Raw genomic sequence first — 72,089 nt, forward strand, 5'->3', positions numbered from 1 at the left:
TTACATTTCCCCCTTCCCCCCCCCCCACCTCTATACAGCCCTCCCCTCCTAAAAAAAGAATTTAGTTATTAGGGGCTGTTCAAATAATACGTGATACTTTTATTGTCGTTTTTCTAACACCCCCCTCCCCCATGTGATATTTTGTGGCATTTTGAAGAAATTTTTATAAGTGAATATTTTAATTGATTCGATGTATACAAAAACGTCCTAAGTCATAAAAACTATTTTTTCGGGGAACGAGAAAAACTTATTAAATCCAAAATTATTACTTTAATGAATTCAAAAAAAAATCTGGGTGCTTTTTGACATCTTTAAATATTGGATTTGTTGAAATATATATCAAAATTTGTGAAATATATATGTGTTATACATAGTTAAAGTTGTCTGACTTAAAAATTGTTTTAATGACTTAGAAAGTTTTTGTATACATCGATTTAATTGTAATAGTTTATTTTTATAAAAAAATACAATTGATTTATATCTTTCTAAAAGCTAAATTTGTTCCCAAATCGGACTTTGTTCTTTTCCTTCAAGTATTGGAGTTCCATGTTTTTAAATAATTTTTGAAGGCCAGTTGAGGTCAGAGGTATCAACATCGTCTTGATCATACCACTCAATTGTTTATTTGTTCGAACTTAAAAAGACACACATGAGTTCAGATAGACGTTGAGCAACTAGGTGTTGAGGTCTAATTTTTTGAATCTTATTCGAATATCCAATACTTGAGCAAACTGTTTTGTGTTGTTTCATTGACTTGACTGTTGCAAAATATAAACTGCAATTGGTATAAATTCTTTTTCGTAAGGAATTTTGAATGCATGGACATGAGTAGTCGTATGGCAATCCATTGGGATTATCTCTTTGCAAAATTGTTTTGTAAAGTGATAAGTTTAAAAAGAGAGATACAAAGTTGTTCTTTGTATTATTGCATTCAAGACCATCTTCTCCTTGGAACAAAGAAATTGGTGGTGGAAGAAAACCAGTTGGAAAAAGATGAAGCAGTGAGCTGCGACAATGACCACAGCATTTTTGATCACTACATTTTACAACTTGAAGGAAGTATTGACTTTCTCTGACATGTTTAGCATCCCACTCTGCTCCGAAATGTTTTAACTGTACACATTTTTCATTGTTTGGTTTTATGTACTCGGCTTTAGTTTCAAATCCATCAATGACTGTGCTAGACCAAATTTGTGCAAGAACTTCACCTGCTTTGGCAAAGTTTGCCTTCTCCATAACTTTGTCTGTTGTTTCTCCTATTAAATTAAGATGGCTTCCAAAATGATCATATGGAATCATAATTCCTGCTCGGTCATGGCTTAGCGTAGTCATTCTTCTCTCTACCCTGTTAAAGGCACTTCTGCCAGGGGCATTAGTTGCCACAAACATTCCGTCAAGGTCATGCTCTTTGAAATAAGCCTTAGCACAATGAATTGTTTTTTCATATCTTTGATTTTCATCTGGCCCACCATCAGCAGTTATAATCATGACTGGTTTGCTAACTCCATTTTCAGTAAATAAGCTGCTTTTAAATGCAGGAAGATGGTCTATTCTGTTCATGTCTTCTAAGTGACTAAGTGCTGTTGATGAATCATGTTTTGTACATCTGATTGCTATGTATGTTGCGCCAGAGTATGCGACTGCTTGTTTTTCCATGCATTCTTTTTTAATTTTTATGGCTGCAATTACTGAAGGAATAAGTTTGTGTTGAGGAGCAATTACAAAATTATGATCAGCTTAAGTTACCTTCTACTCCATATGCATCATCATTGGTGCTTGTTTGCTTGCAGCTGTCAATCCAATTGGCACCCTGGTTTTATCATTATGGGAGTGAAACATCACTTCTTTAGGACCCAAAACTGCCGCAAGTTCTTCAAGGGATGATTTGGCAAATTTTGTGTCTGCATGATATTTTTGCTCAGAATTTTGTGCTCTTATTAACCGGATAGGTGCAGTTTTAACATATCTTTTTCCTTCTGTTCTCAATGATCTGCTTGGAAGTAATCTTAAGTAAACTCCTGATCTCGAGAGATTGTAACCATGATTTTTCAATTATTCAACCAAGTCATTTAATGTTTTTACATTTCGAACCATTTCAGTTCTTCTCCTACCATCAGAAGCAGACCCTTTCATGGCAATATCTACTAGTGCTTTTATTAAACTGACCTGATCACAGGCTAGCGGTCGACCTTTTGATACTGAATTTTTAATTCCACACACCCTTTTTCTAATATCTGGAACTAATGCTTCTATAGCTTTTTTTAGTCTGGTTGCTGTCTGGCGTTCAGTGGCTTTTTGACGAAGTACAAGATCTCGGTTTTTTTCTACCCAAAGTTTTTGCTTTTGCCCTAGTATTTGGTAGTCTTCTTTTGACAACAAGTTGCAATATTTTATTTTAGTGAGATATGCAATATCTTTTTGTAAAATAAAAATTTCATCTTTTAACTGATCTTGTTTCGGGGCTTGTTTTGTTAAAACTTTTGAGAAATTGGAGGGGGTTTTTTTTCACACTCTTCCCTTGTTGAAATTGATGGGGTCGCATCAGTTACGCCATCAAAACTGATTTTAGATTCAACCACACGCTTTTTTGGTGCATTTGATACTTGGTTCGGTAATTTTGTCCAGTGAGATAAAATACCAACTTTATATCGGAGTTCGATTTGTTTTAGCTCTTTTAATTTTTTTCAACTTCTACATTTAATTCGGATAATGTTTTGCTCTTTGTTTTAATCTTAGACCAGATTTTATTTGTTTCTTCTTTAGACTTTTGCTTCTGTTTGTTTGCAAATGCTTTTAAATATCATTCATAAATAGATTTGTAAAGTTTTTCTTTTTCACTAGACATTTTTAATGTATAACAACATTAACAACAAAAAATTAATTTTCCTTACAATCATTACGATAAATTAGTATATAGTAAAGATAATTTTAATAATAGCATTAATGATAGTACTACTATTACTAAAATGTTATATCATAGTAACTAAATAGCTTAATATATAATAAAAATGATAAGGTAACTAAAGTAGTTCGACAAATTCATTATAATAGAGTGACACAAACATTAAAAGTAATTATAACAATAACATTAAAAATTAAAGTGCTGTAAAACAAAAATATTTATAGATCAGATGACAATCAAGAATTATATTTATGTTTAAAGATCAAAATTTAAACAACTATTAATACTAAAATTTTTAGTATATTTATACAAATATTCGTTAAAAAATAAAATTGGGTTTTTAACAGTAACATAAATTGCTTTTAAATAATCGCCCACTATCTGGTTTTTTTATGTTTGTAGAATCAAAATTTCTTTTTATGTCTGCGATTACTTTCAAGTAACTTATAAAGAAACTAATTTGAATTTTTTATTTTCATTTGTTACGCTCCGTTAAACAATAAACGCTAGCTACTTGTGAAGTCGTTGCATAGCATTTTTCTTAAAAATTTTCGTATTGTGTATAATTATCTCGGAGTTTGCAATTTTAAAAAATTACGCAGTGATAAAAAATTTAATTTAAAAAGTTATTTATCACGTCACACTGTAGCAAGCCACCCCCTCCCCCATTTGATATTTGGTGACACTTTCCAATACCCCCTTTATGGACGTAATTTATGGACGACTCTTTAGCAAAGGTATATTAAAATTGTAACCAAAGGTAATATTCTGAAATAAAATCCAACATTAAAAACAGAAATTAAAACATTTATTTAATAAAAATAATAAAAATAATAAAAATAGTAAGAAAACTACGTCATTAAGCGTCTTGTAAACTTTGTAAATATAAAGAATAAAAAGCTTTGTACGTTATATAAAGTAGTACCTTTGTTTTAGGAAAGGTTAAAAATTTAGAGTTTAGAATGTGAAGTTAAAATAAACATTAAAATATCTTTAATATATAATGAAGAATTCATATATTTATTTATTAAAGAAAATTTCAATTAACAATAGAGAAACAAAATAAAAAGAAAAAACAACGATAAAAACAAAAACAAAAAAATTAAAAACATTTTAAACTTAAATTAATCTTTTCCTTATTAGAAAGAATATTAACTAGTGTATATCAGTGTATATTCTGTTATTATACACTGATGTATATCAGTGTATTTTCATTTATAATTGAATAATCAAAATTATTTCGCATAATATCAGAATTAGTTTTACAGTATATCATTCATCAATTATACCTGCATCAATATTGCCATAAATTCATTAAACGTTGTTATTGTTTTATGTTTAATTATTTGCAATTTATCCAATTCCAGTAAGCTTAATATGTGTAAAACAGTTTATATTGGATATAACTCTGATTGCGCGTTCTTGCATATTAAAATTTTTTTCAATTTATTTCTATTAGTACTGCACTGAGCAATGTTAGCGTAATTAAGGTAACAACAAATGAAGGAGAAATATAAAAGTTTTAAAAAAGATGGATTTGGAGGTTTTGCTCGAGAGATTTCACCTTCCAGATACTTCACATGATCTGACCACGTTACATTACGCCAGCAAATTTTAGCATGGTTTCTGTTATTATACCGAGTGATTGCAATTCCTCAATACAAAATTTTTATTTTAATATTTGTGGTTGGGCCTTTGCGGTTTTTTAAAAATCGGAAGAACTTTTGTCAATTTTCATATTTTACTTTGTTTCGTAATATAAGAAGCAATAAGTGAAATATTATTAGTTTCAATTTGTTTTGTTATATTTCTTGATATAGCTGGTCACAAGTTTTACTGAGAAAATGAAAAATCAAAAATTATCTGATGTTTAGAGATTATAGTCTAAAAATACAAAAATTATATTAAAAGACGAAATTTGACTGCCCGTACGGACAGTACACGGACCTTACATTTACATTTATCGATAGCTGTGTGTTTAATCTTCCGTTTGAACAATAAATTTGCCCGTGGTCACATTACCATCGCAATAATTCAGCTGTGAAAAATACGTTTTTGAAAATATTGTTCCTGCTCAAAACCATTATAAATACTTAAGCCGAAAGATTTGTGAAAAGTACAACTTGAAACACATTTATTAACGTATATTTACAAAAATAAAATCATGATCTTAACTTTCTCCTCGGAAAAAGCATTTTTTTTAAATTTATAAAATATTATAAAAAACACAAACTTTATGCAATTTCTAAGGATAATGATTAAGGATAATTAAATTATTTTTGATTGAAAGAATAGTATTTACATTGTATTATATAATATATGCTATTAAGGAAATTAGTTATTAAATTAATTTCCTAAATTTAATATTCTAGAGGAATAAAAAAGAAAATACACACATTTCAGTTTATTTCGGGTATTAACACATTTTTCATGATTGGTAAGAAAGAATTAAGAACTTTTTTTTAATATGTTTTATCTTACGACCATTTTAAAAAGTACCTTTTAGAAAGAACTTATATTTCATTTACTTTTAATGAATTATAAAGAATTTAATAAACAAGATGGTTACAATCCATTATGGCGGTGTCAGGATGTAACTGATGGGTTATTTAGCATTGAACAATTCGGTAGATATGTTTCATAGCACTTTGAAGACTCTCAATTTAAATTGCATGTCAAAAATATGAAAGAAATAAAATCAAACTAATTCAAAAAAACGATTAGGAGAAGTTAAATATAGTTTATAAAAAAAAAGTTTATATGTGCCTACCACGGGTTCAAAAATGGTATGAGTTGTGAACAATTAAAAAAAACATTAAGAAAAAACTTCACGTACAGCATATCAATTTTGAAATCAATTTTTACCGTGAACAATGTAAATCTTCTCATCAGCTTCTTCATCGTCATGTTTTGTGCACTCACTTTTGTGCATCGGCACTGTTTTGCGCTATTCCCATTTAAATGAGGTAAAAAACTACAAAAAGTGCACTCCTAATCAACCAGAACCATTAAGAACCAATCAGATCGAGTTCTTAATAAACTTAATCAAGACCTGAAAAGATCTTTGTAAATGAATCCAGGGTGATCTCAATATTTAGATTTAAGCTAAGTACAATTTAAGTACATAAAATACCAGAGTGTATGTTTGTCAAAGGTACTCAGAAATACCTAAAGTAAAAGTATCAACAAAATTTAAATACTGATACAAAAAAAACTTGCCGAAACAGTTGCTCCCAAACAGTCAGACAACTTTATCTCCGGTTTATTTCAAGAGGTTGTTAATGAAAAAGAGAAGCATTCCTTGGTCTTTGTTTTTATGAGTGATTTATTGCAAGATGTTGCATGCGGTGTGACAAAAGTAAAGTTTGATAGTGGAGACAAACAGAAAGTTTGTCCCCACTATCAAAACCACATGCCATTCTTATAGCAAAGTTTAGCGAGAAAATATATTTTTATGATCAAAGCTGCGAAATAAATGATTACTTTTCGCATTAATTTTATTCATCCCATAGCTGAATTTTTTGCTAAGAGCTTTTTATCAATTTCATCTCTTGATTCCACTAATCACATCCTACCTGATATAGCTAACAAACATGTTGATCCATTGCTTGACATTTGCATCACTCCAGCTTCTGTATCTAAAGTGATTTCCTTCTTGTGAGACTCTTGTGAGACAGCTTGTGGGATGGACAACAAACTTGTTATAGTCTTACAAAAGTATTCTCCAAAACTGTCATCCATACTTTCAAAACTATTTAACATGTGCTTAATAGAGTCTTGTTTTTTATCCTGCCGGAAAAGAACATCTATTATCCCTATTTTTAAAAGTTCTGGAGTGTGATCTGACTTGTCTAACTACCGTCCCATTAGTCTTCTTCCTATCTTAAGCAAGGTTTTTGAGTCTTTAATTAACAAATATGTATATTTTTCATCTTGAATCTAATAACTTACATTCTGATCATCAATACTTTTTTCGATCTCTTAGTTCAACTGCTGATTTGTTAAAGATAATAACCCATATGTTTTATCGTGCATTAGATAGATGCGGTGAGCTTAAGGCTATTGTTCTCGACATTTCGACATGCTGGTCTTAACCATAAGCTCTCTTCTTACTGTATATCAGGTAACATCTTTAAGACTATTGAGTCATTCCTTACCAACCATACTATAAAAGTTTTTCTCGAAGGACTGCATTCTTCTTTATTTCCTGTAACTTCAGGGGTTCCTCAAGGTTCCAGCATTTGCCCTATACTTTTTTAAATTTTACATAAACAATCTCCCAGAAATTCTCACATCTTAGGTAGTATCGATCGCTAATGATACTACCATTTATTCTTCTCTTGATTACAAGCCAACACTCTCTGATTGCTTGGAGGGGGCATTTAAGTTTGAAAATAATCTCACTTCTACTTCAGCATGGAGCTCTTAGTGGCTGGTGAACTTTAACTCAGATAAAAATTAACTTTTTTTTAGCTAATCGTTATTGCAAGTATATAGATTTTCCTATATATTATTTGTTAAATGTGTAAATAACGGAGCCAGATAATGAGATTTTGTTTTCTGCCTGCTCCCGTCACATCTTTACTAAAAAATATTATGAGTAACTTTTTATGAAAAAGACGAATAATATTGAAAAACAAAGAAACAAAAAAAAAACATGTATCAAATCCATTGCAAAACTAGCATCTGCTGAGGTTACATCTCTTTTTCGTGTTTGCCACTTTTTTACTCCTGATTCAGTTCTTTATCTCTATAAATCTCAAAGATGTTCTTGTGTAAATTACTGTTGTTGATTATTTGCAGCAGATTTTCGAATGATGCCCTTTCTTTTTTAGACAAAGTACAAGAACTTATTTAGGTAAACATAGTTAACCTGCTCTTAAAGCTGCTCTTGATGTCAAACTTTAACAATTGTCACATTGTCGTAACGTTGCTTCTCTTTCTCTTTTCTATAAATGCTATAAAGGGGTGCTGCTCTAAAAAGCTAGCTTTTCTTGTGCCATCTACTAAAATTCATTTTCGTATTACTTGTTATTCAATCTCCTCTCGATAGTCTCTCCTTTTACTTTGACTGTTCTTAAGTACTTCAAAAATTCTTACTTGTTTAGTTTTTTTCTTTGAACATCATTTTTTTAGAATTCGCTTCCTTGATCTTATTTTCTGATTCATATAATTTGCAATCTTTTAAGTCGTCCGTTAATCGTTATCTTGCTTTATAAACTTCATCTTTTCTCTTTTAGTAACTTCCAAATCTATTAATGGTTGCTTTCAGCCTTGTTGGAAGTGGAAATGTTTTAAAAAAAAAATTCCATGAATAATTTTAGTTATAACTTTATTATATAATATTATTATCAATTATTATATTTAGATATAATATTATTTTATATTAATATTACTAATTATTATATATTATTATTATATATTAAGAGTTATTTCTTTATTAAATTCTAAATTTTAAAATCTAAACAAAATTTCTAAACAAAACATGAAAAAGATATTTGCTGATTTAAACGAGCTGTATATACTCAGTAGGCACGCGGTATAGTGCATATACTTAGTACATAAAGTTTAATGTATATAATGAGTCTATCAGTAGTGAGTATAGTGTATATACTAAGTAGGCACGCGTGGGTCGTCCGGGAGACTTACGTCTCACGTACGTCCAGACGTCCGTAAGAGGTCCCCCGGACAACACATGCCCACTATGTAAGTTGAAAATAAGGATGTACCGGAATTCCGTTCCGGTAGGAATTACAATATTTCAGGCTGGAATTTATTTTTAACTTTTTTTTCAAGACATTTAACACGGACTGTGTAAATTAATTTAAAAAATCATTGTCTTACAGGGCAATGAAGAACTATAGGTAAATCTAGGTAAAAAATACAACGTTCTTAACTAACACATTGTAATTTTGTTCGCAGTAATGAATTATGTCAGGATATCTAGAAGTTTAGGAATATTTTAGTACAAAATAAATTGCTATATAGCTTTGGGGAACAAACTAAGTCTTTTTTCATCAAAAATATTACCTGCCTTTGAGAAAAGTGTCATTTTAAATGTTACTTAAATTTTAAATAATTAAAAATTATATGATGCCTAATACTGTAAATATTTTAATTTTAACCTAAATGGAAAAATAGAAAGAAAAAAAGGAATAATTTAAATATAAATATTATGTAGGTTACAACTTTCAATAAATAAAATTATATCAAACAAATAAAAACAAAATATTAGATTTAAATGAAACAGGAATCAAACTAATGAAATAGGTTATATATATATATATATATATATATATATATATATATATATATATATATATATATATATATATATATATATATATATATATATATATTAAACATCTTTGCTTCCAATAAGGCTGCAACCAGCCACTAATTAAAGTTGGAAGTTACTGAAAGAGAAAAGATGAAGATTGTAGAGATAACGATTGACGGACAATTTAAAGGATTGCAAATTATATGAATCTGGAAAACAAGATTAAGGAAGCGAATTTTAAAGAGCTGATGTTCGAGGAAAAAAACTAGACGAATAAGCGTTTTTGGAGCACTTAGGAACAGTCACAGAAAAAGGATGAGACCTAATTGAATGGCGAGTAACACGAGAATGATTTTTAGTAGAAGGCACAAGAGACGCTAGCTCTTTAGAACAGTGCCCATTATAGTATTTCTAGAAAAGAGAAAGAGAAGCAACATTACGACGATGTGATAATGGTTGGAGATTGGCTGCAAGAGTAGGTCCAACTATGTTTACAATGCGCTTTTACACCCTGTCTAAAAGAAAAATGGCATCATTAGAAGAACGGCCCCAGATATGGCAACAGTATTCCATACAAGGCCGGATTTGAGATTTATAGAGGTAGAGGATAGAATCCAAAGTAAAAAAGTGACGAGCTCGATAAAGAGATGCAACATTAGCAGATGCTAATTTTGCGACTGATTTGATATATGGTTTCCAAGAAAGATTGGAAGTAAGAGTTAATCCTAGAAGATGAAGAGTAGATGACTCATCGATTACTTCACCGTTTGACTCATGACTCATCGAGTACATCATCGTTTATAAATATAGGAAGATCTAAATTATTGCGATAACGATTGGCTGAAACTATATATATATATATATATATATATATATATATATATATATATATATATATATATATATATATATATATATATATATATATATATAATATATAATATATAAATATATATTATATATATGAAACCATATATATTTATAATGAAACCTTATATATATATATATAATATATGCTGAAACCATATATATATATATATATATATATATATATATATATATATATATATATATATATATATATATATATATATAGACACACACACTCTTTTTTATAGCCTTTTTAACCTAAAAAAGTTATAAAAAAGATTAGAAAATTGTGTTTATACGCATATGTGTGTGTATATATATATATATATATATATATATATATATATATATATATATATATATATATATATATATATATATATATATATATATATATATATATATAGATTGATAGATAGATAGATAGATAGATAGATAGATAGGTATAGTGTTAAAAGTTATTTGGTATTAGTCAAAATTAATAAAATAAAGTTAAAACTTAAATAATTATTGAAGAAATTAAAATCCGACATACCTCTTATCGCAAAAACGTTCTTTTTCTGTATTTAAGCCTATAAAATAATAATAAAAAAAATAAAGAAAATATGAAAGAAAAAGTTTTTATCTTTATGAAAGTTCTCAAAACAAAAAAATAACGAAATAAAAAATTTTAATTTTCATTATTTAGTTAACTTGTTATCGTGTGATTGATTAATAATTTATATTTAAGTCTACTTAAAAAAGCATTTCATCGTTGAAACGTGTAAGGTGTTTATTTTCATGTTTTTATTTTTTATTTTACTTAATGAACTTTGTAATGCTATAGAATTGGCGAAATAAAAAGTAATCATACAATACTTGCATTAAAACTTTATGATCATATTTCTTTAAATATTTACCATTTTATTTACGTCATTTTAACGATTTTTAATATTATAGTATTTATATTATAGTATTTATAGTGTAGTATTATAGTATTTGTATTATAGTATTATAGAATTATCTAGCATTATAATACTTTTTTTTTTATTTTTTTTTTAAATTTTATTAAAGTTCAATCAAAATTCATTACTTTAATGGAATTCAAAAGCTTTAAAACCACCTGATAAAGTATTCCGCTATGTTATATTCCATCGAACGAATATTACAATCACTTTTTTACTTGCATAATTTTTTACAACAATATTTATAACTATAATACGTTTTCATGACATAGTTTAATAGTCTTATATATGACGTAGTTAGACATATACAAGACAACTGATAAGCAGTCATAGTGATCTAACTCTACTTATTTAATTAGATGAAAGGTCTAGTAATGAATTAAATAATTAAAACATTTCAATTGAGATATAAAAGAAGTTGATGTAAAACAGGAACTTGACGCAACCTAGTTTTTTTGCAACTAGGTGTCGATTGGCTTACTCAACTCAGGCCATAGAGCTTTATTTAATGATTTATGCACTAAACTTTGACGCTAATTGAAGCATCTAAAACTAGTCACCGCCAGCTCTCCGTTACTAGAAATGAAAATACTCAACAAAGCTCCGTGTAAAAAGCTTCATTAAAACACCTAGCTGCATCTCAAAGCAATCTGTCATTAACGTTAAGAATGATAATGACAGCAAATGCTTCATGGGCCATTATCTCTGCAAGATACTTAAAAGATTATAAAATTATGTTGACCGTACAATCAAGTACAGTAACTATCTCTGAGAGTTAATCTTTGCGGACATCATTCCAGTGATGTTTAGAAATTTGAGCGTCAGCAACCTTCTACTTCATCTGGAAAAAAACAGAAAAAAGTACACCTCAAAAGGTGCGATGACCATCTTATTATGCAAGCTCATGGTAAATTCATGGAAGACCGAAAATTAAGCTGTGTTTCTTACGCAGCGGAAATGTATATGACTTTCCGCGTAGGTAAGCTGCAGTTTATAAATAGTTTACAATTGATGAAAGCTTGTCAGTGATTTGTTAAACCTTTTAAAGGAAGACTTTGTCATAAACACAAAAAGATCAACTGATCCTGAGGTTATACTACAGCAAAGCGAGGGTATCCACATGTATGAACATGTCGACAGTTCTGACCGCTGCAATAAAAAACAACTTCCGCCTAAAGATCCATTTTACTCAAAGCTGAACAAAAAACGACATAAAATAATAAAGGTTGTGATAACTTTGGTGGCTTCCGTAACTACAAATATTATATTAAGACTAATGTTTTGCTATTAACTGACGTATTCAAAAATCAAAAAAACATTAATCGAACATTATAGTCTTGACTCAGCTCACTAAAATCACTTTACTAAAAAAGACATAATTATTCTCAAGCTCCTACATGATATCAAAGTGTACGTCTTTTTAAAAAAAGGACTACGTGTTTCCACCTCAATGGTTTTAAAACGCTTATGAAAGCAAACAATTCAAGCTCATGCATAAATCGAATTTCAGTAAGACTATGAAGAATCTAGGGAAATGTGTACTCATTGACTTTATTTAAAGCTAAAGTTGAGTAGAACCATTTCCGTCGGGTAAACAGTGCTTGATAACTCATAGCATCTAATTTATAATTACTGGTACAATCGAATCAAGGCTAAATCGGTTGGAAGCGCAATCGCTATACATCGACACTGACCTTCTATTTTTGAGATCAAGACTGAATTTAATCGATAAAAGCATGCATGAAAGCTCAGAGTTGTACAACTTTAGTGAGCACCCCAAAAATCATCCATGCATAAAAGAGAGTAATAAAGCGGTTGTTGGCATATTAAAAGATGATTGTAATGGGCGCTTTATCTTTGAATTTGTCGGATTAAGACCAAAAATATACGGTATACTTAAATCTTGTGGAGAAAATTAGAAGAGATCTAATGTAGTCAGCAAAATTGTTATAGAGAAGGCCTTCAAGCATGACTCGTACATGCAGTTTGTAAATCAAAAAGAATCCAATAGGGTGTTCATAAAAAGAAGCAAAATCATTTTATGAACAGATTGTTGCATTAGGTTCTATTGAAAATTGAGTTTGGTTTAAACTTCAAAAAAATTAATTTTTTCGAAGTTTTTTATAATAACTATTTTCAGAGATGTTAAATAAAGTAAGATTTTAAATTTTTTATATTATTTTGCTGCTTAATTTTGCAGGTCCGAATAAACAGTTATGGCCACCAAATTGGTTAATAAAAGTCAAGACATCGCTTTGCCTTTTTGACAATAAAAAATAAATTAACCAAGATGGTATTATGGTCACTATACATGCAATACATGATTATTCAACAATATATGATCGGATTGAGTGTTAACTTGTCTCTATTCAGAACTAAAATAAAACAAAAAAAGTAATTAAAAAAAAAGTTATAAAAGGAAAATATAAAAGAAATAAAATGAAATTTAGCGACAAAAAACAACTGGAATCCGTTAAAGAAAAAGTTTAAAAACAATTTTAATGAAAATCTTAGAATAGAGTAAGATATTAATGATGAGCGATGAAAGTAGAAAATAATTAATAAGCTAATTAGATGAAGCAATAATAGAGAAAGAAATATGTTAGAAAAAAGAGAATAAGAGGAAAAAGAAATAAAAAGAATATACAAAAAATATATACATATATATAAAATCATAAATAAAATCCTGAGACTTACGCTCGAACAAAAACACGCATTATCGACTCAAAAATTATGCGAGGAATGTGAATGTGTTTATGTTAATGTGTTTATGTTAATGTTCCATGTTTTAAATGATAATCTTCTGTGTTTTTAATAAAAAATCTTCAATATTATTAATGTTTACTCGTATTAAAATTAAACAGTTCTAGCCAGGCTTGTGGAGCCGCAAGTTTTTTTCACGGCTCGACTCCGGCTCCGGCTCCAAAGAAATGTCCGGCTCCCGGCTCGGTTCTGGCTCCCGGACCTAATAAGTTAAATTTAAATTTTGAATGAAAATTTAAAATATTTAGGCTTGTTTCCCAAGTTAAATAAAAACTACATCTATTAGTTTTTATCCAACCCTCATTTATAAAATGTGAATCCATTACTACCACATATTTTTATTGTAAAAAATGATATGGGATAAAAAATGAAAATAAAATATTCGATCAATATTAATATTTTGCTTTATTATCATTGTATTTCAAACCCAAAATTAAATTCCAAACAAGTCAAATTTATTTGTTATTTGTCCTAAGAAATACCAAATCATCAATAAGATCCGATGTCATATGGCTTCTTTGGTATGGCGTCAGAAATTTGAGTGCTGAAAACACCCGCTCAACACTAACTTGCGTCATTTGAAGCGCTGTAAAAATTTTGGACGATGATTGTAGAATTGAAGGGAAAAACTCTATTCTTCCAGAGGTTTTTTGCACGCCAAGGTTTCTATTTGTTTCAAAAGGTCGTGCGCTAGTTTAGGTAGACTTCAAAGTGCGCCTTCAAATTCTCGCTCCTCAATCCCAATGTTCTGAATAGATCTTTGATCAGATTGCTGACTCTTTTTTTTTTCTTGCCTGCTCCATTCTCTTAAAAAATTTTTTTTGGAGACACATTTTTTCATCCGAATTCTCGGTAGAAAAAGTTTCACAATCTTCCTCCAATCTATGAAAACCAAACTTTTGCTTATTAATCTTTTTTTGAACCAACCAGAGAGTGTCCTCAGCTACTACCTAAAGATTTTAAAAGGTAACAAAATAAATTTGCTCTAAAAACTCTAAAATAATAAATATATTTTCCATTTCTAATTGAAGTAATCAAAAGCAAAATCTTTTAATCAAAGTTTAAAAAACGTTCTCACAAAATAAATGATGAGAAAAAATACTAGTTGTTCTTCGTTTAGAAGACATTTATAGTGTAAGTCTGCAAATACCGCTGCACAGAAAAAAGGGTTACTCATTAGAATTGCTTCCCTAGTTTCCACAGATTGTTTTATGGCTTTAGCAAAAACAGATTTCTTAAAATCACCCTCCATTAACTGTTCTTTTAACAGTTCCCAAACATAGACAAAGTGTCCTGGGGTGAGATTGTCAAACTGAAAGATTTGAGTAACAATAGCAGGTTTTTCAATAATACTTTGTAATTCCTTTATTTGTTTCCACTGATATGGCTGCACTGCAAAACTCCCTTTTGGATATTTTCCTTCCAGCTCTTCAACAACATCACGTAATTCTAAAAGACGTTTATGCATTTTAAATGTGCTCGACCATCTAGTTACATTGTCTATAACTGCCACCAATATTATTGAACATATTTTATTTTTGAAATATAACAAATAAACATATTTATTAGTTTGTATAAAAAATTTATAAAATTATTTTAAAAGGTTTTGTATTTTTGCAAAATTCCATAGCAATTGAAGCACGACAAGCTTGTGCAACTTTACGAGTACGCTCAAGTATTACTTTGATTTCCGATTCTTTCATTGCATCGATGACAGCAAGTTAAAGGTTGTGTGCACCACAACTTTGAAGATAAATAGTGTTCATATTTTTGGAGATTTTGTCAAAGTAACCATCATGCTGCTGTTCACAGAATTCAGAACCCTCAGTTTCACTACTTGTATCTTCAATAATCTGTTCTTCTGTAATATCATCTCCGCCTTCATCATGATCTTCACTAGGTAGTGTTTCTATAATCTTGTTTATCTCAATCGTCTTGCCAAAATCATTCACCATTTTAATCATGTTAGACCCATTGTTAGTACTAATTCCAAGGATTTGTTCTTTTCGAATGCCAAACTTATCAAGTACGTTTACAAGTGCATTTTGAATATCTTCAGCTTTGTGTCTGGCATGTTGATGACAGCTAATTTTTTGATTAATATTTTGCCGCTAGAGAAAAATTGAGCATTGACTCCAAGAAAGCTTCGCCGATGTCTTGATGCTCCACTTTTAGGAAATTTAGTTTTCCATTCAAATCGCTTCTCAAATCAGAACGCTTTTTTTCAGCTAAAGTCTGAATTTCCTGACGCATTTTTTCACGACTGATCTATATGCCAAATTTTTTTGCCAAATCTCGGGTCAAAATTTCTATTCCATCTCCACTAAAAATGTTAAACGAAGCTCCATTTTGAAGTACTAACATATTTAAAGCTTTTTTGAAATCTTCTTTCGATATTGTTGTAGTAACTTTGTTAAAAAAATTGTCAAGTATCTTTAGTTTTTTTTGTCCACCAAAAGATAAAGAATCTCTATTTCTTGACAAAGTAACTTCGGATAGATTTATATTCCTTTTTTGTGCGGCTTTTTTCTTTTATTGCTCCTGAACAATTTTATGAGGAAGTATTCCGTGGCTCTTCTTAATGTGACGTTTCATATTTGAGGTTGGTTTTTTTACTTGTTTTCCATCCATTAGCATTTTAACTTGCGCGCCACAAATTCTTTTAGTTTGATTCTCCTCAACAAGAATCTGGCAAATATATGCTTTTTCCTTATCACTGAAGGAAAAGCATTTCAATTCATCTTCGAACCTATCATCGTTTATAACCGCGGTGTTTTTAGTCACATCAGTCATGTTAAATGTACATCAACAAATTTTTAAACAAAATGCTAAAATGGAAAAATTAAACTTGAAAAATATAATCCTAATTAGGATTTATTCAGACCAACAACAAGATAAATCTGTAAATCTATAAAAATACTTATCAACTTTTTTAACAGCTTTGGTATACGATTCTCCATTGTTAATAATTTCCATTTCTACTCTCAATATTTGTTTTAGAAAGCACTGTTAATGTATCAACTAAATATTTTTTTGGGCCATATAACCTATAAAAGTATAAATACCTGCTTAGCAATTTGATAACTTATGTTTTTCTAGAAAATAAATCAGAAATGACAATTAATATATGTAAAAAATGTGGTAACTATTTATTTTTTTACTACATTTTTTATATTTGTTGTAAAAAATACTTCATACAACGTATGAATGGTAAACTGATAGCAAGGTTTTCAATTTTTACTATAATTTTGTTAATTTTAAATAAAATGCACAACAAATTTTTTTATTATGTAAAACGCTTTTTTTTATGATGTATAAAATACATATTTTTTCATTATTTAGTTCCAAATCTTTTTGTATATTATAATCAGCATTTTTTAGACTTTTATTAAATGATCCCTAAATTAAAGTAAAATACAGATTAAATGTTAATAAAGAGATAAATTATCTAACTGATGTTAACACTGACACTAGCGGTGGCACCACTGGCATCATGAAACACTGGTTCCACCATCCGCTCCTACCATTTTTTTTTAATCATCAAAATTTGACAGTATTTATAAAACTTATAATATTTACATTTATAAAACTCTTTTTTTATAAATAAAATATAGGACATACCTACATACGACACACGACATACCTATTATTAGTAGTAGATATGTTCGTCTACATATTGTAATAGTATTATGATTAAAACTTGCATAAATAATTATTAATATTTACAATTCGCAAATATTAAAATTTTTCCCCCTCTTCTTTATACTGAACTGGAAAATAAATTTAGATACCAAAAGTGCTCCTAAAAATAGACAAAGTGCTTTTAAACTCAATGAAATTTGGCATGTGCATAAGAAAGAATAGAGTAGGAAAAAAAAAGTACAACATAGTTTTAATATCAACAAACTTTACTTTAAAGTATGTCAATCTAATAAAAAACTATATTTAAATAAAGTTTCACTATCCAGATTTTTAAAGCAACTCTAAGTGAGTATCAAACTCTAAAAAATAAGACAACAAAACACTATCTGACCATACCAGCAAAACGCAAAGTTTTAAAAACGTGTAACAGAACTTAAGCTCGAAAATCGGTTCCGTAAAACGCGGATTTCGGCATACTTAATATATGTGTACGAGTATTTATATGTTTGTATGTTTATATGTGTTTTAATAGTTATATATGTATTTATGGATAAATATTTATATATGTATTAAAAAACTTTATTTTTTATTTAAAATCTATTTATGTACTAAGTGATTTTTTTTTTTTATTCTGAGAAAACTATTTATTACATTCTTACTTTTTACTCCGTAAAAAAGACGTGAATTAATATATTATAAGTTACACACGTATAGATTGTTATTCATTTTTATAAAAGCACAGTTTTTTTCAAAACAAATTCTCGTTTCCTGGTTAAGGAGGTTAAAAGTACCTAAGACTTTTTACATTCGATGATGGTTTAAGGTACAAACTACTCTCTTTTTTTTAACCAATTTAGTATTAGGTCTTTGTTTAGTTTTATTAATAAACTAAATTGATTAAATTATTATTTATCTAATTACTCATTTATCAAGATTTAAGTTATTTATAATTATTATTAATACACAAATATTTACCTTATGGATGGAAGAGAAAATATCAGTGCCAATCGAAAAACTAGAAAAAAATGTTACAAAAGAGCACATTAAAATGCTCAAGTATTTAGTTGAAAGAAATAAATCTACCACAAGCATTTTTGAAAAAAGACAATGAAATTTTTGAAAAAAGACAAAAACCAACAGCACATATGGTTATTCGCTCAGAGGTGCGCCAGCATTTTTACAGTCGTCTGCAAATTGTGGAAAAAATGTTAGCTTGATTTGTGCTGTTTTAACAATGGGAATGCTAACTTATGAAATAAAAGCTAGAGGCTAGAATGCAGGTTTATTACGTACTTTCATTACTATAATCTTGACACCAGCGATTAGGAATTCAGATGTGGAAGCGCGGGTGTTGTTAGGCAAACACTAACCTCTCATGGCATAGTTGTTAAGTATCTGCCAGCATACACGCTACAGCTTAATCCAATAGAAGAATTTTCTTCTTCTTTAAATCATACTTACAAACAGGGAAAAAGGCCTCAAAATACGGATGGGGGTAATCATGAAACTTAAAAATATTATGGATACCAAAGAGTTTGATTTAATTCCATTTTACAACCATATGCGTAGTTACATAAATCCAGCGCTGGCTCGGCAACCATTTTTTAATTGAATAGCTGTGGCAACAACCAAATTTATATTTTGGGTATATCTATATAAAAACATGAAAGTCTATTTATTGTTTATATTAAATTATATTGGAGATTTTATGGTTGACTCGCATATAAGAATGAATAAATACACATATAAATAAGCGTATTTATTATATAAATATTTAAAGGCGAATATAAGAATGAATAAATACACATATAAATATGAATAAACACAATTATGAAAATGAATAAATACGCATATGAAAAAACACAGTAAAAACCGAGTTTATTATATACAGTAAAAGTTTACTTACAAAAAACACATTTCAAATAAACGGCTCTTCCAACACCTCAATAATAAACTAAAACACCTCGGATTCCTATATGATAATCAAAATCATACGCAAAATATAGCTACACTTCAAACAGCTTATGTAAGCGAACGTATTATTCAGGTTCAATAAATCCCCAGAGCTCTTTTAAAATCTGGTATTCTTTTTTATCAACCTTCAACTATAATACATTTGTTCAAATCTCTGGCTGAACCGAATCTATCACAAGGTTTAGAGATTTTTTTTTATAATAATTCACTTCTTAATAAATTAGACGTTGCTGGAAGGTCAGCATTAAAATTCCTCTATAATATATCAAAGTATAGCAAAAACTACCTGCATCCCTTCAAAATTGATGACATATCGGCTATCCTTATTTCGAAACAAATTAAATATATTTATCAGACGACTGAACAATCCGACTGAAAAAAACCATTAAGCGTCGCTAAGATGACGCAGGAGACAATATAGCGGCTATATTTTGAACCATTCCTTTGAATTCTGAAATATCAGAGAACAAATGTTAATATTTACAAACTTGAAGGAGGAAAATGTTCCAAGAAGAATTTAAATTAGAATTTAGGCTGAAAGTATAAACTATTAGCTTTAAACACATTGTTTGTTTTACCTGTAATTTGGGTGATATTAAGAATAAATAAATAACATAATTATAAGAATTAATAAACACGCATATAAAAATAAATAGACGCGCATATAAGAATAAATTTAAACCATGTAAATTGCATTTGGAATACTTATTTTATGTTTTTCTTATTGCACTTTTTGTAATTAGAACAAAAAAACTTGTATTGTTCATTAGAAATGACTAATGATCACTTTTTATCACTGCACATAATAAGAGTTAGAACTTGTGCAGCTCAGCAATTTATCATATTTCGCGTGACTGTCTACATTTTGCGTATGTGAATGTCTTCATTTCGCGTATGTGATTGTCTGCATTTATCAGAGAGGTACATAAATCGGCTAAAAACTCAACAAGTAGTTTAAATAAGTAGTCTAAATAATCTTTTTCATGAATGCTATTAAAATGCTATTAAAGTGCTATTAAATTACTATTAAAATGGACATACAACAAAAAAAGTTTTTAGACATTAAAATTTTCATTTGTGCTTTTAAATGAACTTTGAATTCGTATATATGCTCACAAATATGTTCTACGGCCGTATTCTCATCTCTCCGTTAAGGTTAACGGAGCTTTTGTCTGAAATTTCATTACAATATTTCTAAGTAATGAAATGACAAAAATTTATATAAATTCGTTAAAATAAAACTTATAACAAAATAAAACATTAACGTTTAAAAAACTATTATTTTAAATAAATTTTTTATTAATGTAATTTAAAAGAAATTTTTGAGTAACGCTCCGTTAAGCTTAACGGAGAGATGAGAATACGGCTACTGACGTAGAATCAAACATAAAACATTAAAAATAAAATATTCCGACGGAATACAAGAATATTCCGACGGAATGCACAACTTTGGTGCTCTATAATTTGAATTCAAAATATGATATTGAGATTTTTTTTCAGCTACTACATTCACTATCAGCTAAAGTATATAAAACAGCTAAAGTATATAAAACAGAAAACAATTTAAAAAATCAGAAAAGAGATCGCCGTGCAAAACACTTATCTTTAAAAAATTATCGATGCTGAAAATATTTCGTGATATCACAACTAATTAAGGTAAAATTATATTAGTAACAGTTAGGCAAATTGCTTTTTCTAGATTACCTTAAATGTTGAAAGTATTTTCAAAATAACAAAATAACACAAAATCCACAGCAACGGTGTTTTAAACTTTGCAGTGCTTTCGTAGTGATGGTAGTTTTTGTAATTAATTTATTTTGTAATTAAATTATTTTTGTAATTGTTCCGGTTTTTTATTGACTAACTTTTTGAGTAACCAGTTTAACATTTTTAATGTTTTGAGGTTAAAATTTTCAAACTGGTTATTCAACATGTAAATTAATAAAAGTTATAAAAACTTGAAACAAACATTTTATCTGATTGGCATAGAAAAACTTGGGACAATTTTGAACGTATTTGAATAATAAATTTTTTTTATTAAATATGATAAAAAACTAGATATTTTTCTATCTATTTATTTATTTTTCACTACGCCCCGACGTGCTTTCATTAGCAGGCGTGCGCAACCATTAAAAGATAAACATACAATTACTTTGTACCATTTAAAAATGATACGGTTATATCAAAAAAGTGTAATGTAAATAAGATTTATTTTTATACGTATTTTAACATTTTGTTAAGACTACACAGTCAAAAAGAATATAAATCCATGACTGCAGGCCCGTAGCAAGGAAGGAGGAAGGAAGGAGGGAGGGGGGAAGCAAGGGCACTTCCCCTCCCCCTACAATAATTTTTCAAATAAATAACTTTGAAGAAATTGACTGAAAAAATGACTAAAAAAAAGGTTCTAAAAACAATTTCGGGGTAGAACTGCCCCCCCCCCTCCTAATATAACTTTCGTTCGTCCGGGCCTATGACTGAAGACAAATTAGGGCTTTAACTTTTATAACTTTTATTAACTTTTAATATTACATTTGTAAATATTTAAAAAAACTTCGATTTTTAAATGAGTTAAGAAAAAGAATTTTCAATTAAATTAATGATAAAGATAAAAATGGCGCAAATCAACAATTTGATTTAAATTTACTTATAAAAATCTCACACTTTTTTTTCATTTTTATTTAATGTTTGTTTTAATTATATATATGTTTGTTTACTTTACAATATGAACAATAAATACTTAACACATTTAAATGTCATTAAATATTATAAAAGAATTTGTTGATCTAATGATCTACACTTTTTACACCAACGTCGCAGCTTCCGTTAATATTTTTTCTCGTTAATATTTTTTGATTTGATAATATACATAGAGACGCTAAATAAAATTAGCCTACAAATTATCTTTAATATACTATAAAACCAAAATATATTTAAATTGTTATTTTCTGCCTTTACTAACAAATTCAAACTATATATGTATAAATATATCATATAATATGACTTAGATATTATTATGTAATAATATATTATTATGTAATAAGATATTATTATGTAATAATATATTATATATTTTTTATACGGGAATGCTGTTTTAAATGAAATAACAAGCAAACAAAAACTTGGTTAAGTAAAAAATAACTGTAGAATCCTGAAGATGTCTTTCAAATACGGTTAAAATACCAAATGAAACACGATATTTATGAGACTTGATTATTTTATTTACAATAAGCCAAAGCAGTAAGGCATGAAATATAATTTTAAAAAATGGCCATATATTCGGGCCGTTATAAATTCCTTCAAAATAGTTTACTAACACATTACAAATATGTTTAAAGTATCAATTTATATGCATCGAGATATATAACGCATCAATTTATAACGCATCAATTTATAACGCTTCGAGAGGATACGAAAAAAACTTTTAAATAAAAAATTTCTGCATGAGTTGTAAAATTAGAATTGTATTTATCATTACAAAAAAGTAAATAAATATAAAAAACTTTTCTAAAACTTTAAACAAAAAAAAATTATTTTATAAACTCTTTTTTGTTCTTTTTTGTTGTTTTATTTTTCTCTCTCCTTGTTTTGACATTTTTTCTCGTTGTTTTATTTTTGTGTAGTATTTATTTTTCTGCCGTATTTATTTTTCTGCCGTATTTATTTTTCTGTAGTATTTATTTTTCTGTAGTATTTATTTTTATGTAGTAAGTATTTATTTTTATGAAGTAAGTAACTTTTAGAATTAGAAAATGTTCAAATTAAACATTAAGATACTGTAAGATACTGTAAGATACTGTAAGATACTGTAAGATACTGTAAGATACTGTAAGATAAGATACTGTAAGATACTGTAAATTAAACATTAAGATACTGTAATACATTAAGATACTCAAATTAAACATTAAGATACATTAAGATACATTAAGAGCTAAAAGTTGTTGAAGAAAATTTTTCTATCCTTGAGTTAGTACCTTTGCATTTATTTTGAATGCAAGGAATAGATTTATTAATTATTTTTTTAACTTTTTGGGTGCAAATATAAGCAACAAATAACAATATTCCTTTTGCAGATCTAAAAAGAATGTATATAACTGCAACAACGGTATTAAAGGACTCTTCTCTTTCTGACAACGATGCTTTACTTATTTGAACAAAACCAAGTAGCTCAATTACTCCAAGTATTAATGTAAGTTTTAAAGCTATCCTCGCAACATCAACTCGGGATGTTCTTCCTTCCCCAAACACTTTGTTGCTTTTTTTCTCTGACAATGTGATTTTATAAACGGTAAATAACAAACATATTAACGATGTTAAAATAATAACTACGATTGGAATTATAAAAGAGAAAAGCTTCGCATAAAATCCTCGAATCCAGCAAATTCCATCTCCATAGCCAATATACGCGATACCAGCTTTTTCCAAAATAACATTTATGAACAAATATATTGATGGTATAACATAAATAACGATAAAGTATTGAATTAACTTTTTGCGTTTTGAAAACTGATGACTAAAAGAACTAAACGTAGTAGCCACGTCAAGCGCTAAGATAAGAAGACTATGGTATGCTACCAATAGAAACCAATGTAAGAGTATAGAGAGTACTTCGCACCATAATCTATTTTTGTAGATTTGTGTTGTAATTAAAAATGTAAAATCAGCAAAAAACAAGTTTATACATAATGTTGTTGACGTCAAACTTGACCATGTTCTAAGTTCTTGAAAGTAAGTGTAAACAATTATGATAGCTAAATAACAAAGTACACTTGCTGATGTTGCAATTTTTGATACAATATTCGCAACGTTCAAAACTTTAGTTTTCCATTTCAAAGCAATATTGTTGTCACTTTCTTTACATATTCCAACACCATTTGCAAGTGGAATGTATTCATTTGGGAGGTAAGAAAAACGTTTACCGTTATAGTTGTAGACAATGGTTTGATTGGATTCTATAGTGTAATTTATGATTATATTGTAAGAGCACTGTTGTTGTAAATGAAAAAGTTTGCAGAAGCTGATATATTTTTTTTCTATTCCAGACGGTGCAATATCAATCCAGAGTACTACCTCCTCACCAGTTATATTAGAATAAACGGAGTTGAAAGATGATGCAGAATAGTTTTTATCAAAAACTTCGATAGTTTCTGGTTGCGCACAAATTCTTTTGTTTTTATAACTTCTGGTTAAATCAAATCCATACATTTCGGTAATTTCTTGATTTTTTACGGACGAAATTAACACCGAAGTTGCATAACTGAAAATGATCGATTGATGTTTTTGAAAAGATTGTAGTTTTACGTATGTAAAAACCTCGTTTGTTTTAAAAATAATTTTGTTTGCTTTTCTTAGTTTACTCGAAGAAATAACGAGGGAGGAATTTATTGTTTCCAAAAACATTTCGTTTACTGCAGTTAAATTGGTAGTTTCATTTACAAACACAAATAAAGTAGGTTGTTGTGAAAATAAGCAGTCGTTAAAACTTTCAGTGTCAGTATTGTGCAAATAACTATTCCAGTTACACTTTAATCCGAATGATTCAGATAAATATGATTTATCGTTTTTATTTTCTCTTATTTCACATTTATCAGTAAAGGTATCGAAGAAATAACCATCGTTGCATTCGATACCATAAGAGTTGGATTTATATGACTTTTTTACTTTCGCTTTATCGTTGATATTAATTAAAACAGCCCAATTCATTTCTTCCCAGTCACTGGCACCGATAATAGGCGGTTGTCGGCATATAAAATCATCTTCATTTAGATTTCCCAGATTACTATTAGCACATCTATAACAGTCATAATTTTTGTAAATCTTATTGTATATATTAAGTTTTCCCGAATATGAATTGCATAAATTGTAATAAGGATTTCCAATTGAACAATTATTTACAAAGTCATTTTGTATGTCCTCTAATTCGCATGGTAGTACATATTTTTCAATGTATTCATTTTTCTCTATATCAATAGAACAACCTTCATACTCTTCTAAAATATTTAGCCATTTATTTTTACTTTCTGGGTTCATGGTTGTTCTTAATTCCTTACCAGATATTATTCCTGAACATTTTATCGTCAAATTAACCTGTTGATAGCTTACAAAATTACATTTTGCACATGCAGCATTTCTATAAAGTATTTTATCAGATCCTATGACTGGAATATTTTGAAACAAGTCTTGAGTACTTATGTTGGTACACTGATTTTTATCTTCAATATTTGCTTCTTTTAAACACGAGTGAACCATCATATAACTCGTACTAAAGTGACCTTGGTTCAAACCAATAAATGCTAAACTTTCACACACTGCGTCTTTAAAAGTTTTTGATGTATTTACAATTTTATCCATATAGTCAAATAATGGCAGTGGGTTATTTTTGTTCCAAATAATGTCAATGCAGCATGTCTTATACAAAAAGCAAGTACTGCTGCAGCTGCAGCACAATGGAAAACTGTTCAACTGACACAGGAACTCTGATGTATCAATGTTCCACATTAGATTTGGAATGTTCCAATATGCTTTTAGAGGAAACTGATCATTTGCCAAATATCCTATTAGTAAGTTTATATGTATATGCATATGTTTATAAAAAAATACATTGTTTTATAAACATAATATAATATAACAAATATAATACATTATTTTTAAAAATATAATAATTCTTAAAATGAATTGACTGCCTGTCCTAAGCAAAACTATTTTATTAACACTCATTGCGTCATAAAAGTAAAAATAAGTAAAAAAAGAAGAAAAAAAAGTAAGCTATTACACTATTATTTTTATTAAACTTTATTATAACTAATACTAGGAGGGGCGGTTGCGAAGTAGATCTTTTACATCAACTTTTGACAAAAGTTTTTCTATATAATTTTATCTTTATGAAGCGGCCTATTATTTCGAGTGAAAGGTTCTTTTCGTTTGTTTGTTTTTATAAATAGGGTTGATATCCTTAAAAACAAGATAACCAAAAACTTATAAACTATTAAGAAAATTTCTAATAAAGAAAGCAATATCGCGAAGGAAATTATTATTTTAATCGTTAATATATGATTAAAACCTGTGGCAATAATTTCCAAATTAATTAAGTCATATAGAAAATACGTCAAATATAATGAAAATGAGCTAAAATACAGAAAATATTATGTTGAAAGAATTAGAAATAGTCTTCTAACAATTTGAGACTAAATTAATAACCTTGAATATATGACAAAGAAATAAACATATTTTTTCCTGGAACTTTTATAATAGTTTAAATAAGAAATTGGAAATTTTTTTATTAAAATAACTAGTTTTAACCTTAATTAATTTAAATAAAATAAAACTTTCATTTTCTATACTTTAAATATAGTTACAAGGATTGTTCACTTTTGGAAAAGTTTAAAAAAAAACTTTTCGAAACTCTAATTTCGTTTCGGTAAATTTCTAATGACTAAGTCATTTAAGTTTTGAACCGAAATGAATTTCGCTTTACAAAATTCACGATATTCTATCAATACATATTTTAATTGTCGAATCCTAAACATAGCTCCGAAATTATTTTTCGATTTCGAAACTTTAAAAATTGTGTCGAAATATATTTACATTTTGGAAAATTTACCGAAACACTTTTTCACTTCCGAAACTCTATAATTTGTATCAAAATAACTATATATTATCGAAATTTTAAAAATGGCACCGAAACATTTTATCACCTATAATATGTATCGAAAAATTTTTATGCGATCGAATTTTTAAAAATGGCACCAAAGCAATATTTCACTTTCAAATCTCTATAATTTGCACCGAAATATTTTAGATTCATGGCCATTGGTATTTATTTTCTGAAAATTCTCCTTCTTAAAAGTTCTGTGTAAAAGCAAATAGATCTGGATGCAGCTCTCATTACCAGGATGGGCAAGTTTATTGCTACCTTCTATGCACCCAAGTTTCTGACTAATGAGAAACCAGGTATTGCTCTGTTACAGGTATTCAAATAAAACATAAATATTAGGTTTAAATATAAATTGACTATTACTAAATTTTGGCAATAACTGATTGACTTCATCACTGCTGATTAATGGCTAGTTTGAGATTTTAGGCGATGATAAAAGTTCAAATGGATGATTTAACCAGCTAGCTCCTGAAATATTGGTTTTCATTATTTGGATTTCCAGTCGTACGTCAAAAACTTGGCTGTCGTTAATGATTGCAGCGAGAGGGATGTTAAGCTGGTACAGGAAATAGTGTGTTGAGTTAATTCTGAGTATAAGCTGCAAGAGCTGCTCATTTTCGAAAACAACTAAACTGTGCTTTCCTTAAAGACCAAAGCTGCCTACAGCAAATAAGCTAAACAGAAAACACCAGCTCAACTTTTGAAAGATTTTCCTGTCATAGAAGATGTAAATGTTTTCAGATTCTGCGAAATGGATACTAAACTAGATAGCAGCACTGATTTGTTTCCTCATGTTAATGCTGTAGAACTGCTTGGTGACCATGAAGCTACTAATCGCAACTAGCTAATTATTTTCTGTTGATTTTTGTAATTTTTGTTTAATACATTTTTACGATTGTTTGTTTATTATTTAAAAGAGATTGAGTAGGGTAAGCTCCCCACCCCCCCCCCACCCCATTACCCCCACCCCTCTTTTTTTTTTTCTTATGCGGTTAATCAAAATACGCTGCTTATTATTTTGTTTCAATAAATTATTTTATAAAAAAATCAGAGTTTCATTTTTACCAGAAGACCCACCGCCAGAAAAATCTGGATTTCATTGATTGATTGGTACCGGTAAAAAAACCGGTAAAAAGTGTCAGCAATGGTTACAGGTCTAACGTAAAGCATGAAAATAAACCTCCAATGATAATTTTAGGTATATGTCTTTTAAATAACATAAACATTAATTTGTTAAAATAGTATCAAGTTTTTTAATTTTTTTCCCAGTATATTATGCAATTTATAAATAAAAAGTTTATTTGAAAATTTTATGGGGCCAGCGCGAGGTAAAAAAACTAAAAAAAAAAAAAAAAAAAACAGTTTTTAATTTCTTTATTTATGTCCGCAAAAACTTGCAAATATTATGGGTTACAATTTTCCGTAGAGAGTTTTGGTTATAAGTTACATCTTTTGATAAAATGACATAATAATTTGCAAATCTCAATGAGAACACAAGAAAATACGTCATTTGCTTGACCACAAATTTAACTTTTAATTCACCCCACTATCAACTTATATATATTTATATATTTCATGAACAAATATAAATTTATTCCTGAAAACTTATTCAACGTTGAAGAACCAAGGATATTTATTGTGAAATAGAAGCTTAAAATACATTTGGAGAAAAAAATAGGGGCAAAAGTGCAATGAGAAAATGTAGTAGATGCTTTTGACAAAGTCAAAATATCCTTTTAATTCAAATATTTTTGAGGACTTTATGTTCACACCTTTATTCATAACAGAAATAATAAGAAAAACCGTAATTTATTTCTATCACATTTATGTTTTTTTAAATAATAATATCTTTGTGCAGTATAGAAAAAGTAATTTTAGACAACCTTTGTTTGGAATCGTCTCAGTGTAGCAGACATTTTATGTTATCTGCCAAATGAACTGGTTTTGTTTTACACTACGGTTTTAAGCTACGGCTATCATGCTGGTCATGTCATGCTTTTTTTAGCAGCAGATTTGTAGGCAATTACAGACTGTTAATAAAAAAAATTGAAATGTACTCTCAGTTAAATATATTACATTTATTGCAGAATAGAAAATTTTCATATCCGCATACCCGCACACAACGCAATTTATTACTTGTTAAATTTTACACTTCATTAGAAAAAAAGTTTGGTTATAATACCAAAAAGAATGAAATATTCTATATAATAGCATTATATAGCAATAATAGCACGAACATTAATATACCATAGGAGCCGTGGCGTAGTGGTTGAAGTTCTTACTTCAGAATTGAAGGTCCGTGGAGTCAAAGTCTGAGTCAGGCCATTTTATGCATTATTTATAAAGATGGAGGCGTGAATTTCCTACACACCCATTGGCAGAAGAAAAAAATTCCTCTGGCAAGCTCCAGAAAAAACCTTTGGTGAGAGCAATTTTGACACTTTACTGATCTCAAAACTATAAAAACTGAAATCATCTATCACCGTCTGCAGAAGAAAAATGCGTTTACATTTTTGCTTATTCTTAAAAAATTGAAAACGACAGCATTTAATATTTTTTGGCATTTTTACATTATTATAAATATTTTTTATTCTAAATAAGCATAAAAAACACAAAAGGTAACTGTTTAACAAAAAATTGCAAAAGATTATATAACAAATCAAGTTTTTAAATGCTATTAAAATGCAATCAAAAACAAAAAATGTTCAATAGTTGCTGTAAAATAATTTGCAAAATCAGAAGAAACTACAATGAAAAACAGCATCTTTGATAGTTTAATCAATGATCCTTGCACAACAGCTTTTACTCAAAAAATTATCCAAGAGTGAAAAAAGCAGTTTTTCTCATTGAAGTATTATTATATACTACTATATATTATTATGTATTATATTAGAAAATGTGCACTATTTTCTAATGTTCATACTTTTCTCTTCCTTACAAGCTTTTGCTGTTGTAGTCAACCTGACAGGCTTGCAGCCACTTCCAATACTTGGGGTGATCAATTTGCCTTTTGTATCTACTCTAGTGTAATTTGAAGTTGTGGTGCAAAGTCTCTAATGCCTGCTCAGATAATTTACCCGAGCTGAGACTTTTGGCCAAGACTCCCTTAGAATGTTATAAAAATGGTTTACAACACCCAGAAGAAAGTGGAGTTCCATTGGTGGAATGTCGTCTAAGGCAAGTGTGCTGTCTGGTACATTTAGAAGTGGCAAGTTGACAACGTTTTTGAGTAGCTTAGCCTTCTTCAAAACCTGACCACTTGCATTGAAATCGACAAAGCATCCACTCAAAGAGTTAAATGTTCGAGGGGTGCCACATTAGGCTAAACTCTTGTTAGAGGCATCACACCATGTGCAAGGGTGAGAGCTGGCATGTGAATGAAGGACGCAAACAATTTTGGCTAACTTCAAATCTGCTGAGAGAATAAAGTCAACTTTCTTGATTCCAAGAAGATTGAGGATCTTTTAAATATTATTGTAATTTTCAGACACATCCTCAGCAATTGCAACTGGCAGCTGCTTCTTGACTCCACTGTCCCTGGTAGTTAGTGTGGCTAACGTTTTTTTGCTTGGTGGTAACCCTGTCTACATGCTATGCTCTGCCTCTTGAATGCCCAAACTTACTTTTAAGAAACCACAACCACCATCAAGGCCAAGCTTCACAATGTGGGATGACTAGATTTTCAACAAAATATCATTGAGGAGATCTGCGAGATCTTTGCAATTTGTAGGCGTTTCTGTAACTTATCATTACTGGCCTCAATTTTTGCTTGGATGAAATGATCTTTGAGTTGTTTTCCTGCATCACAAAATTTTTCATGGAAGCTAGACCCCAAAATTTGACCCTTGGACACGTGATGGATGGCTGAAGCAAGCTTCTTAATTTTTGTGTTTGACAGGCCTGTGTTGACTTGCACTTGCACAAGATCCTGAGTACTCAAGATAGGACCATCACTAAAGAGTCTTATTGCTCTTGATGAAACTGAAAGTTATCATTACATCATATTATTGTCTTGATTGTATTACATTCATAGTAATCCCATTAAATTTTTTTAACTCTAGCAAAAAGCAACTCTCGCTCAGTTGACTTTGCTAAAAGTCTATTTTATGTTTCAGTAATTGAAAGATACTAAAATTACCTTTAGTTAGTGGTAGGGGGTGACCACCAGCTGCACGAGTCTGATTGTCCTATGTGGAGAGGATTCTTTGGGTGCAACAATAGTGGATGCAATTTGCTCAGAGACTTTAGAATCCGTGATGGCGAGTTGTCTCATATTTTCTCGAAATGTGAATGTGTTACAGTTATGTGAGAGCCTACTCCAATAATGGAGAGACAGTCTGAGTATCTTCTTTGAGTTTGGCCTGTTTCCAATTTTTCTTAATCTTCAATTGGGTGCTTTTCAAAACTTTTATTCGACCAATCTGGCAGATTAGGCAGTCACAGTTGTTTTCTCTTGTTAAAGGTCGAACTTTGACAGATGTGGAGTCAAAAAGAGGTGGTTAATTGAATTTTGCTCCATTCTTCTTCTTTACTATGGTGATTCGGCACTCTGTTGTCAGAAAAATCAAGATTTGATGAAAGTATGCTCAACACATCATCCATCATAGATTTTGTGAGAACTTTGAAAACATTACATAAAGCTCATCAGATAATGTATATCAAAAGAATTTTGTGTTAAATACTCAAATGAAGAAATAAATGTTTTATAAATAAATCAAAGTATTAAAGAAAAAGAAAAAAATAACACAATACCTTTAGCTCTTTCTCATGCAGAAAAAACAGACGGTTTTTCTGCAGTCATTGTGCGATTTGGCTTGATTTAGCATTCTTTTGCTTTAATTTAGGTTTAGAAACTAAAGAAATTATTCTTTTTTTCTAAAACAATTTTGAAATGTAGATTTTATAAGTACACAGTTTAAAATTTGAGTAACAGCATAAATTTAAAATGATAATTGCTGTTTCCTGGATTTGGTAAAAATTATATAGATTCAAAATTAAAAATTATTTTTTAATCTTCGTTAACTTACAGCATGGAAGTTACAAACAATATTCAATTGACGATCGCAAAATTTTATATTAAATTTCTAAAGTTAACTTAACAAAAGAGCAATGTAAATCATTAACAATTGCTCATTCTCAGATTTAGTAAAAATGAAATTATTAGCAGATTTTAATTAGTTCCTCTAACCAGATTATATGTTTTAAATTGTTTACAATTTGAAAATTTAAGGTTACTGCTGCTGTAAAAATGCCAAAAACTTTTAATGCTGTCATTTGCTGTTTTTTATAAAACAAAAATTTAAAAATGAAATTTCTTCCACGGATGGGGATGGATGACTTTAGTTTTTATAGTTTTGAGATCAGGAAAGTGCCAAAAATGCTCCCACCAAAGGGTTTTTCTTGAACTTGTCAGAGTAATTTTTTTCTTCTGCCAATGGGTGTGAGCTGTCAAAAATACGTATAACCTTTTTTTAAAACATTCATAATGATAAAAAAAATCAGAGTTAGAAATTAGAAAAGAGAAGAGATTTTTGATCTCTATAAAACAAAGTTCACAACAACTGAAATCGTTAATCGTTTAAAATATCACAGATGTGGCTACAAGTCGGTCAATCGCACCATTAAAAGTTTTAAGGAAACTGGAGACTTCCACCAAACTGGAGAATTCCATCAAATAGACCACTGTTGTTCCTAGAGTACATTAATGATTTAAATTTAGCAACAGATCTATTAAATTGTATTCTTTTTGCAGATGACTCCAATCTTTTTATTCCCACAGATTACACTATTTGAAACAACAAACGAACAGTTGTCGAAAAGTAACGAGTGGTTTATAAGTAATAAACTTTCTCTAAATGTGGATAAAACCAAATTTATTTATTTTCAGAAAGTGAATAAATCAAAAAGAATTCCCATCAAATTGTCTAATTTAATAATCAATAACACTAATATTAAAAGAGAAAACTCAATAAACTTTCTAGGCGTAATCTTAGATAAACATTTACGTTGGAGTTTACATATAAAAACTGTTGAAAATAAAATATCAAAAAATTTAGCAATAATATATAGGACTAAACCATTTTTAAACAATGGTTCTTTAAAAAGTTTATATTTCTTTTTTATTCATAGTTATTTAATTTATTGCAATATTGCATGTGTAAGTACAAACCATACAAAATTAAAAAAATTGTACAGTAAACAAAAATATGCGTGCAGAATAATTTTCGGAGCTGATAGAACTGTACCTTGTGAGCCTTTTCTGCTTAAACTTGGAGCATTAAATATATATAAAATCAACTTAAACCAAGTTTAATGTTTTTGTATAAAATAAATATAGGATCATCTCCTAAAATATTTCAATCCTATTTTGACAAAATAGTTCATAAATATCCAACAAAATTTTCAAATAACAACTTTGTTGTCCCAAAATATAATTCAAAACTAACTTCATATTCAGTTCTTTATCGTGGACCCTACTTGTGGAAAATGTTTCCCAAAATTGTTAACACATATAAAGCTAGTATAGAGCAGTTTAAAAATGAATCAAAACAGGCATTTTTACGTATGAATTTTAATATATCCGATTTTAAATGTTTTTTTTAATTAAAACTGAAATACAAAAAATAATTAATACAAAAATTATGTCACCGAGTGAATCAACATTTTTTTTTTTTTTTTTTTAATTATGGTATTACCTCTATGGCGTTTGCTAATTTATTTACATTATTTCTATGAAGTGTACTAATTTATTTATGTTATTTCTATGGTTTATATTAATTTATTTACTTTTTATTTTTAAATCTTGGATTAAATTTTTAAGTTTTAAGCAAATGATAATATCTTATTTATTTTTTCTTATTCACTTGATCTCAATCTTTCCTTAAATTTTGGTTCTTTAAATTTTTCTTTAAAAGACAACGAATTGTTATCTATTTATTTTTATATTTTTTTAAATAAATAGTTTGTTAACTATAGATATTTAAATATTACGGTTTTTGTAAATACGTGAAAATGTAGCTCGGTGATAAAAATAAAAAAAGACCATAGAGAAAAAGAATGGTTTGTACCAAAAAATCCATAAAGTCTGTTCGTGAAAGAACTTGGCGCAATAAAGTTTGATCAGGAAGATCAATTACGAAAGAGCTTTGAACCGAAATCAAAACCATCAGAAATTTGATAAATGCGAACTGAGGAATAAAAATTTGTAAAAAAGATATCTTCTGTTCTGAAGAAAAGATGTCAAATGGTTAAGAAACAACACAGTGGTCAACCAAAAACTTTTTCTAACGAAAATTTTTTTTCTGTTTAAAATTATTGCAAACAAAAAGCACAAATTTGTGGCATAAGTTTGCAAGAGATCCCACATAATGAAAGAACTTTTCCTCGATACCAAAATGCATAGGAGGCAACGCTGGATTGACTCGGGCGCAGTGGAGCTGCTCCCGGCTCTAGATTCCTAGTAGGGGCACGCAATTTTTGAAATATATATGCCACTGTAGTTATGGATTTGTTAGGGCCTCTATATCACGTCATATGTATACTTTTACTATTAACTTTTGAATGTAATATAGATTTTTTTTAATTGATGAAAAGGCGGAAAAAGCATAACTTATGCTATAAACATAATATATGTTACGTTATGAGTTTAAATTTAATAACTTTTGTTGCTTGAGTATCTTTTTAAGTGAAAACTAAAACAAACAAAAAAATAACTGCACAGTTATACTCTTGATTTAGTTCAGTTTTTCAATATTCAACCTGATCCAGGATTGCGAAAGGATTATAAAGAAGCGCAAACCTACTAGATTTTCTAGATATAGATAAAAAACCCTGATCAAAATGTTGCAGACGAAGATTTTGAAAAATGCAAAAAAGTGACAATCGCATATTTAAGGTGCTACTTTTTTAAATATTTTTTTTTTAAGTTAAAAAAAGGTAAAATTTGAAAGAGTCTTTTTATTTATTTTCCATCCCTTCAAAAATTACTAAACACTAAAAAAATTGAGGAAACCAGGGCAGAGGAGATGTTTCATTTGTTTTATTGAAAATTTATGAGGAAATTCTCCAATCCATTGGTAGCGAAGCGTTTAAAACTAAATACTTTTCATTGATTGTTGGTTTATTACCTGACACTGCACACTTTGACTTAATTGCAATAATCATTCGATATGTGAGCAAAAAAGCTGTTGTGGAAAAAAGATTAATTGGGTTGAGTCTTCTTGCGGACAAAATGGAAAGGCTATGATAGATACAGTCAAGAAAAGATTACAAGAGCTTGGCGTAAACGTTAACAATGCTCGTGGTAAGTCGTATGAAAATGCATCTAAGACGTCTAGAAAGTACAACGGGCTGCAAGCACAACTGAAAAATAAGAAGCTTTTTTAGCTCACATATTGCTGATAGTTTGTTTTGGTCTTGTAGGCAGTGCAGAAATGGTAGGAAAATTTCCATCAAAAGCCTGAGTGAGACAAAGGGTTAAGTATAAGCCATTTCATTCAAATTTGGAATACAAATTACAGTCATACCCTTGAGACCCTCAATTAATTGTTCTTGATAAAGATGAAAAACATCAGACACATAATAGTCACTACACTTTTAGAGAAAATAAAACATTTGGTTATTGCTTTTTATGAAGAAGCCTTGATACAGAACTATGTTATAATTTGATGATATTTGTATCAAAGTTCAGGATAATAGTGCAGATTTAGCTCTTGTTATGTGATTACTTCAATCTCTTTTGAAATATGAGACATAAGTTCGTGAAACTTTTTTTTAAATTAATGAAGTTGGTGAAAATACAGAAAATGAAGTGGTTCTAAGTGGCAGTGATGAATTTAGAATTAAACACTTATTATTATAAAAAAGTTGAAAATGTGCTTAATAAGAATGTTTGGTTTTCTAACTTGTTTTCCGACCACAATAATACCTGTCAGTATTGCTTTTGCCTAATCCTTGTGCACTATATATCCTTTAGACTTAGACATACAAATCCATAATAAAATTGTCTAGTTTTCTAAGTTCACGGCAAATGAGAAGAACATATCGGCACTAGGATGTTAACAAGGACTTTTAATACTTTTTTCAACCTTTTTTCTAACCCTTCCCATTTCCAATTGTCGTGCAGAGCAAGTATTTTCAAAAATAACAAGCGTTAATAATGATCTCTGCTCCTCAATGTTAAATGGTCATTTGCATTTTCTTTGTTTAATGACAATTAAAAGTATGATGTTAAAAATATAATTTTTGAAGTTGCCATAGTAACTTCAAAAAATAATTGAATTTGCCATAGTAAAAGCAAGAAAAAAATTTTTATGAATAAAAAATTAGTTTCATGTTTTGTAGCATTATATGTACATATTTATATATATATATATATATATAAATATGTCAGGTAAAAAATTTTTTACCTGATGATTGCTAAACGCATGAAACTTTTAGTAGTAAAAATCATGTAGCTTTTTTATTTAATCTCGTCAAAAAATCAATTATATAGCACTGATATCATTCATCGAGCACTCTTGCTGAATATATGCTCACAGCAAAATAAAACTTATTTATATATATATATATATATCTATATATATATATATATATATATATATATATATATATATATATACAACATATTATATATATATATATATATATATATATATATATATATATATATATATATATATATACAACATATTGTTTTAGAGGGTTATTAAGGTGCTCCAAGAAATCTTTACAATCTTATCACAGAGTACATCGGAAGTACATTTAACTAGGAAGTTCACGCCTTCTTCCTTAACAATATTGCTTATTGAGCTAAAGCTGACGTTGAACCTCGAACCTCTTAGAACTCTAACCACTGCATAACGGCTGCACTAACTTTGAAGTCTCATGTAAAACCTTATGCTGATAAAATTTTTGCCTAATTTTCCTACTTTCCATCAAGCTTCAGCCCACGCACATAAAGCAAAACCCGTATAGTGTAAGAAAAGTTTTTCTTTTTTCGTTCCAGTGCCCAGTGGTGAACGTCAAAAAAGTGGTCGTAATTCAAAATTTTTCAAAACATAAAATGAACTTAAAAAAGAAAAAAGGGCTATACTGCTTTTATTATATTATCTAAAAATAAAAAAGTTTGTTATTTATGTTTACTAACAGAAACGCTTCATGGATTTAAAAGACCTCATTTTTTGTAGTTCATTAAAAAAGTACAAAAGTTATAATTGGATTTTTTTTAATTATTCATTAAGTTATTTTTTCTTTTTTTGGCCGAATGTTTATGATATCTTAACTTCTACGTCAAAAAGATTTTATTTAATGGTTTTAGAACCAACATCAAAAACACCTTTGCAAGATCTGTTGAATAATTTTATTTATCGATTACTCCAATAAAATCAAGTACAATATGAAATAAGAAAACCTTTAGGCAAAACATTATTCATAATTGGGAAATGGGGTTTAGACGGTGTATCTATACAAATTGTATAAAAGCATTTGGATAATAGCAACTATGATAAGCACATGTTTGCAACAACATTTGTTCCGATGATGACGATGTAGTCCGATAGTCTTTTTTAGAGAATACATTGATGTATTTTGGCGAACGTACAATTTCTATTTGGAAAATAAACTCTAAACTTCGTAAAAAAGAAAAACTGGTAATAAGAGCCGTCTTTAGCTAGGTCTTTCAAGTTTACATGCGTGGATTCATTATTTTGAATCCATACTTTATATTGCTTATCGAGTTGATATCAAGAATTGGAAAATTCGAGTTCAAGATCAATAATGGCTTCCGATCAAAATAACGCGTTCAAATCAAATTTCAAAACCGTTTGAGTTTTCTCGCTTAAATACTAAAAGCAGGTGATAACAGTACAACTAATGACAGTAATATCTAGCAAAAAGCATTTCAAAGTTTCAGATAAACAGCGAGTATAATAGGGATAACATTGAATGAATTCATTACTTCTCCACGAAGTAACGAATTATATTGAGCGTCATAAACTCAAATATAAAGATCATTTTTTCAACATTTGAAGCTTACTGCAAAGCAAATTTCAAAGGCATGTTGCTTTTAATAATTTGGCTTTCATGTCAGTTTCAGAACATAAACTGCTGGTCCACAGCAGTTCAAGTCCAAATATTATTCTGACAGGGTTGTATGAATTTTGTGGAGTTTTATTTGAAGAAACTGTTGCAAAAAGAAGCAAAGAGTATAGGAAATTTAGAGATTCTAAAAAAAATGAGCAGAGTTTTGACAAACGGAGTTATGCTTAATAAACTTTCGGAAGCAAGTAATCCCATTATTTCAAGAATAATTGAAAGTAGTAACAAAGCAATAGCAAAGAAACTCAACTTCGCAAGCGAAATGCTTTTACTATTAGATAAAAGTAAAAATGCAACACAAAATGATTTAACAATTGTTTGGGAATACAAAGACATTGAAATACCAAACCGAAAAACTAAGCAAGTTGAAGAAGGTAACGACAAAACAGAAGCCTGCCTCTTTTACTTTATTGGTCTGATAATGAAAAGAGGCAGACGAAGATGTAGAGACCATAAAAGAGTAAGCTTTTTTTAGTAAATTATTACAAAAATTAAAAAATAATGATGTTGGTTTGACTGAAATTATGATTAATATTAATTAAACATATTTTTTTGTAAATTTACAAAGTTAACATTTCGATAAATGTTCATTTTTTGGGGAATTTAAATGGGAGAAAGATTGTCTAAGATGGCAAAAAATTGCGTGACGTAATTTGTGAATTAAATTCGTAATTAAATGACGTAAATTGTAATTAAATGACGTAAATTGTGTTTGACCCATAAAATATGCAGCTGAATCTCATATTGAGATATTGCCATAACCAGAACTAAAATTGAGTTAGATTAAAATTGTTAGTTAGATAAAAACTGAGATGCTTGAGAAGCATGTTTTTTAAACGAACAGTAAATTCAATATTACAAAAAATTGCATTTTTTTAGCTATTTTTTTTTTAAAGTAATAATTTAATTAAAATAAAATAAAAAAGTTTTTTTTAACTTTTATTAAATCTTTTTGACGTAGAAGTTAAGATTTCTTAAACATTCTGAAAAAAAAAAATAATATTAGTAATTATGTAATTCATAATAACAAATATATTTTATTTATAAATATTTTACCTTGGAAATTTATAAAAAGTAAAAAATATTATTAGTAATTATGTAATTCATAATAACAAATATATTTTATTTATAAATATTTTACCTCGGAAATTTATAAAAAGTAAAAAATATTATTAGTAATTATGTAATTCATAATAACAAATATATTTTATTTATAAATATTTTACCTCGGAAATTTATAAAAAGTAAAAAATATTATTAGTAATTATGTAATTCATAATAACAAATATATTTTATTTATAAATATTTTACCTTGGAAATTTATAAAAAGTAAAAAAGTAAGTAGCATTTTACTCGCCATGAAGTTTGTTGACGATGACGATGACGATGACGTTGACGTTGTTGACGATGAAGATGACGTTGACGATGTTGACGATGAAGATGATGGCAAACAAAATCTATGAACAGTTTAATCGACATTATCACTTTTTAAATATACATACTTAAAACTTATAACTAAAATAAATTTCAAACTTGAGTCTAGCTCTACACAAAATAATTTTTTTAAAGTATTTATTTGTTTGATTTTATTCAATTACTAATTTTAATTTTAAAAGTACTCCTATTGTATTAAACTTTAAAAATTTATCATTTAAAAAAATAATAAAACTGAAAGTTATTTAATTTAAGTATTTAAAAGATGTAAAGATTTATTTTATTTTATTTTATTTTTACATTTTCTCAAAAACAATTTAGTCGTTAAAAAAAGTTGAATCAATTATCAATATTCGATTGATGATTCGATCGGTCGAATTGATAATAATATTTAAAAACAATAATGACTTTTAATATAATATTTTGAAGACAAAAATGAGCAATTTAACTGTAAATAATTGACAATAACAACTTTGAAAGTTATAAATACTGTTTTTTTTTTAACTACTAATACGATATTTAACCATTGTAATTTTGGTTTATGGTTTATTATTTTATTATACATACATATATATATATATATATATATATATATATATATATATATATATATATATATATATATATATATATATATATATATATATATATATATATATATATATATATAAGTATTGTTGTAGCAAAAAATTTATTTTAACTATTGAACAGAATAAAAATTTACACTTAAAAGGTAGTTGTGTTTTTGTAGCTTAAAACTGCGATGGTCATACCCATTTTCAAATCAGGAGACATTTTTAATCCTGAAAATTCTGACCAATTTCAATTCTCCTTAGGGCCGACGACGCGGCTTTCGAAGTGAAGGAGGGGGGGGGGGGGTAAAACCCTCAATTCTTAAAAAAAGTCTTCTGAATCAAAAAAAAAAAAAGTGTTGGGGTGGTGGTGGAGGGGGGGGCACTTGTCCCCTGGCCCCACCGTTGTCGTCGGCCCTGCTATTTTCTCTAAAATTTTAGAGCAAATTATAAATAATCGAATTTTGACTTTTTTAAGTATAAATAGTATATAATAAACAATTTAATTTAACTGGCCTTGCCATTATTAATACTGTTCCCAATGTATTTAATGCATTTGACATAAAAAAAGTTTATCCTCTCAGTTTTTATAGATCTTAGCAAAGCTTTTGAAACAGTATACCACTCCATTCTTATAAAAAAACTCGAAAGTTATGGTATTGAAAGCACATATTTAGAATGGCTCATAAGTTATCTGAGCAATAGAAAACAATACATATTACATCACATGAAGAAGGAAAATCTGATTACATGACTATAACTTGCAGTGTTCCCCAAGGGTCAATTCTGGGTCCACTTTTATTTCTTATTTATATGAATGATTTCCTCAAATTCATAAGTTTTATATCGTCAATAATAAGTTTTCGCCTCAGTTTTTGTTTGAATAGAGAAAGAAAAGAACTATTTTCCACTCGTTATTTAATGAAATATTCCATAATTTAGGACCTCTAATAGCAATAAAAAGTTTGGTTACCAAATAATGCATTTTAGGTTGCTCATAACTGTAATTTAAAAATCTTGTAGGGTACACGTGATTAATTTTATTAAAAAGTGTACTAAATATTATAGGAGTTATCTTATTATGAAATTTATACATAAATATAAGAATTTGATTAAGGTTTTTTAAAATTTTATCTTCTATCGTTCTTATGTGTTCTCTCCATGTCGTATTTTTGTCAAGTATCACTCCTAAAAATTTTAATGATGACTCTCTAATTAATTTAGAGTTGCCAATACAAAGATCAGAAAGTTTTAATGGAATATTTTCTTTATCGTAAAGTCTATGAAAAAAATGCATATTTAGTTATATTTATATTTAAGGACAATTTGTTTGCCTTAAACATTCTGCTAGATTTAAAAGCTTCTTGTTTACTATTTTAAATAAAAGGTTTATATCTCCATTATCTCCATTAAAGTAAAATAAGTTCGTGTCATCTGCAAATAAAACTGAGTTTAAAATATTTGTTAATGAATTAAATTCTTTTTAATATTTTTTTTTTTTTTATCTTTAACTATCTTTATTATGCATGTTTACCTTTTAGTGGTTATATATGCTTGCTGATAAAAGCACGTCGGGGCGTAGCGATAATAGAATTATTGTCTTCTTTTAGCCCTGGTCATGTAGACTTTATTTATGTAACACGGCAATGTATTCTTTTTTATGTAACACGGCAATGTATTCTTTTTTATGTAACACGGCTTCTTTTTTTAATGACGAAATAAAGTGCTATGAATAAAAGTAAAAAAAAAAATTAGGGGTTGAAATAAATTACATAACGCTATAGGGGTGGGGGTGGAGTGGGGAAAAATTAGTGGTTTTATGAAGACTCATACGCAATTTGTTCCTAGTTTAGTTCCTCTTGTTCCTGCGCTAAAAGCTTTTGAAGATGTCAAGCTTACAGCAAGTTCATCAAAAAAATCTTGAAATTACAGTTGCTGAAAATCAAGAATGCACACCTGCGCCAGGTTTTGTCTGGTCATTATATAACTGATTAACACAAGTTCTGTAGTAAGTTTTAGATTTACACTCCACATAATGGGAGACAAAGTACTTGAAAAACTTCTGTTCGCAAGTAACAAAAACATGCTTGAATACTGGAGGAAATCCTAGGTAAGAAATATGAAAAAATTAGCACAAAAAAATCAAACGATGTCTCTATCTACAGTATGTTTGGAGCGGTTATCTAGTACTGTAGAGCTTATTTGCGACCGAAAAAGTTTTGAAGTTTAGAGCGAGTTCAAATGTTAGGTGTACATCTAAATACTATTATTATAGCATTCTGTGATCTGATCTTTTATATTATTACTGATGACTATATAATTTTTTACTTATTGATAATAATTTCTATACAACATGCAATATGCGTATTACAATTATATTATTTATTAAGTTCTTAACAACCTGTACTAATAGAACCGTTGCAGATTGTTTCGTAATTATGATTTGTTTAAGTATTAAATTAACAACGCGTTTTTAATTAAGTTTTTAGTTATCATTTTGAGTGCATTAATACAATTAGCGTAATTAAAATAATTTTAATCGCAAAAGAATCGGAATCGGTAAAGATTTGAAATCACAACAAAGAATCGGAATCGAAATCGGATTGAGCAGTTTTTGGAATCGGCTTATCTCTAAAATTAACCCCTTTAAAATGACGTTTTATATAGTTTAGTTTAAAGTGGATTCTATGACATTTTCTGTCACGACTACATAAGTGTGTAAGTATTTTATAATTTTTTTGTTTGTTGTTAAATAACTTTAACTAACGTTGATTAAAATTATTTTATAAACTTTATATTTGACCAGCCTGTATTTGGTTGTGGAAAAAATAGGAGATGAAATTTTAAATAATTTTTTATTTGCAAAAACTTCAGTAAATCTTTCTTTTTTTCTAATAATAATAAATTGATAATATCTAAGATCTTAAATGTTATATTATTTATTTAGAAATTTCTGATTACAGAAACAAAATTTCTGAGTATAGGTAGTAACTGTACTCAAAAATTTTGTTTCAGAAATTTCTAATTAAATAATTTTTTTTTTTTATTAAATTTTATAAATAAATTTTGTTTTTCTAACCAGAAACTTCTAAAATAAGTAATATAATTTCTGAGTATAGGTAGGGTAGGGTGGGGTAATGTGAGTCTGAGGGGTAATGTGGGTCTAATCAACATTTGATAGTTTTTCTAAAGAAAGAATTTAGGTAGAAGTTTTTCTTTTCTGTATTTTATTGGTTGTTAAAACAGCTCTCTAAATTTTAATTATCAGCTTACTAGGCAAACTAATGCTTATACAACTGTAAATACTTTTAAATTGGAAACTAATATAAATTAGAAGTTTGACTATGTTTCTGGATTCATTTTTCTGGAGCCATGTTGCTATGGATTTCTTTAACTGATTATTAAAGATATAATTATATCAGGTTTTTAATAAAAACAGATAACGCAGCTTTGTCTAATCATAGTTTTAAGAAAAAAATTGTTTTTCTATATAAATTTTTGCTCAGAAATAGGTAAAAATAAGCTCAGATTACCCCCACCCTTCCCTCTATTTATAATCAAAATTTTTGTTTCTCTAACCAGAAATTTCTAATTAAATAAATTACAATGAAAATTTCTCTGAAAAAAGTTTATTATCATACTACACATTTAGCATCATAGTGTATAATTTTATCTTAGAAGAAAAAAGTAGATCTGTGTGCAATGCATTAGGTGTGGAATCAACATAAATTACAAAGTATTTTAATATTTTCACGCCTACCACAATAGCTTCTTTTATACTTCGTTTTATTTTATACTTGCAATCTACTTAAGACATTAAAAAAGCGGTATTTAGATTTTTTTTAATATTCAAAATCGTTCATTTTTCATAATTAAACTTTGTGAGCCGGATAGATGCTCATAACTATGATTGCCACATAGATGCTCTTAACTAAATAGATGCTTATGACTATGTCTTTGTCTTTACATTATTTATATCATTTTGGCGATACTTATTGAGTCGATAGAATTTTTTATTCATACTAATTTACTGTCATTAACTTAAAGTTTGATGGAGTTTTTGAATTGATCTGGCAGATTATTAATGAAAATTAAAACAAAAAAGTATTGATCCTAATACTAATTCTTGTGGGAATGTATATATAGTACTGTAATATGATGTAATATACAAAAAATTGCACTATATATAAACGACTAAAATATATATCATACATATATGCTGCAACTTTATATTCATGGTTCTTTACCTGGTTTGGACTGTTTTCCATTATGTCATATTTATCAAAATGAGATTATAAAAATTTGAAACAAATTCAACATGCTTGCCCAAATATAAACTGTTAATATAAAACATTATTAAGTATTGGTATCAGACAGTTACTACGAAGTATGCAATCTATGTTGCAAAACTTAAAAACATAGATCTCGCTTCATAATTCCCTTTACTATGTAAAATTAATCCAAACCTTTTCCACTTGCCACAGACCAAATTAAAAGAATAAGGCTGTACAGTGTTTAAAACACAGCCCACCTGATATGTGTATATATATATATATATATATATATATATATATATATATATATATATATATATATATATATATATATATATATATATATATATATATATATACATATATATACATATATATATATATATATATATATATATATATATATAAATATATATATATATATATATATATATATATATATATATATATATATATATATATATATATATATATTTATATATATAATTGGCAGAAGTTGCTAAGGATGTTTTTAAACGTGACGCTCAATTTAGATAACACAGTGTCACAAAACGACTTTTGATTCGAACTTCTTTTCCCGATAAAAACTTTTAGGGGTATTATAGTGCAATTATGTAGTAGACCCGTAGCAACTGGGCGTCAGCAAGGGCATATGCTCTCCCCCCCCCCCCCAAAAAAAAAAAAAATTATTTTTCAAATAAATTTATTTGAAAAAATTGACTGAAAAATGACTTAAAAAAAAAAGTCCTTAAAACATTACCGGTGTCCCTTAATCCAGAACTTCCCCCTCTCCCTCAATTCACCCCTCCCCCACCCAATATTATTATTGCGGTCGTGGCGCAGTGGTTAGAGCGCTTGCTATAGAAGCAGGATATCCAAGTTTGAAACGAACTCTGGACATATATTCACGTTACAGTAAGGAAGGAAGCGTGAACTTCCTAATTATATGCGCTTACGCGGTGCTCTGTGACAAAAACGTTAGGTCTTCTTGGGGCACCTAAATAACAAAATAAAAAAAATTAAAAATTATAACTTTTGTTCCCACGAGCCTGTGTAGGAGTACATTAGAGTTAGTTTTGAAATCTTTTATTATTGTCTGTGAAAGAAAAATTGGTTCGAAAGTTTTGATTTTTATTGTTCTGAAATAAAGAGCTACATTTTCTGTTAAAAATATTCGAAACTTGTTCTAACATATTCTATAAATAAGCAGTGTACTTACAACTTAGAAACAATAACAAACGAAAAAGCATTCAATTTCTTCAGAAAATTTAAAAAAATTAGCTGAACAGATCAAGCAATTTAAAAAAAAGGATTATTCTTATTAAATATAGTTCTTAAAAATCTGTTGCTTGCTCTGAATAGATGCCATGTGAGTGGTTGTTGCAATCAATAAACTATGTCACATGAAAAAAGACAGCATGCGCTTTGGGAGTGACAATCGTGTTTAAGGTAGGTTAAGGTAGGAATCCTTGAATTTTTCAATCAAGATGCGAAAGTATTCCTGAAGAACATTTCCATAGGACGCATGAACAACTGTATTAAACTTTCTTTCAGTGTATATCAATGAATCGAAATGCTAAAAAGCAAGCATGCTTTTCCGCAAGCTTTTGAAGCAAGTCAACATTTTGTAAAAGCTTTCTGCACTCATTGCCTGCAAATTGCCCTCTGTGAAAAGCTTGTTGTCGAATGTTCGTCATTTTCGGCTACTCTGGTGCATTTTTCCGCTGCAGGCACAGACTCTTGAAGAGGTTGTTAACAACACCAAGAAGCAAGTGAAGTTCCATGAATGGAATAATGTCCAAGATAAGTGTTCCTTCGGGTAAATAAGCAACTGCCTCATGCACAACATTGTGAAAGTCTTTCGTTGTTTTTTTTGGCATCTGCTGCTTAGAAGCTTGTACAATCAGTTTGAATGGAGCCAAATGTTTGGAGCTTACCACTCTGATGAAGATTCTTTGACTCAATGTCACACCAGGTATAAGGGTACGTACTTGAGTAAGACTGCAAATCGTCATCAACAAAGCTTCATGTCACATGACAACACAAATCTCTCAAGGCTCATTTTTTCATTGTCATAACTTTTGGAGAGATTTTCTGCGATAGCCACCAGAAATTGATGCTTCACTCCTGAGTCTTTGAAGAAATGTTTCTTAGTCGAGGGAGAACCATTTGGTTTTAAGTCAAAAATCCCTAGAGACACTTTCAGGAACCCTTCAACTCTATCAATTTCCACTTTGATAAGTTCATTTGATTGAGGACCTCTGATTTAAAGATTTGAGTCGTTATTTTGCAAAAAAAATCAACTGCTTTGTTTTTTTGTTTTTTTTTGTTGTTGTTGTTGTTTTTAAATTACTCTTTTTCTTATTTTAAATACCGAAATAATTGAAGAAAAAAAATTTTTAGGTGATATTTATTAAAGGAGAGTTTTCATTCTTTTATTTAACATATGATTTTATTAGTATTGCCTTTAAAGTTCTTAATGTAGCAGATCCTCAAAAAAGTTTCCCAAATTTTTTTTATAGTCAATTTTATTAAAGAACTTAACAGAAATTAGTAATATAAAAACTATTTTTGTAGTTTAAATACCATGTTTGCTATTTTACCACTGCTCAAAAAACCAAAGGTTTTTTTTTTTTTTTTTTTTTTTTTGTTTGTTTTATTTTTTTGTTTTTTTTCAGCTATTTAACTTAAAAACTCAAATAAATGTTACCAAAAAAATATGTTTTAGTTGATATTTATTAAAAGACTTTGTCATCCTCCTATTTGACATACCATTTATCTGTCTTGTTTTACAAGTTCTTCAAATATTTATCAAATAACATTAATAATTGTTCTTCAATGACTTACTTATAATAAAGCTAAAATAAATTGAAAAAGTTATTTAAAGAAACATTTTTCTTATAAAATACAGAGACATCATAAAGTTAAAATTTGTCTTTTTTTTTGTTTATTTTTTTCTGCAGATATGTTTTTTGAGTTCAAAGCAATTTTTCCTTAACATTAAAAACAATTGTTTTAACAGAATGAATGAAAACAAGTTTTTTAATTTGAAGAACGAATAAAAACTTTTTTAATTTATAAATGAAGTTTTTTAATTTATAAATGAAATAACATTGCGTTGCAAAATTTACAAGTATTGTGTAATTTTTGCATAGTTTTAATGTGTTTTTTTTTAATTTTATTATCTTATTCTATGCTTATTTTATGCTTTGATTTTTTAATTTTATTTCTGCAATTGCAAATAAATTAAATTTTTAACATTTAATTTCAGAAAAGAACATATAATTTGTTAACCATTTTAGCAACAAAAAAATCAGTAATTTAACTCTTTTGTGAATTCTGTTCAGGCTTTAATTAAAATAGATTAATTTTAATATAATCTATTATAGAATCTAAAATACTCAAACAAATCAAAATAGAAACATTTTAGCTAAGTTGGAAACATTTTATAAAAGTTGAAAACAAAAAGTTAGTAAACAAAAACACTAAAAGGATCAATAAAAGTAAAACAAAAAACAAAAAACCCCAAAATAACACGTTTTTTTGGGTGAAAAATACATGATAGCAAAAAAGCACGTTTTTTTGCATCTCTACTCTGATCAGAGCTTCAACATCTTTGCAGTACATAAATAAATGTTTGGATTCTTGGCTAAGACTTTTGTATGTCTGAAGTTTCTGAGGTGACAAATAAGTCAGAAAGATGCTCATTTCTAAGAAACTCAAACTTTTTCCTGAAGTTTTTTTTAACTACTCGCTGGGGAACTACTTTGTTAAGTGTTGAAACAAGCTTGTTCAGGCCTTTGTTTGAAAGCTCAGTCTTGTTGAAGTTGTTGAGCAGTCAAGGTGGATGCAGCTGCTGGAAAATGTTTTCTTTGGCTTAATGGCCCGAGAAGAAAAGTTTACATCAAAATAACACAGTTTCTTATATTATAAAGTTTTTTTGTTGTAATAAAAGAGTCACTTAAATAAAACCATATTAAGCATATATCGCAAAAAGAAAATATTTTTTACCTGGAGTAACTGGAAGATTTCTTCCTATTCCTTGACTAAGACGCAGAGTGCCATGGAATGAAGGAGCCTTGTTATGTATCACAAAAGCAGCTATACTTTCAGCTACTTTTTTGTCTTTTGCTACAACTTTAAGCAAGTTCTGTCGAAATATTCCTTTTTTACGATTATGTGGATTCCCCCTTCCAATAAGTAAAAACATGCTGAACAACGTTTCTCAACAACTGGCAGTTCTTTTGGCTGACTGGTTGTGTTTCTTGTTCCAATCGGTTGAGGGGTTCCAAACTTAGCTTTTCCCACAAAATAAATCATGAAATCAAGTGGTAATTCTCTTGTTGCAGGACAAATCTTTATTTTTGGTAGTTAAGCAGTGAGGAAAGTTGAACATCTTCACCATTGTTTCTTTTTCTAAGACATTCTCAACAGTTTTCATAGATACCAATTGGGACACTATGATCTTCAAAGTTGATGCTTGACAAAAAACTTCTTAACAGCGTTTAAACATAAAGTCAGTCAGTTGCCTGTTAGCTTTTTTCAAACAGAGGAAGCAGACAGTTTTTCTGTTGTCATCATGAGTTTTTGCATGATTTAGCATTTTAAATAGTGTATAAAATAGTTAAAATATTTTAATAGTTTTAAATAGTTTTGCGTTTGTATTTTGCTTAAAAGGCACAAAAAAACTGCTCGCAGGTTCCCGGAATTTTAAAATTAATAAAGGGCCTAGGAACTCTTACTTAAACATTAAATCAAGATGTTTTCAACGTGAATTTGTCTCTTACAAAATTTTTATTATAATTTATACTAAATCATATACCTCAAAAACTACTATTAACACCCACATAAACATATGTACAATTAATTTCCCATCAACCATATAAACACATTAGTAATTACACAAAAAACTGTACAATTATATTAAAAAGAATTATAAAATATAAACGCACTTTAATTACAAAACCACTTGACGTCACGGTACATTCTAACATCAAATTAATATAAATACACTTTTGTGACAAAAATTTACAGTTTTTATGTAAAAAAATGTTTTATTTCATGTCATTAATTATCTTGTCAATAAACCAAAAAGTCAAAATTTTCAAATCAATTTTTCTTTCACGGACGATAATGAAAGATTTCAAAAACCAACTCTAATGTACTTCTACATACTTGTACTGTCATACCCCCAAAGGTTTTACTCGGGAAAAGAGGTTCAAACTAAAAGTCATTTTGTGACACTGTGACATTGTTAAGTCTTTAATTAAGTAATCAATGGCTGATTTAAGTTAATAATTGAATTGAGATTTGGGGCATATTTAACATATTTAGTATGACCTATATTAATGAAATAACATTAAAATTTTAATAATTATTAAAGAGATAAAAAACGGACGTACCTCTTACTGCAAAGACGTTTTTTTTATTTATTTAAAATGTTAAAAACATGAAAAAAAAAGTTCTCATCTTCCTAAAGTTCTCAAATTGGAAAAATATAAAATAGAATATTTTTTATTCATTATTTAGTTAAGTAACTATACAACTTCAAGAATCGTGAAGTTGATTCATAATTTATATTATGTCTACTTAAAAAGCATTTCATCGTTTAAGCGCCATGCTATTTTTTTTTTTTTGGCATCTTTTTAATTCCTGACAAATATACTTTTTAGTTAATAATATTTCATAAATGATACAATGCATTTGTATTCAAACTTTTAAATCCTTTTAGTTTTTGTAGTTTTTTTTTTTTTTTTTTTGATATTTTATAACTTTCTTTTTTTTACACTAAATTTGTTTTGTATTATTGAATTTTTTTTTTTTTAATTTTATAACGGGTATATAGTAAGAGTGTATTAGTTTTTGTTGTAAAAAACAATGAACTTTTACGACATGTAACATATCATTTTTTCTTGTCTTTGAGCCCCCGACTGATTATAAGATAAAAGGTAATAATTGTAGAATACTCCCATTAAAGCTTTATGCTCGTATTTCTTTAAATATTTACCATCTTATTTAGAGCATTGGCATGATTTTTTAATTTATTAATACTTTTAATTTTATATTTTTAAAAACTTCCTTTCATAGTTCCATCAAAGTTTTATTACTTTAATGAAATTCAAAAGTTTTAAAATCTCAAGATAAAATGTTGCGCTTTTTTTTTATTACAATCGAATACAATCACGTTTTATACTTCCAAAATTTTTTACAACATATTTTTAACTATAAAACGTTCTCATGACCTAATTGTACGTTATACATAAAACTACTATTAAGCAGTCATATTGATCTAACCATATTAATTTAATTAGTTGAAAGGTCTAGTATTTATTAAATAATTAAAACATTTCATCTGAGCTATGTTTGACGCAACCTTAGTTTTTTGCAACTCGATTCTACATTTCAATTTTGCTTTTAAGCTTAAATAAAATTTTTCAAGAAGTATTTAAAATTATAATATTAGAAAATATTTATATATCAGTTTACATAAGAAAACAATGGCGGGTTTGTTCTAAAAACGTCTACATCCAGTAACGGATTAACCATTAAGCACACTAGACTCGTCCTTAGGGTACCGAATGGAAAGGGGCACCACGACGAGCTACTGAAAATTTTTGGCAATTACTAAATTACTGCAACTGCATGAACAGCCTTAGCAACCGGTTTTTTATGTTCGAAAATTGGTGTTTTAGAGTTTTCCCAGTAAACACGCTTTAGTTGGTCCAACTGACGGGCCAGTATTGGCTATAGTTGGCTAACTCGTGGCATTCCGTGGCAACCATTAACCGACTGTAAACCGCGTGTTTTTGGATCGTAAAAGTTTCCCGTAAGTTTTATAATCATATTTTATGTAAATGTTTAGTCGCGTTAGTATAATATGAAGCAATTTATAAATTTTTTACTTTCAAACGCTTTTTTACCTTTTAATTAAACTTTTAAACTCAAACTTTCCTTCACCTTTTAATATAACCGTTTTGCTGATAAGTACAAGTATTTTACTTTTATTCATTAGTTACACATTCAGATATAATTTTTGACATTTGTTAGAGTTTTTAATTTATATATATATAATAAATATTTATATATAGATTTAATATATGTATATATATAAATCTATATATAAATATATAAATCTTCTGCGGCTGAATATTCAGCCACTGCAAACGACTAAAAATTGTAATTAAGTACTAAAGTTTAGTAAAGATACATATAGTTATTTAATTATTGTTATTGCTAACATAAAACTGTTTTTCATTGTAAGCTGAATTATATTAAACTCATATAATATATTTATATAATTATATTAAACTCATATAATATATTTATATAATTATATTAAACTAAGTTTGTACAAAAACAAATGGGACAATTCAAATACAGATGAAGATGTTCAATTTCTGCATATAAACTATCATCAATATGTTCCGTATAGTCTTCCACCAGATGATTAACGCAGCTTATCTTTGTTGAATCTCGTGTCTATTAAAAATAAAAATTTGTCATTCAGTTCCTGATAGCATTGAGCTCTTTCTTTTAAATTTGTAGTAAGGTTATTGATAGTTTTTAAAAAAAACATTTGTCTTAAACTCTTCACGTGGACTTAATTAAGGTTCTTCTGATCAGTTTTCACCTACCCAGCCAGCACACAACGTTGAAACAACGTTGAAATAACGCTTATCAACGTCGATCAACGTTATTTCAACGTTGTTTCAACGTTGTGTGCTTGCTGGGTAGTAGCGCTTTCTTACTACTGTGTTTCTTTTGTAAATAATCTATGTCTGGTAACAGTAATTTTGCATCTTGTTCTATTAAATCGAATGTGTTGGTTAATCCAAGAAGATAATCTTCAAGTGATGAATAAAGTTCAGCTCATGTATCTAGAGTAGTAGCTGCACTTTGCAATAATTTGGAAACAGCATTTATTCGTTGCAAAATTCGATCCCATATTATTAATAATATGGGATCTGCTTTTGGGAATTGCTTTACAAACAATTGTTTGTAAAGCAAATTCAAAAGTTTCCATTTTCGATAGTAAATTTCCAGCCGCAGCTCTTGTTTTATGTTTCAAAACTTTCACACTCATTGATTTTGACCAATCCTTCCATTAATTTATTGTAGTTCTGGTGAATGGTTTTGACCGAGTGAGCATGAACGCTCCACCGAGTATTCGATAGTGATTTCAATGAACTACTTGCAAACTGTTCCAAAACACGCCACAACTTTGTAGAAGCAGAGAAAAAATTGTACAGTTCTTGAACAAAACCAAAAAAATTGATTCCCTCCATGCAGCAACCTACAGCAGCCTCTCCTACCAAGTTCTGCAGTTGCTGATTTCTAAGTTCAATTTTACGTTTAAAAAGTCCACGGTGCAACCATGGACTTTTTAAACGTAAAATTGGTACGTAAACGTAAAATAGGCTCATTAGAAATTTGATCAATGTACCTCAAGATCACACATAGCTGATCTTTGTGACTCGCATCAGGTGTTGAATCTACTGGTAATCCATAATACTAAGATTTTAAAACATCGTCGCTGATTGATTGCAAAGCTTTTCTTGCCATCAATAAGGTTAATTCATTACATGTATTCTTTGAGAGGTAGTTTAATTTTCCGGAACCACTGACACCATAATTTTTTATGTGTTTGGCCAATAAAGGATCAAACTGAGCAATCAACTCAAGCAGACCAATAAAATTCCCGTTGCTCTCAGACCCAAATTTTTCATTTAAACCTCTAAAAGCTAAGTTTCTTTCAACCAATGTGCAAATTACAGCTATAACTCTTCATACAACCTCTCTCCAGTAGTTTTTTTCTTTGCGAATATCGTTAAGAAGTTGATCATTTAAAAAACTTGTGTTATTTTTTCTGTGAAAGTATGCTAATGAAGCTTTTCTGTGGTCTAATGAGTGTTCATGCCCCTGAATTGATGCCCCTGAATTTTCCAATCTTTATATTCTGTTGAAGCTAAAGCACATTTTGAGGGTTCAAAATGCTTGCAGACAAAACAGAATACACAACCTAATGCTGGGAAATATATGAGCCATTCTCTATTAAACGTTTCACCATTTAATTTTTCCCCATTAACAAGCTTTTTGAGCAATATCGATCGCGATCTTGATACATCATTTTAGAGGGTTTAAAGTCATAATCTGCATTTTGACATTTTAATGGACCGTTCTCTATCCAAAATTGTATATCCTTAGCTGAAAGAATTTCCCAAAGTCCTAGATCTTTTCCTGTTCAATGGCTAATCGATAGGGAAACATACTCTCTCCTTATTGAGTTCCGATTGCTTGTTTAAAGTTTGAGTTTCATTAATTGAGTCCTCTGCAAAATCCAATATTTTACCTCTTTACTTATGCAAAAGTTTGCAAGATTTGCTGAAGCTGGTGAATTACCACGACGTTCTGCTTTTAATAAAAAAACTATCAAGTTTTCGATGTTTCTTTATGTTTTTTTCTATTTTTTTTTTTTTTTTTTTGCAGCTCCATTTTCATAGCTTCTTCTCATATCCGTTAAAAGGTTCTGAAAAGGAACACATTTAATTAAATTAATTGCTTTTGTTTACGAGCACTGATTTTACTAATAGATAACACTCCACTATTTTTTATTATTAATATTAAGTAAAATAGCCAACATAAATAAGCGAAAGTTTGTTAAATATAAACAGGAAAACAAAGGTTAAAAATTTATGATTACTTTTTTCTCAGCGCACTTATTTACTTTACTTAAAAGCGTCCAAAATATCGCTTAAGTTTAATGCAATTTAAAATTCAAAACCATTACTTTCTTCAATTACTAAGATATTTTACTTAAAAGCGTGCAAAATTTTTCTTAAAAGAAACGCATTCATTTTATTTTAAATAGAATATTTTATAACATTATGCACAAACAAATAAAATCAAATTTATTAACTACGGTTTTTAATATCAATCTGGAAAATTAATCAGGCTGTTTTGCAAATAAATAATGTTTACTACTATTGTTAACCTTAATTAATTAGAAAAACAGCCCTAATTATAGTTATTTTCTTGGTTTGATAAGTTGAACCAAGTAATTCTAGAAAATAATATTTTAGAAGGTTCTTGGTTGAACTTTTAATAAAAAAACTTAATGTTATTAAAAAAATGTCAAATGTTAAATAAAATTGTTGAGTTGATTGTTCGTCAAAGTTATTATTTATACTAATAAACAAAATGTTGCAAAATGCTTTTTGTTTAATTTTCGTCTTAAAATATTTTATTTTTTTTTAATCATGAAAATATTTAGATAAATAAAAAAATAAAATTTTCACCCAATTTTGGGGCCCCTTTTTTTGCGGGGCCCCTAGGCTATGGCGTATTTGGTTACTGGCAATATGTTTAATGATTATAGTGAAATTGAAGTAGATCATATTAGGCTCAATAAAGTTATGAATGTAAATATTAATAGGCAACTTGAAAATAGTTGTATTTAAGTAAAAGAGATAGGTCTAGGATGAAATTAATCGTTGTGGAAATGTAAGAAATAAAAATTCTGGCAAGTAAGTTTTCTACTCAGCGAGCAGAAAACTTACTTGTCAGAAATAAGTGTCAAGCAGTGTTAATGTCTGTTAATTTGATTTTACTTTAGACAATTTAGAAAAAAGCAAAGTATGAATTTTACTATTTATAGTAACTATTAATAACAGTTTTGAATTTAAATGATTTTAAATTTTTTTACAATTTTCAAATATGATTATTTTTTTTTTAGTTGCCTTTGTCATTACTTGATTAGTTTGCTCACTGTTGAAACATGGTTTTAGTTTTGTAAATTTAATATGATGTGAAATTTACTCTATTAATTATTAGTCAACAGTTAGAGAGAAGCTGGAGCTTAATTAAGAAATGCTGGAAATTAAAACAAAGGTAAAAATAATTTTGTTTACTGGTAATATAATAAAACCAGTTACTACTATTTATTGCGTGCATTACAAATATTAAATGCTATGCGCTATTGTTGCTGTGTTTTGCGTTGCTAGAATGGCTTTTAAGGCTATTTTTTATTCTTTATATTTTTTGTTATAATTTTATCCTAATTCTACTAGCAATAAAATGCAAATAATACTTTTTTAATTAAAAATTGTATTTTTTTATTTATTTCTTTTTTTAGGTTTTTGCAGGCTTTACTTGACTTCTATTTTCTGGTGCCTGTGTTGTGACAGATTTTAAAAAGAACTTAACTGATGTTAATGCGGTCTTTATGTCGTTAACTATAACAATGATATTGCTGATAGGGAGTCAAAGTTAAAATATTATTTATAGATAAATTTGTATTTTATTTTTTAAATAATATATCAAGTTATTAATGTGTTTTTGTTATTAATAATTTATTTACTCATAACCCCTATTAAGGGTTGCTTACTGCTAGTTTTTTTTATTATTGGTACTGTTGTAAATTTCTATTGTTATTATTATAGTTGTAGCTGTTATTGTTATTACTACTGTTATTATTACAATGATTATTACTGTATTATTACACAGGTCAACAAAAAAAGTTTTTTTTCTGGTGCCGAGCAAACAACTTGTTTTTTGTATAGCATTTCTCATTTTGATTTCAAATGTGCAACTCATTTTTCACCATCACGTCAAGTTGTAAAAATAGTTGTAAACATTTATAACATTTGCACTTTTAATTAAAGTGCAAAAGCGAATTTAAAAAATCGCGAAATAAAATCATATGGTTGGGCCAGTAATGGTACCTGTTTGCCAACTATTTTATTACTGTTGGGCCGTTAATGTACCATTAACGGCCCAACACTTAGCCAACAGTTTATAAAACAGTTGGCTAAGTGTTGGTAAAAGCGTTACGTTTTTTTCACGGTACCAACTAAATAGCCAACTGATGGCCCAACTGTAGCTAATAGTTGGTGATTAGGATCGGGCCAACTATTTACCAACTGTTCAATGTTTACTGGGTTGCGCCATATACACTGGAATCAGCTTTTGATAACTGTTTCTACCAGTATCTGTTTCATGTTTGTTAAACTGAATAAGCCATGAATTCTAGGAACAATTATTATATTTAAATATGTAACTTATAGAAAAACTATAATCCTCGTGTTTTACTTTATTTGCAGGCCTCATTCATCAGTACATTTTTTATAATGGGAAAAAGAAAATATGATTCAAATCTAAGAAGGAAATCAGGTGGTAGCAGGATATTTAAAAAATATATATTTTAGAGGAAATCAGTTTTCTCCAGTATCATCAGGATGCAGTACAAATAGTTTTACTTCTCAATTGGAAATCACTAATTTTACTAACACAAAATCTAAAATCTTGACGTCAATTTCTTCTAAAAAAGAATACAATGTAGTATTAATAGTAAAGTACAAATTAATAATTCAAATGAATTATTAATTTGTTCCTTCACGTTTTATATTTATTGACACAGACATTTTAAAATCAATTATTACTTTTATTGGAAATTGTCCACAATGCCATAATATTTCAATTGAAATCAACTGATTTATCAAAAAAGAAAGGATTGGCTATTTTTAAAAACTTTTTTGTATAACACCTTCTTGCAATTAGAATAAAGACATAAATGTCAGGGATACATTTAGAGCGTTTACATTCTACAGCATAATTGACAAACTGACGACTGAAATGGAAAGAAGAAAAGTTTACAAAGATGGCAGCACAGTTTTCATTCATCCATAACTTACAGTTAAGCGAAGAAGAGTATTTTAAAGGCTGTCATTCCTTAGTCAGTTTTTACCAGAAAGATCTCAGCAAGGACATCGTTGGAAAACTCTAGCAGTTTCATTAGTACCTCAGCTCAATGTTTCAAGGGAACAAAAGTGATTTCACTTATGCTGAACTGTAGATGTTATTGTTCAAGATGAACTTCGTAGTGTTTTTCCAAACCTGGATATTGCACTTCGCATTTTCCTTACCTTCATGCAAGCAAATGTTTCTGCTTAGCAAACTTTTTCACAGCTTAAGAGACTCAAAAACCCATGTAGAACAACAATGAAGCAGGAGAGATTGGACTCTCTGTCTCTACTCTGCATCGAGGCAGATATGCTTACTTTAGTTGACTTTTAAAAACAACAATGCAATCAACGATTTTACTCTTTCAAATTCTAGGAAATGAAATATTAATAAATTTCAAATTCTAGGAAATGAAATGTCTGATTTATAAAAATTATAACAGTTGCTAGTAGTGCAGTAGTTTTGTAACTGTTTACGTCATACTCATACATGTTATTTACAACTTACATCATCATAGTTACATGATGTGTGACAGTGTGATGAATAGATTATAGCATGTGTTTATAATATTGTAATCAATATTAATATTGCACAGCAATTTGCATTTACCTGCTATTGGTTGGCTATGTTTAGGCACCATACTTGGTTGAGTGCTTAAGGCCTCTAAATATGTTAATCCGGCCCTGTTTCTATCGCATTATTTAAAGCAACTTAAACGGTATTTATGCATTTCTTAGTTTCAAAATAGATTAAAAAGAGGTCATTTAAAAAAAATAAAGCTATTAAAACCTAGTTCTGATGAAAAGTTACATTAGTGTTACCAACGTTATTACAACTTTAGATTTAATTGGTCGAGTTCGACCAACATTACCCAACATAAATCCAACGTTGGATCGACATTGTGTTCCTACTGGGAGCAACGTAGCATTAAGAAAATCAGAATTATTGAGTATAATGCCATCTAATGTTTCAAAAGGTTAAATTGAAGATTTTTATAAAAAAATGTATGACTTTTTTGTGGAAAGCAAATATTTAGAGCAACATGCCTAGTGCTTTTCAAATCTTAACAAAACTAGCTTTAAACTAAATCCAGGGCTTGAAAAAAGTTTTAGCTAAAAAAGGCATGTTCTAAGATTTATTCTATCGATTCTGTAAAATGAAAAGAAAATATCACTACTACCTACTGTTTTTCTGGCAATGGATCAGTGGATGGCGATGGAATATTTCAATATCAAATCATATTTAAAAGTTCATACAGTCAGATGAAAGATGTCGCTTATTATTGTGATGAAATTGCTTCAAATTTTTTTTTCAGTCAAACAGCTAAAAAATTGTAAACAAAAGAATTTTTTTCTGAATTACTTGAAGAAAATGTCTTTAAATGTTGATTGGTTAACTTAAATCAGGCCATTGAGCTTTACTGATGTAAGCACTAGAACTTGACGCTACTCGAACTATATAAGTCAAGTCACCGCCAGCTCTCCGCGAATAGAAATGAAAATAGTTATCAAAAGTTTAATGCAACAAGTGTTGTCAGCTCTAGTCATCAAGAAAAATTTTTTTAAGCTTCAGAATTTGGTGCCATTTAGGCTTGCAAGAATAGGTGTCATCATGTCTATTTACCGCGAGTTTTCAACCACTAGTGTTAATGACTCTTTTTATTTGCGGCGAGTGTCTCTACACTAGCCGCAAATAATACCAATATTCTCACTTTTAATAAATTATTGATAAATAATGTTATAAACTAAGCAATATTAGTAAATATTTTATAAGAAAATATATATAAAAATATTTATAATATGTAAAAACTAGTTAAATGTAACTACAATTTTTTTTTTAAACTAGTATATATTTTACAACAAGTATATATTATAAAGTCATATTATAAAATGACGCATTTTTAGATAAAGATTTGACGTTTGCAAAACGTTGTTAGCCGACGTTGTTTTGTTGTTGGCTTAAAATCTAAGAAAAACCTAAAATAAAAGTAGGTTGACTTTGAACCAACGTTGGCGCGTTATCGGTATATTATTTGATGTTTTCGACTTTATAACAACGTTGGACCAACGTATTGGTGCTATCTGGGAAAGGACGTTAATAATACAAAATTGAAATTAAAATATTGCATTTAAGCAAGCATTGCGAAAATTATAATGTTCTTCTATAGAAAGAGGTATTAAAAAGATGATGGAAAAAAAAATTAATTAACACCTTAATTTTCGAAAAAATTGAAAAAAGTTTATATCATTTAAGGGTTTAGTATAAAAAAATGATTTAAGTCAATATATCCACGGAAATATCTTTTGCGATTATATTTTCAGAAGATTTAACATAAAAATTCTTTGAAACATTTTCATTCAAAATCACCCCAAGGAAACTAACGGTTGGTTCTCTTTTATTAACTGTTTTATTCTTAAAAATATTGGATAGTTTTAAAGAATTATCATTATTAGATTGCGAATTTTGCTATTTCTACATTTAATGGCAATTTGTTTGTAAACCAGTAATTTATTTTCAATACTTTTTAGTTAACTATTTAAATTTAACGAAAAATTACTATTATAAAAAAACTTATACTACAAAAATAATTACAATCGACACCAAACAATATAGGTATAACCCAGTGGACATACGTTGTCCGGGCGACGTCCGGCGGACGTCTGGACGTCCAGGAGAGTACTTTCGGACGACCTTCGAACGACGCGTGCCGACTGGGAATAATTTAGCAAACTTTTAATGTTTTGGATGCTAAAAGTGAATCATTCACATAAAGTAAGAATAATAGTGGTCCTAAAAATTGATTTTTGGGGAACACCCTAAGTTATAATGCGTTTTTTTGTTTCATATTTCTTGTTCAAGACCTTAAACCTTGCCACAGCTCTGTTGATTGATTTGACATAGGATTCAAAACTTGTTTTTTGGAATTTTATCGGCCAACTTTGCACATACACTCAGAAAAAAATTGTTGAGCTATTCATCTGTTACTTTATTATAATAATATATAGTTATAATAATATATATTTATTATAATAATAATAATATATTTTACAATCTATTAAAAGTTTTTGTGGCAAATTATTATTATTTTTTACCAATTACCTGCTTAATTGCAATCCAAGGTTTTTCGTGAGTTTCCATGGTTTTTTGTGTGTTAAAATGGGTTTTTTTTTTGTGTATTTCTATGTTTTTTTTTCCTTTGCACAATTAGGTTTTTCTTGTAGTGTTTCTATGCTTTTTAAAATAAGTTTTTAAAGTTTGTGCAATTTATTTTTGTTTTTATACGCTTCAAGTATTGTTTTGAAACTTTTTTATTGATTTTTTATGATTTGAGTAAACTTTTGGTCATCCTTTTGGTTATTAAAATGAGTTAAAACTTAATATTTCTATATTGCAATAGAAATACAAAACCATAGTGTTTACAACAACAACAACAACAACGACAACAATAACAACAACAACAACAACAACAACAACAACAACAACAACAAAAGCAACAACAACAACAGCAACACAAACAGCAACAACAACAATAACATCAACAACAAGTTACTTATTTTCCTTAAATCGTTTTTGTTTTACTTAAAAACTTATTTTAAATTATTAATAAAAATAATACTAATAACAATAATAATAGAAATAATAACAATAATATATAATAATAATATAAGATAACAAAATCAATAAAAATTATAGTAATAGTAATAATAAGTATGTTTACAAGAGGAGGCTACTTAATAGTGGTTATAACCCTCTCTCAACTCTTTAACTCCGAAACACGAACCTTAACATACAAGGCCGCTGCGTGGAGAAACAAGTTGAGCGCGGTACTACCAGGGACGTGGTGGGGATTGAACTCGGAACCTCTCGCTTATGAAGCGAGCGCTTTACCACTACACCACTACCGCTTTAGAACTACAATTTACAATAATTACAATTTACAATAATTACAAAGTAATGATAGTAATAATAATAAATATTGTAATGGTAGTTATAAGCATAAAACTAAGTTATATATATCATAAGTTAATGATGTATTAGGATGGTGTCACTCATACAGAAGTCTGATCAAAGGAGTTATATGAAAACAAAATTGTGTCAAACGTTCATGAGCATTATATTCTTCCTGTGATTTTTATATAAAATTTTATCTAATAAATGATATTTAGGCCAAAATTAAAAATGAGTAGGCCATGTAATAGCCCCCAAGTGCTAAACTATCATATGGCCTACCACATGGGGACAATCGCATGGTCTTTCATACATGCTATCGCATGACCTACTATAGTAACAGTTAATTGATACTCTTGCTGGTTTAATACTGTTGGAAGTAAATCATTTTGAATTAAAACTTTTAAAAAAATCTATTTATGTTATAGTTGCCAGCTAAGTAAACATATTTCTTTTATATGTTAGTTTTGTCAAAAACTTTTTTAAATAGATTTTTTTAAGTTATTAACTGGTTTTCTATATTAGAACTAATAATAAAATATTTGGTTCATTTCTTAGTCATTTAATTGTTTAAAACTTATAACTTACAACCTGTTTTATCAATATAGAGTTCATCGCGTAAAATAAACTTAAGAGAACAATTAATGAACTTACAGAAAATTACTTAGTTGATAATTAGTATTTTTAATTGCCAGTTTTTCGTGAGACTAATTATTTTAAAATCTAGTTTAGTTCACGCAATAAAGATTTTAATTTTATTAAAACTGTATGAATACTTCAAATATTAAAATTAAGAATTGAAAAAGTTTTTTTTTCTGACAAAATTATTGAGTTAATTTACGGACTTTCGGGACTCACTTTCGAAGTTTTTTAGATTACAATTTTTGTTCTTGCTCTTATTGATAGCCTTAAGATTAAGTAAATTTCTTTAAAATCGAAATCATAAACTATGCGCTTTTCGTAAAAAAATACTTGCATTTTTTTTAGCAATTTTTTTAGCCTTGTTCTCTAAGAATCTTTCCAATTCGTACCGTCTCAAAGCAAAAATCTTTATCAAAGTAGATTTTTTTTTTCAGGTTAAAGTTATTTTTTAAATTATCTACTTTAACAGTGTGACGCTTGTTTCGTGAAAATTAAAGCTCTCTTTAATATCCTCAACCTTATTTTCTATCAAATTTTATCTGCTCAGCATTTTCACTAACATTTAATTCAATTTAATTCAGCTGCACGTATAAAAAGAGTTGCTCGTATAAACTAATAACAAAAATTGTTTTTGTACTGTTGTTTTATATGTTTTTTGTCTCCTTCTTAAACTCCTTAATCATTATTTTCAAATTTTTATTTATTTTTTCAATCGTAACTGTCTAAAAAAACTGTTTTTATATTTATCAAACTAATTTTAAATTTATAACAATAATTTTTTTCGTAGACGTAAACTTTTTTTTACGCTACTAAAACCTGTCCATTAGCTTCAAAAATTACAACAATATATATATATATATATATATATATGTGTGTGTGTGTGTGTGTGTGTGTGTGTGTGTGTGTGTGTGTGTGTGTGTGTGTGTGTGTGTGTGTGTGTGTGTGTGTGTGTGTGTGTGTGTGTGTGTGTGTGTGTGTGTGTGTGTGTGTATGTATGTATGTATTTTTAACTGCAAAATACGCTTAAAAGCAAAAAATAAAAACAACATTTGGTTGATAGAGTATATAAATTAAATGAAATAATTTATGAAACATCATTATATTGAAATGTAAAATAAAAACCGTATACAAATTAATAAATTAAAACTATATATTCTAATTACTAAGAAAGAAAAAGAATGCATTTAAATTACGAAAAATTTACGTTTTGGTTTTTTTTTAGATGATAGCTAAAATTTTTTAGATGATAGCTAAACTATTTCACAGTTTCGTTTTTTTCATTTAGCGTTTTGTATCAAAATGATTAAATTTAATAATGTATAATTTAAAAAAAAAAGAAATTAGAGTAATTTAAAATATTTTTAAAAAAATCTTAGCGACGCTCTGCTTTGACTTGGTATGTGTTGGCATAAAACAAAATAACTTGGTAGCAAATAAAACTTAGTTAAACTGTGTAGTGTCGTGTCTTGCTTCAAGACTCTAAAAAATCAGCCCATTACCCAGACTAAACTAAATAAGCCCTAAAACATCTTTGTTAACATATTTAGTTTAAAAAACTTTACTAAAGTTTACTATTTTCCTTAATACTTATAAAAACTTTATTGACGTTACGGTATTTTTAATCAAAAATTAAAGAATATAATTTTAAAAAAATAGTCTTTTAATCAATTAAAAAATAATTCTTATTTTTCAAGTTACTCCTCCCTCAAGAGAAATCTTATTTTCAATTTTAATAGTGCTCAAAGGAAAACTTTTGTAGCTACTTTTAAGAGTTTTGCAACGGAATGCGTAATTAAAATTCCGATTTTTGTAGTATAAAACAGCCTTTGAGTTGCATAGTGTTTTATTAATGAAGATTGGAACAAGTAATTTTAAATCTCTCAGTAATTTAAAGTCAACTATCAGTAACAATAGTAAAGGGTACGATTATGTGTTAAAACTATAGTTATTTTTTTTGTTTTTTTGTTTTTTGAATATCATATATTTCACAAAGCATTTATGATATTCAAAACCTTTATAATTTTTTTAGTCTTAGAATGTTGAAGACATTTGTTTTATTGCTTTGTGTTGGGATATCCTTGGCTGAATTTGTAACTGCTACTAAATGTGGTTTTAAAGTCAGAAAGCCGGAATTTTTACGCTATTGCATATCGCCAGGAAGCAGGTAAACATACGATTGAGCAAGTTTATATACACTTCTTTTAAAAGGGAACATTAACAGTTAAAAAACTTTTAAATTTAACATTTTTTTAAATTTTAAATTTAACAGTTTTTAAACATCTTTTGTAGAATGTACATTGGAGATTTTGATGGAGACAAACACGATGATGTAATGTGTATTGATTTAGTTTCTGGTGACATGAGCATAATACTTTCAAAGGTTTCAACTATTCGTAAAAAAGTTTTTTATAACATGGAAGCTTGTATAGGTGCAAAATATGTTCTTCTTGGTGATTTTAACGGTGATCATCGCACTGATATTATCTGCCAGTTACATAATGGTGAAAAATACATTTACCTGGCCACTCTAAATGGATTTTTCTCAAGTAAAATGTTTTTTTTGTTTTGATAATTTTTATTGTTTATGAGTTTTTATTGAATATCTGTTTTATTGAATATCTTGAAAGTCTGAAAATTATTATTTTCAGCTTACACTATGTTAAATGCTGTCACGTATAGTACGCCAAGTGTAAAAACATTCTGTACACAAAGTAATTACAGACCTGTGATAGGTGATTTTGATGGAGATAAATTTGATGACTATATGTGTCATGAAACTACTACTGGTCGAATGTCAATTATTTACGGTCAAAAAAATGTTGCTGATTTATTCAGAGAAGAATCTATGCTAAAAGATACTTTTATGTGCCGAGGAAAGATTTTGACTGGTAAGTTTTATTTATACATTATTTATACACATACACATTTATGCACACACACACACACACACACACACACACACACACACACACACACACACACACACACACACACACACACACGCACGCACGCACGCATGCACACGCACATATATATATGTGTGTGTGTGTGTATATATATATATATATATATATATATATATATATATATATATATATATATATATATATATATATATGCATATATATATATATATATATATATATATATATATATATATATATATATATATATATTAATATATATGTATATATTTATATTTATATATACTTATCATTTTGAGGTTTATTTAATGGAGACAAAATGTGTGATATTATGTGCCATGACAAAACATACGGGACTATTGTTATTGCTTCTGTTAAAGACGATCATGTGAATATTATGTACAACTCAACTTGGAAATGCATTGAAAGAAGCTCTTCTGTCATGTAAAAATTTATTTTACCTTTTTTATATTTTTGTTCTCGATAGTCTTTCTTTCTCGTTATCGATTTGAATTAAACTACTTTGTTACTTTGTAATTGTCACAATTTGATTTTTCAGGTTTGCTGACGTAGACGGGGACAGCTATGACGATTTGCTATGCAAACAAACTGGAAAAGTGTTACAGATTTTAAGAAATACTCGCAATAAAATGTTTTACGAACCAGTAGAAGCTGAGTTTTATCCTGAAGCCAACCCAAACAAAATCTATTATACTGTTGAGACCGGAGATTTTAATGGCGATGGCAAAGACGATTTATTAGGCCATGGTTTTGACGGATCACTTCAGATTGCTGAAAGCACTTGTTTAAAACTGTAATATTTTTATGAAGTTCAGTTCTTGATAAAATAAAAAATACTTATAAATTTATAGTATTATTTCTATTTAATGATGTCTTAATACCATAACGACACATTGCTTACTTCAAATCAGAGTAAGAGAGGAAGTCAAATTTGGGAGACTATAGTTAATGAAGTTCCTAAGGTAACCCTTTTAAGGTAATTATAAAGTCCAATAGCGACCATCATGTGTAAACTCTAGAAGGTTTGATCGATGCAAGCATAGCGTAATCTTGAATAAATTTTGCCCGCATTTAAAATATTTTATATAGAAATATTCTCAATTATTTCAGACTTTCTTTTGGAATTTTTTATTCTAATTTTCTAAAACTTTTTTACTTTTGGTCCGTGGAGGCAGGTTGCGAAACTCTTTAGGAAGTTAAACCTGTCTTTTGTGGATAATGGTATGTAACTTTCGTTGGACGATTTGCTGGAAATAATTGTTTTACATGCATGAAACCGCAATGCGCTGAAAGTAAAAATTAAATAAAAAAATTTGGCTAAAATATTTAAACATAAATAGGTGATATATATCACATAAATAAATGGGTGATAGATATATCAGTAGATATATCTACTGAGAGTCAGCCATTGAAGATTACGCGTCATACATAAAACGTATATTCATATACATATATATTATAGATTTGGAAGTTTCAATTGATTTTCTCTATTATTATTAATAAAATCAAAAATCTAAATTTATTACTCAGCGTATTTTATTTATTTTTCTTCATTTTTCTTTATTTTTCATTTTTTTGTTTTGTTCTTTTGTTTTTTTATTTTTTTAAAAAGGTGGTAAGCTGGTAAGAAAAAAAAAGTTGTATCATTTTTTATCGTTTTATATTCAAAAATTGACATAGATTTCAAAAATATACATGGTTATGGTGTTTTGTTTTTTTTAAATTAAAATATAGTTTTTCAGGGGATCGTAAAAGTTTTAATTAAAAAAATTTTTCGGCACACAAAATAATTTAAATCGACAAAATTTCTTAATTATTATTTATTATATCACTAACTATAGGGGAGCATGGGGCAAGATGGCGAACGTTTTTAAAAGTCTGAGTTGTTGTAAAACTTTCAGTCATGAAACAGTAATGCTTTGTCAGTGTGTTCAAGATACCATAATAATTAATTGCCTGCATTGATTTTTAATTAGCAAGTTAAAAAATTTGAAATAAAATTTAAAATAATAAGTTCATAAATTTGTTATCTGGTCACGTGACCGGGGCAAGATGACTTATTTTGCAAGTTCTGCCTCCAATTTTATAAAAGTTTGAAAAATACTTACTCCTCTAACTTAAGTAACACAAAATAAACACACTCCACAAAAAATTATTTCATTCGCCATCTTACCCCGTATTCCCCTATTTACATTAAATGTATACAAGCCTGTATGTACTTTTTTTCTGCTTTTAAAATGCAGTAATGGCGGAGACACTCCTTAAAAGTTATAGATTAAAAAAACAGTTTTACACAGCACTTAGTTACATAGTTTAGCAGTGCTTTTATACTGTTTTCTTCACAACGCTTTTTTGTTTTTTATTTTATTACTTTATTATTTGGATGGGATATAAAAGGAGTTTTGTCGCGAATAGAAGAAGAAGAAGTTCAATAAAACCAACATAAAACCTTAAAGAAAAATCTTATTTCAGCAGAATCAAATATCAACAACAAAGCTTGTCAAGTTTTGGTTTTGCCAAAATGAGAAAAAGAGAATAAGTTTAATCCATTCTTTGTAGGATTTATGTAATAATAATCTTTTGTTAACCAAAACATAGATTTCTCAGGATCTTTCATCTTGAAATTTTTAACACTTGTTTAACTTATACAGTACAAGTGCCTAAAGCAGAATAAAGCTATACACTTACAGACTTACCGAGATTTCAATCACTAAGCATTGAACTATTTATCAAAAATATAAAAATTAAAAGAATCTCCATTTTGAAATAACTGATCAACAGTTGTGAAAATTTTTGCCCCAGGCAATTGTTAACTATAAATTGTCTTGCTGTGGCAAATTTTATACTGCTATCAGTTGAAAATCTTCAAGTAATCATGTTTTGCTTTTTAGTTGATTTTTATGAAGTTGAATTGTTTTTAGTTGGTTTTATTTAGTTGAATTTTTGCTGACTCATCATAAAATAATTAACTTTTTAAAGTTTTTTTTGTTTATTATATTAATTTTTCAGATGGCTGTTGTATGTATTTATATTAGCATCAAACAACAATAATTAAAGATAAATTTTTTTTTACCAACTTACCACCCTAAGCGTTCTAAAGTTTTGAATGTTTAGAAGTTGTTTAAAAAACGTTTAAAACACGTTCAGAATGTAACTTATAGAAACAAATGCCCGTTGAGTTTAGAGTAGTGATAATAATAAATAAATTTGTTTCAATATTAAAAATTTAAACCGAACCTTTTATTAAAGGATGTTTACAATTTATGAATTGAAAATCTTAGTTTAAGTTTTCGGTTTTGATCTCCAACGCACCTTTAAACCCCTAATACATAAATAATATATAAAAGTAAACTTAAACCTCTCTATCGACAACAGAAACATGTAGCACGCCTTATAAATTTCAAGGACCGTTTTGCTCACGCCAAGCCTCTTTTATATGATATGAAAGCACTCAATATATATGAGTTAAATGTTTTTAATATTCTTTGTTTGATGTATAAATGCAAGACCCACCTATCACCCGTTTCTTTTCGTAACTTGTATTTACAAAGAGATATAAATAAATATATTTTAAGGAACGATAATTTAATTCGACAACCATTTTCTCAAACAAATTTTGAAAAATTTTTTATTTCATTTCGCGGACCATTTTTATGGAATAGTATAGTTCTAAATACTTCTAAAGATTTTTCTCAAGAATGTAATTTTGATTCTTTTAAACAAAATCTTAAAAAACTCATTTTTTCAACTGATAATATACTAATCTACTTTTAAATTTTAAAATTTTTTGAAAATCCCTTATCTATATTACTATATATGTATATATTTAATGTATATTTCTTTTTATTTATTTTTTTGTTTGTTTTTTTATCCATAAGCAATTAGCGGTTTCTCTGTGACAAGACCTGATGGTCTTCTTTGAGTATTCCGCGTTCTTTATATTTATTTTTAATATTTATTTTTTTAACGATATCTTGACTTGTTAACTTTTATTATTGTAACAAAGTTTTATTTATTTAAATTGTAATAGATATTGTAATAAAGAACAAAAAAAAAACCAAAAAAAAACATAAATATACACCCTACCTATACACCCCTAACGGGTGATGCGGAATTTATCGGACAAATCCTAATTTCATTATTTGAGCATAATAATTAGTTTTTGTGGCTTATCTTTGATTTTATCACAAAAACTGATTATTACTTGAACATAATAATCAGTTTTTGTGGTAAAATGAGGTTAAATGCAGCTGAACGAGAATCTTTTCGGAAGCGACTAAAAATGTTTTTTGTAAATAAACCTAACATAAAAAAATAAAAAAATCGTAAATCATTTTGAAAAGGAAGGATTTGCTAGAAGTACAATATATGATAACCTTAAAAAACTTGAAACTGTTCAATCGTTTTCTGATAGAAAGCACCCTGGTCGTCCGACATCCTGGACTAGAGAAAAGAAAGCCGGATTAACGAGACTTGTCAACAATCGAAAAGGGGTCAGTCAGAGAAAAATAGGTATTAAATTGGGTGTAAATCAATCGACAATTGGTCGTCAGTTAAAAAAAATGAATAATAAATATAGAAAACGTGAAAAGACTTTAAAATACACTATAGAACAACAAATAAAGGCAAAGAAAAGAACCAGGAAACTAGTTAACCAACTCTATAACACAAAATCGCTACTAGTCATCGATGACGAAAAATACTTTTGTTTTGCAGGGGACAACATGCCTGGAAATTCTGGATACTACACAAACAACAAAAAGACATGCCCAGAAAGTGTTCGTTTTATAGGAAAAGAGAAATTTCAAAAAAAATTATTAATGTGGATAGCCATATCTGACCGTGGTATCTCCGAGCCATTGTTTCGCACTTCCAAGGCTGTAGCGATCAATTCATCAATCTATATTAATGAATGTTTAGAAAAACGACTTCTTCCATTTATTCACAAGTATCATGGAGACTTTGGCCAGATTTAGCAAGTTCTCATTATTCTAAAGATTTTCTAAATTGGATGGACCAATATGTCTATTACGTTGATAAAGAATCCAATCCCCCAAATGTCAGAGCAAAATTGATATCAATTGCAGATGGTGGTGTTTTTTCATATGAAAAAAAAAATATTTTTATTAAAAGATAAATGCTTTATTTAAAAAAAATATAATAGTAGTTTGTTTTTTTATTTATAAATAAGTTTTTGACGTTTTTATTTTGTCCGATAACTTCCGCATCACCCGTTAATACATAAAACCATTCACTTTTATTTACGCACATTTTTATTTTTTTAATGTAAAAAATCTTTGAAATTGAATAATTATTTGAACATAAAGAATCTAGAATAAAAGATTTATGACTCACTCATACGTAGTGATATTATTGTTAAATTAACGATGAAAGTTGACAAAACAAAGTATACTTTGTTTCACTTTCAACAAAGAAATCTTTATTGCCAAGAACTTGGCTAAATTATTTACTGACAAAGTGAAAAAAAGTAGAATTGTCCGCAAAAATTTTAGGAATTTACATAGATAAAAGCGTTACTTGGAAACCATGGTTTTTTCTCATGTTCTTTTTATCGTTCATTTGTATGTTCTATCATAAATTACTCTTTTTAAAATTTGTTAAAACGTTGGAACGATAAAAGTAGGACGTTAGTTACTAACATTTGTTTTGTCAACAAATTGTTAAGTTTTCATAACAATTATTATCGCGTTACTGTTTATTTCGCCAGATCCTGTTGATTTATTTTTAGTAAAAAATTTAAATGCTTTTTCGAGCTCATTAGAGGATAAATCAGTGGCTTATTCTTATAAGTCATTTAAGGGTTTTAAAATAAAATTTTGGTGAATAAAATATTATAGGAAAGAGTGGATCAACGCATTTCATTTATTCATTTTTGCTTGTAATGACATTATATTTCGTCTATAATCATTTTTTGCAGAGAGCTTGAACATGTCTTAAATTCACCAGTTATTTCATTAGGGACTGTCCATTAGTTACGTCAATGGACAGTCCCTTATAATTTTTAAAGTACGCACTTAGGGTTTTTTAGAGTCTTTTTTAAATTTTGCTAAAAGTTTTGTTATGATTTATAATTTTATTCATATTTTTTAAATAACTGCGTATTATTTATATATATCTTTTCATTTAAGTCGGATTTTATTTTTACGTACAATTTTTGCTTTATTTGGGAGGAATTTTTTAGTCCTTTAGTAATCCAAAGACATTTTAAAGCTTTAAATCTAATTATTTTTCACAAGTTGAAAAGTTTGCGTGATAGACAGAGTGCTTCATAAAGTCCATTGGTGCACGGGATGTAAAATGAGTCACAATAATGAATAGAAACAGAGAAAAAAATCCACTCACTGCTGCAATTTCTGTTTTGGCCCAGTATTCACTTATGTAGAAGAAAAAAGATAAAGCAAGAAATAACAAATATTTTGTCTTGTTTAAACTTAATTGATCATATCATATTCTTTTTGTTATCATCAGTACTTTTTGTTTGTTTATTTGTTTCTTTTTTTTAGTTATTAAAACTTGCAAATTATGATTTCTACATGTTTGTTTTTAATCTATGTTTTATGTGCTTTTACCTGTGCGTTTACGGCCCATGTATTTTAATGTATGTCTTATTATTATTTTTTATTATATTTGAATCGGTGTCACTCCTTTGATTAGATTTCTGTATGAGTGACATCATCCTAATAAATCAACTTATTATTATAATTAATTTATGCTTATAACTACAATATTATTTTTTCATTGTAATTATTCTAAACATACTTATTATTACTATTATCATAATTTGTATTAACTTTTTTTTATCTTATATTATTGTTATATATTATTATTACTATTATTATTTTTGTTATTATTATTAAAACTATTGTAAAAATGATTTTATTAAATGATTTGTTGTTAATAATTGTGTTACACTTGAAAAAAATTTCTTAAAATATAAAACATGCATTTTTGGACTAATTAGGAAATACTTTATTTACATAAGGAAATGAAAATGCTCGTTTCTGCATACGTCCAAAAATTAGTAGTATCGTAATTAGGTATACAATTAGGCAGAATCTACAATACTTACTATAAAAGGAGTTCTGGCTAGCGATGTCAAAGCTTTTAATAGTGGTCAGCCATTATTATTAAAAAAACGACTAAATTATTCTCTTAAATATTTTTTTCTTCAGCATTACCAGATACACAGAATTTTGATGTTTTTTTTGTTTGTTTTAATTTTAAATTACTTTAATACATATACTAAAAAAGTAGGGGAACACGGGGTAAGATGGCGAATGGGGGAAGATGACTTTCCATAAAACAACTCAACAAAAAAACTTAAAAATGGATGAAAACGAAGCTATATTTCCATATTGTATTTTAAAACGCCAATTGGTTTTTTAAAAT

At 28.3% G+C, this 72,089-nt stretch overlaps 3 protein-coding genes across 6 annotated transcripts in view; 1 reads left to right on the top strand and 2 right to left on the bottom strand.

Moving 5' to 3' along the window:
- LOC136080850 (uncharacterized) overlaps positions 1-11,240 on the bottom strand; it is a 22,648-nt gene extending 11,408 nt beyond the window's left edge. The window contains exons 1-2 of one of the 3 annotated variants that reach the window (XM_065798159.1): positions 11,155-11,240; positions 10,588-10,624 (exon numbers count right to left, since the gene is read on the bottom strand). The gene's annotated coding sequence lies outside the window, so the exon portion shown is untranslated. Of the gene's footprint in view, positions 1-10,587; positions 10,730-11,154 lie in introns of those variants that run through there. The other 2 variants (XM_065798160.1, XM_065798161.1) reach the window with 2 other exon arrangements.
- Positions 11,241-22,574: 11,334 nt separating this feature from the next.
- Positions 22,575-49,920, bottom strand: LOC136080852 (uncharacterized). 2 transcript variants are annotated; one of them, XM_065798162.1, is made up of 4 exons: positions 41,966-42,238; positions 41,667-41,858; positions 39,438-39,583; positions 22,575-25,929 (listed from the first exon to the last, which is right to left on the bottom strand). In XM_065798162.1, the coding sequence occupies exons 3-4, from the start codon at positions 39,484-39,486 to the stop codon at positions 23,300-23,302; spliced, it is 2,679 nt and encodes an 892-aa protein (XP_065654234.1). In that variant the 5' UTR covers positions 39,487-39,583; positions 41,667-41,858; positions 41,966-42,238; the 3' UTR covers positions 22,575-23,299. The 2 variants fall into 2 exon arrangements, with proteins under 2 accessions (XP_065654234.1, XP_065654235.1); XM_065798163.1 differs by lacking the exons at positions 41,667-41,858; positions 41,966-42,238 and adding an exon at positions 49,809-49,920.
- Positions 49,921-63,513: 13,593 nt separating this feature from the next.
- Positions 63,514-65,523, top strand: LOC100208029 (uncharacterized). The gene is made up of 6 exons (XM_065798165.1): positions 63,514-63,654; positions 63,764-63,898; positions 64,024-64,280; positions 64,383-64,622; positions 64,958-65,102; positions 65,218-65,523. The coding sequence occupies exons 1-6, from the start codon at positions 63,584-63,586 to the stop codon at positions 65,474-65,476; spliced, it is 1,107 nt and encodes a 368-aa protein (XP_065654237.1). The 5' UTR covers positions 63,514-63,583; the 3' UTR covers positions 65,477-65,523.
- The last annotated feature ends 6,566 nt before the right edge of the window (positions 65,524-72,089 follow it).

Source organism: Hydra vulgaris, chromosome 05 (genome assembly GCF_038396675.1).
Source record: "Hydra vulgaris chromosome 05, alternate assembly HydraT2T_AEP".
NCBI classification, from domain to species: Eukaryota; Metazoa; Cnidaria; class Hydrozoa; order Anthoathecata; family Hydridae; genus Hydra; species Hydra vulgaris.

Coding starts and splice junctions, on each gene's coding strand:
- LOC136080852 (XM_065798163.1), bottom strand. CDS start 39,486: ATGGCGAGTAAAATGCTACTTACTTTTTTACTTTTTATAAATTTCCAA. Junction 25,930..39,437: donor ACTTTTTATAAATTTCCAAG/GTAAAATATTTA, acceptor ACTTACTAATAG/GATATTTGGCAAATGATCAG.
- LOC100208029 (XM_065798165.1), top strand. CDS start 63,584: ATGAAGATTGGAACAAGTAATTTTAAATCTCTCAGTAATTTAAAGTCA. Junction 64,281..64,382: donor TCTAAATGGATTTTTCTCAA/GTAAAATGTTTT, acceptor TATTATTTTCAG/CTTACACTATGTTAAATGCT. Junction 65,103..65,217: donor GAAAGAAGCTCTTCTGTCAT/GTAAAAATTTAT, acceptor TTGATTTTTCAG/GTTTGCTGACGTAGACGGGG.